Genomic DNA, 63,769 nt, shown 5'->3' with positions numbered 1-63,769 from the left:
CCGCCCCTCTCCGAAAACTCGTGGCGGCTAACAACAGTCATGAACAATATACATGAACAATATACAGTAAAAATCCAATACTAAAAACTAACTTAAAACCCCTTAATGTATAAAACCAGCATACGTACAAACATACCATACATACAGTTGTATCAGCCTAGGGGGAGAAGAAGTCTTAATTCCCCCATGCCTGGCGGCATCTTCTTTATTTTTAGGACTACTACCAAGGATTTTCAGGAAATATATGTAATATAAAGTGACATTTCATGGTGAGCAGATACATTCAACAATAATCTTAGCAACTTTGAGTGGATCCTTGCAGTGATTGGGACATAGGCCTGTGACTGAAGAACTAGAATGTTGAATGAACTTGGCTATAAGTGATGAATATTTCTATGCGACACACAATATTTCATGATCAAATGAAACAATCCAAAACATTCAAGAGAGTTCTAAAAAGAATAAAATCTATACCTTCTCACCTTGGCTCTTCCAGATCACTGGTGATTCAGAACATTTACAGATATATCACAAACACACACCGTAATAATCAACCTGATAAGAGAAGAAGTGGAGCAGGAGGGTAGAGTCATAGAATCATAGAACTGGAAGGAGGTCTTTTCATCCAACCTCCTTGTCTTTTTTTCATCCTAGACAAGCAATTGTCCAATTTGTTCTTGTAAACCTCCAGCAACTGAGCACTCCCAACTTCAGGGAGTCATTGATTCATTGTTCTCATTGTCAAATGTTATAAATATTTTCAAGGACAAAGAGGAGGAAGAAGATTATTCCTGCTCATCTCTAATCACTTGGTGAAAGTTGTTGTAATGTTGTCACAGACTCTGATGGGACAATTAGGAGCAAACAAGACATCACTCCCCAGAGTCCAGCAAAGCTCAAGAAGAGCTCCTTTTCTTTTGCAAAGCTTACGCAAGAAGGGATAGATAATATCAGAGAAGTGGTAGGAACAAAGATCCTGGAGTGGAAGCAAAAACCCTGCAAATGTTTAGCTTCGGTCACAGTGGAGGATTAATTATATCAGAAAATTGTATTCCTACTTGTAGTAATATTATAAGGGGATATGTTTGTATGCAGCCTTAGAAGCACAGGGTGCTATGTCAACAATTGTAAAAAAAAAACCTATAGACATTTTAATTGCTCTCTAAATTAAATGGATAGCAAACAACTAGGACCATATTGACACAGTAATTCAAAAGGTGGTGCAAGAAATCGAAGGCAAGCTAAAGGAATTTGGTTGTTCAGCATAGGAAAAAACCCCACCCAACTTGTACTTATGCACGCCCCTTACAGACCTCTTAGAAACAGGGAGAGGTCGACTGTAGACAATCTATGGTTAAAGTTTTTGGGGTTTGGGAAAGAAACCATAGAGTCAGGTAGTACATACCAGGCATTGATCACTCTATTGCTGAAGTGATATTTTCTGCAGTTGAGTTTGGGACGGTTTACATCTAGTTTGAATCTATTACGTGCTTGTATATTGCTGTGGTTGAAGGTGAAGTAGTCATTAATAGGAAGGACATTTTGGTATATGATTTTATGAACTACATTTAGATCAGATTGGAGGTGTAGCCCTGTTCAGATAATTATTCTAGATATGGTTTTGTGTACACAATGAAACAAAAATCAGAGACATTTAGTAATTAAAGGGTTAACTGTGGGTGTTTTACTAAGATCCTCCTATTATGATGTAACATCCTGCCAAAACTAACATCACTTCCTTCTTCTTCACCCTAAAATTCTATTCTCCATTTTACCTTTATCATGTGAAGACATATTTTATGTTTTGTCCCTCGTGACATGTTTTATTTTTCTACTTTTATAATAAAAGAAATCTTTTGAGCAAATTACTAAAGGCTTCGTCTATCGCCTCTGCAGGGTTAATGTTCAAATGGACATTAATCACTTATAAACAATGTGCCATGAACGCGATCCCAAAATATTCAGAACTATTTTCCAGTGCCACATAAACTAAAACCAGAAATAATGGGTACAAGCTGCAATTGTAGATTTCATTCCAATGCACGTCTCCTTTTTCTCAAAATGTTATTTTGAGGTATATTATACAGCAGGGGTATCAAATGTAAGCTCCCTGAGCCAGATCTCGTCCATGGGGTGCTTAGATCTGGACCATTGGGCCAACATGAAACATTGAAGGACCAGCCCACCAGCAATGAATTTATAAAATGTGTCTTCAATATTTTAATGTGCGGTGGTGAACAGGGGCCCTTTTGAGAGAGCATTATGTCCAGCAGACCATGGGTGGTGAATAGGCTGATTTTGGAAAAACAGCAAAGGGAAGAAACAGACATTTTCTCCAGTTTAAGTGCAAAAGCAGCAAGCAGCCATGGAGGCAGCGAGAGGGATATGGGGACATAGCAATAGCATTTAGAGTTACATACTGCTTCATAGTGCTTTTACAGCCCACGCTATACATACAGTCCAGGCAATATAAAGGAATGGGATTGTGGGAAATGGAGCATGGAGACTCAATGTCATTGTTTAGAAGAGACATGAAACTGGAAGTGTGCTTGAACGAAGCTTTAAAACCATGATTTCTGCCTCAAAAAGACAATCCTTGTTGGATGCTGTGCTAGGGAAAACTTTGGTGAACAAACACATAAGTAAATGAATTGGGCTTTATCTCAGGAATGCAGATATGAATGAGTTTTCTAATGCTCTTTCTGGACATAGATTACAGCTAGCTCTAAAGAGATAAATAACTGCTTCTGTGCTGTTTTAATCCTGTGTTTCATTCGTGTATGCTTGATTTTGAATAAAGAGTGGGATTTTATCATAAAATAAGTTATTTCTGAGATTGGGATTCGCTTCAGAGGCCCATGCTCAGAACACTTCCCTTCCTCTACATCCCTCTCTTCCATCTATGTTTCCCCCATTACCTACTTCCTTCCTGCCTCTTTCCCCTTCCTACTTCCTCTTCCTCCCTCTTGTCCTTCCCTGAGTAATCCAAGATGAGCAATCCAAGATTCCAAGATTGGTGCTATTCTCAAACTTTTATTTATTTATTTATTTATTTTGTCCAATACACAATAATACACAATGAAAGTTATAGAGGATATAGTAGAGAAGAAATACAAGATATAGGAGAGACTATAGGACAGGGGACGGAAGGCACTCTAGTGCGCTTATGTACGCCCCTTACTGACCTCTTAGGAATCTGGAGAGGTCAACTGTGGATGGTCTAAGGGTAAAGTGTTGGGGGTTAGGGGATGATACTACGGAGTCCGGTAATGAATTCCACACTTCAACAACCCGATTACTAAAGTCATATTTTTTACAGTCAAGTTTGGAGCGGTTAATGTTAAGCTTGCATCTGTTGTGTGCTCTTGTGGTGTTGTGGTTGAAGCTGAAGTAGTCTTTGACAGGCAGGACATTACAACATATGATCTTGTGGGCAATACTTAGATCATGTTTAAGGCGTCGTAATTCTAAAGTTTCAAGACCCAGGATTGTAAGTCTAGTCTCGTAGGGTATTCTGTTTTGAGTGGAGGAATGAAGGGCTCTATCTTTAGACATTTTCAAGGGTGTTAATGTCTGAGATGCGATATGAGTTCCAAACAGATGAGCTGTATTCGAGGATTTAAATATACAATATATTCTTGTAGTATATCTACTATAATCTAATAGTGCCTTCTTACCTATTCTTGTCGCATGGGTCTAGCCCTTTAATTTTCAATTTTCTTTCTAATTATTCGGCATTGGTTATCTTACAAACCTATTCATTATCTCTTGTACTCCCTAATTTAGGCCATACTCTTAGACAGAGTCATTTTTGTAGATGTAGAAGGGGAGGGAGGGAGGAGGAAGGGGGAGGAAGGAACAGAAAGAGAGAGTGAATGAATGAGTTAGTGAGTCAGTGAGAGAGGAAGAGAGAATGTTTATTATACATGTTTATTATGAAAAAGAGAGAGAAAAGTACCATAAGAATAACAAATAATGGGAAGTTATTATTATTATTATTATTATTATTATTATTAATTAGATTTGAATGCCGCCCATCTCCGCAGACTCAGGGCGTCTCACAGCAACAATAAAACAATGTACAACAAATCTAATAATTTAAAAAACACTAAAAATCCCTTATTAAAAGCAAACATACACACAAACATACCATGCATAAACTGTATAGGCCCGGGGGAGAGGTCTCAATTCCCCCATGCCTGATGGCAGAGGTGGGTTTTAAGGAGTTTGCGAAAGGCAAGGAGGTTGGGGGAAGTTCTAATCTGCGGAGGGAGCTGGTTCCAGAGGGTCAGGGCCACCCCAGAGAAGGCTCTTCCTCTGGGTCCACCAAACAACATTGCTTAGTCGATGGGACCCAGAGAAGGCCAACTCTGTGGGACCTAACCGGTGGCTGGGATTCATGCGGCAGAAGGCGGTCCCAGAGATATTCTGGTCTGATGCAATGAAGGGCTTTATAGGTCATAACCAACACTTTGAATTGTGACTGGAAACTGTTCGGCAACCAATGCAGACTGAGGAGTGTTGGTGAAACATGGGCATACCTAGATAAGCCCATGATTGCTCTCACAGCTGCATTCTGCACGATCTGAAGTTTCCGAACACTTTTCAAAGGTAGCCCCATGTAGAGAGCATTACAGTAGTCGAACCTCGAGGTGATGAGGGCATGAGTGACTGTGAGCAGTGACTCCCGGTCCAGATAGGGCCGCAAACGCCCCCCTCGCCACAGCGGAAAGATGGTTCTCTAATGTGAATTGTGGATCGAGGAGGACGCCCAAGTTGCAGACCATCTCTGAGGGGGTCAATAATCCCCCCCAGGGTTACGGACAGACAGATGGAATTGTCCCTGGGAGGCAGAACCTATAGCCACTCCGTCTTATCAGGGTTGAGTTTGAGTCTCTTGACACCCATCCACACCCTAACAGCCTCCAGGCACCGGCACATCACTTCCACTGCTTTGTTGTACCATAAGAATAACAAATAAAGAGCATTACTCTGGAATACTGAAATGCAGCTTCGATCCATGGTTTTAGCTCTGTTTCAATAGTCTTCGGAGAGCCTTATGAACTTCTTTGTTCCTCAGAGTGTAGATCAGTGGATTAAGCATGGTGGTCACAAAGGTATAGAAAAGAGACGTTAGCTTGACTTCATCCTGGGAGGAGGTGGAGTGAGGCAGCAGATAACTGAAGATGGCTGTGCCATAGAAGATCCAGACCACCATCAAGTGGGAGAAACAAGTGCTGAAGGCCTTCTTCCTGCCCTCAGCTGAATGGATCTTCATCACCGCAGTTGCTATGTAGCCATAAGAGACGGTGATGAGACTAACTGGTACTAGGAGATACACCGTGCTAGTAGAAAGCATCAAAATTTCATTAAGTGAAGTGTCAACACAAGCCAGTTTAAGAAAGGCAGGGAGTTCACAAAACAAATGATCCACTTGATTCCGTCCACACAGTGGAAGCCTAAGAATCATCGCGGTATGAACTAGTGAGTTGCTGAAGCCACTTATCCAGGAGACGGCAGCCATTTTGAAACATAGAGAATGGGTCATAATGGTAGTGTATTGCAGTGGATGACAGATGGCGGCATAGCGATCGTAGGCCATGACAGCTAACAAAATACACTCCGTAGCACCCAGAGCAAGGGAGATGAAGAGCTCAGCTACACAGCCACCATAAGTAATAGTCTTGCTTTTTCTCCAGAAATTTACCAGCATGTGAGGCCCAAGGCTGGTGGTGAAGCAGAGATCAAGGAAGGAAAGATTGCTGAGGAAGAAATACATGGGGGTATGGAGGCCTGGATCTAGTCTTGATACCACAATGATGGTTGTGTTGCCCAAGAGTACCATCAAGTAGCAGACAAGAACAAGGGCAAAGAGTAACATCTCCAACCGTGGCCGGTCAGCCACTCCCAGTAAGATGAATTCTCCTTGGTAGCTTTGGTTTCCCCATAAGATTTCCCTGTTCATTGTCTATACACATTAGCACAAATAATGACAAACTAAGGAATCTGGTTCTAACAACTGACAGTAATCCAGCATGATCAATCAATTCCCATATTTGAAGTGGGGCTTGAATTTTGTCCCCAGTAATTGGGATTAAATTTAATTAGTGCACTCTCTGAAAATGATTGGTAGTTAGGAGTGGCCTACTGCCCGGATTTGAGGGGGGGGGGATGCAGTGGGGTAGCGAAAATGGAGCTCCACCCCAGTGCACCCATTTTGCACTGAAATATGTTGAAAGAAAATGTAGGGCGTCCTGCATAAGCCACACCCACAGTATGGTAGTAAAATTTTTGGTAGCCTTTCACTGTTGGTAGTCCATGTTCATTGACACAGCTTTCTCATCCATCCCATGCCTTAACAAACACAAGGGAATTATATAGTGTATGAATGGAAATGTAAAGTTTTGGTCCATTTACTTTCTTGCTTATTGCTTGCTCTTCATTGAAAAGATAGCTAATATAAGGTCATTCCTGACAGTTGCTACACATATAAATAATCCATATAAATGCTGAACATCAAACATGCCCACACTCTGCCAGAATCCCTTTTCCAGTCTCAGAATGGATAGGGACAAAAAACTTGGTGATTATTTTTAAAGGCTCCTTTGAAAGATAAGACTCAAATTCTTAAGATAAGACACAGGTCATTGTTATGCCTGGGTCTTCCTTATCCTAAGATCAGTGGCTTAAAGCAACTTACTCTTTAAAAAGCCCTTAAAATTAAAATATAAATAAAATAACAGTATCCCCACCTCCGTTTGAGCTTCCCGACTGGCCAACAGCTCCACGGCTCTTCTGCAAAGTTGACAGCCGGGCAGCAGCGCTTCTCGGCGGCCTCCTGAACCCGAACGCTGAACCTGAACTTTTGCCGAACTTCCAGGTTCGGCGTTCGGGAGAACACCAAGAAGCCCCCCGGCTGTTTCAAAAGGTGACAGCCAGGCAGCGGTGCTTCTCGGCCGAACCCAAATGCCGAACCCAAACTTTTGCCAAACTTCCGGGTTCAGCGTTCACGGCGGCGGGTTCGTAAGGCAAAAAAAGTTTGTATGAAGAGACCCAAAAATCCCGAACCCCAGGCTCGTATCTTGAAAAGTTCATAAGACGAGGGGTTCGTATCATGAGGTACTACTGTATAAGAATAAGATATAGATCAAATGCATATTTTAATAAGTGTGGAGACTGGCAATGTAATGTGCAGATGCCTTAATAAAGTATTTTATGTTTTTGCCGAAAGAACATCTAATTCTGCACGATAACCTTTGTCATCTTAATTGAAAAAGAAAATAAAACACCTTAAACTAAAATGGAAAAATAAATACTGAGGGTTAATAAATAGGGGCAAGAAATTGATACTGAGGAAATGTTGGAATTGTATTGTATGAAATGTATTGTATTCCGATTGTATGAAATGGATGTGTGGGTCAGGTTCAGGTATGACCAATTTCTCATGAACTCTTCAGTTTGTCCCTTTTGAATTTAATACAACTTTCTCATTCAGGTAAAGTCCAAATTATATTTAAAAAGTACAGTACACATTTTAGTATTTCTTGTACTTGCAGTTCTGTCCTCATTTTCTATAATTTTCCATCATACAATTGTTACTATTCACATTTTTTCAAAATACATATTCCTATTCAAGTTTCCCCTTAAAATTGATATTCATATAAACATGCCTTTGTGTGTGTGTGTTTAATTTTGTATATTAATTTGAGATGAGTACCATATTTTTCGGAGTATAAGACCCACAAGAATATAAGACGCGCCTTAGTTTTGGGGGAGGAAAACAGAGAAAGGAATCTGCTTACCAGGTATTCATCTGGTTAATATCCTTGCTCTGGTCAGCTTCAGCACATTATTTTATCCCCTGGTTAAGGGCTTTAAAAAATTATTCTGAGAGAGTAACAAGTAGCAAGCAACAAGCTTGCAAGCCAGTAAAAGCTGGGGACATTATTAGCACCTGGAAAGAAACAGTCTGAGCAAGTAGAGCAATGGAAAAAAACCCTGTAAAGAGGGGCTTGGAAAACATTCTTCTTTGCAGAGAGTAACGATGAAAGAGTTTGCAAGCTGGTAAAAGCTGGGAACATTGTTAGAACCTGGTTAGGGCTGAAAAGAAACAATCTGAGCAAGTAGAGCAATGGAGAAAAAAACCTGTAAAGACTTAGGGCTTGGAAAACATTCTTCTTTGCAGAGAGTAACAATGAAAGAGTTTGCAAGTTGGTAAAAGCTGGGAACATTGTTAGCACTTATTTAGAGCAGGAAAGAAACATTTGGAGCAAGTAAAGCAGTAAAAAAACCTCTACAATGAAATGGTTTGGAAAACATTCTTCTTTACAGAGAGTAACAATGAAAGAACTTGCAAGGTGGTAAATGCTGGGAACATTGTTAGCACCTGATTAGGGCTGAAAAGAAACATTTGGAGCAAATAGAGAATGAAAAAAAAATCAAAGACAGGATTTGGAAAACATTCTTCTTTACAGAGATTAACAATGAAATAGTTTGCAAGCTGGTAAAAGCTGGGAACATTGTTAGCACCTAGTTAGGGCTAGAAAGAAACTACTCAAAGGAAGTTAGAGCAATGTAAAAAAACACTTCCAAAGATTTAGAGCTTGGAAAACATTCTTTGCAGAGAGAAACAATGAAAAAACCTGCAAGGTAAGAGCTGGGAAGATCATGAATAGCTAGTTAGGGTAAAAAAGAGGGCTACATTCATATTATAAGATGCACCTGAATTTTCAGCCTCTTTTAGGGAGTGAAAAGGTGTGTCTTATACTCCAAAAAATAGGGTACTTCCCAAATCAATACAAATTAAACAAGCATCTTTATTTTTAGGACTACTACCAAGGCTTGTCAGGAAATATGTCTAATATCAAGTGACATTTCATAATGAATAGATAAATTCAACTATCATTTTAGCAACTTTGAGTGGATCCTAGCAGTGATTAGGAAATAGGTCTCTGATTGAAGAACTAGAATTTTTAATGAATTTGGATTCAAGTGTTGAATATTTCTATTTACATGCAACACACAGTATTTCATGATGAAATGAAATTATCCAAAACATTCAAGGGAGTTCTAAAAAAATATATCTATACCTTCACCTTGGCTCTTCCAGATCACTGGTGATTCAGAATATTTACCGATATCTCACAAACACATACCATAATAATCAACCTGATACAAGGAGAAGTGGAGCAGGAAGGTAGAGTCATAGAATCATAGAACTGGAAGGAGGTCTTTTCATCCAACCTCCTGCCCAAGACGGAGTCTTTTTTCCATCCCAGACAAGCAATTGTCCAATTTGTTCTTGAAAACCTCCAGCAACTGAGCACTCCCAACTTCAGAGAGTCATTGATTCATTGTTCTCACTGTCGAATTTTATAAATATTTTCAAGGACAAAGAGGAGGAAGAAGATTATTCCTGCCTATCTCTAACCACTTGGTGAAAGTTGTTGTAATGTTGTCACAGACTCTGATGGGACAATTAGGAGCAAACAAGACATCACTCCCCAGAGTCCAGCAAAGCTCCTTTTTTTTTTGCAAAGCTTAAGCAAGAAGAGATAGATAATGTCAGAGAAGTGGTAGGAGCAAAGGTCCTAGAGTGGAAGCAAAAACCCTGCTAATGTTTGGCTTCAATCACGGTGGAGGACTTCTCAAATTGCATCAGAAAATTGTATTTGCTACTTGGAGGAAGATTATGATGGGACGAATATGTATGCAACCTTATTAGCACAAGGTGCTATGTCAACAGTTGTAAAAAAAAACCTTCATAGACATTTTAATTGCTCTCTTACGTTTGTATTAAATTAAATATATAGCACACTTCTAGGAGTATATTGACACAGTAATTCAAAAGATGGTGCAAGAAATCGAAGGCAAGCTAAAGGAATTTGGTTGTTCGGCTTAGGAAAAAAAACCACCTGTTGTACATACTCCTGATCAGTTGGAGGATGATGAAGATATTGAGGACTCGGATTCAGATAGTGTTTATGAAGTAGTGGGGGGGCGGGGTTACAGGTAGTAGAACAGGTAGGAGGCCAGCCACAGGATGGGGCTATGAGTTCAGGATCTAGTGCAGGAGAATCAGACGCTCGTTGGGTTAACCCTAAATTCAGAAGGGTCCAAAAACGTAGAGAGCAGTGGTCTGGGAGAAGATATTAAGGAGAGGAATGGGTTAAATATTGTAGTGATGTATTTGGCACGTCAGGGGGCTAGTGGAGAAGAAGGGTGGAGTTTCAACGTTGCTGAAAAGAATAATGGATGTGTTTTGCCACGCTAAAGTAAGCCAAAGTATTTTGTTTTGTATTTAGTCAGTGCTGCTGTTTTTTCAAAGTTATGTGGTTAGGAAAATAAATCTTGTCTAAGTGAAGCAGGAAAAGGAATGTGAGAAATGCGGCTAAGAGAGAGATAATGGACTGAGTGCTGTATGGAATGTGATTGAAGTACAGGAGAGCAGAGAAATAAACGGAGTTGCTTTATTCATGAAATGATGCATTTAATAAGAGTTATTTGTAATTACTAAATTTCTACCAGAAACCAGAACACCACCCAAGACTTAGAGGAGACCAGATATGTATGTGTGTATGTATGTATGTGTGTGTGTGTGTGTGTGTGTGTGTTTGTTTGTTTGTTTGTTTGTTTATTTGGCAAGCATGTATAGGAGAGTAGTAGTTTGTATAAACATAAGTAAATGATAACAATAAAAGAGGACAATAGGATAATAGGACAGGGACGGTAGGCACAATGGTGCACTTATGCACTCTCCTTACAGACCTCTTAGAAATGGGGAGTTAGATCTGACAATTGAAGAGACGAGACACACAGGAACTTCTAACAAGCAGGTCTTTATTGTATAACAGTTTAGTAACCCAGCAAAAACCCTGTCTAACAGCTCGCATTTTTATAAAGAGCTGTCAGACTGGGTAACCAATCAGGTTGAGTATTTTACCACTGTAATGGTGGACCTGAGTGAAGCCTATATTTCACTTGTGTTGAATACTTATCACCCCTTCCCCACTTGGTTTAGTCCTTGGCCACCTGGTTTGTTTGCTGCACATGGTCCTGTAAGCAGTTAGGGTGTTGACGTGGTCTACTTGACCTGCAAACTTTAGTTAGTTCTTTGGAAATCTGCCTGGTTGGACTGGATTATTGTTGTCTCCAGCCGTTCCAATGGAAACTTCTGGGTGTTGATCTAGGTGTCGGCCCTGAGTGGGTCTGCCTGACTTGGGCCCTACTACCCAAATGGTCAGTTTGAGTTGTTTCTGGTGGCCATAGCATGGGGGCATCGACTCACCCATATACAGTGATACCTCGTATTGCAAACCCCTCTTCATACGAACTTTTCGTGATACAAACCCGGTGTTAAAAATTTTTTGCCTCTTCTTCCGAACTATTTTCACCTTACGAACCCGAGCCACCGCCACTGGGATTCCAATTGTATGAAATGGATATGTGGGTCAGGTTCAGGTATGACCAATTTCTCATTAATTGTTTAGTTTGTCCCTTTTGAATTTGATACAACTTTCTCATTCAGGTAAAGTCCAAGTTATATTTAAAAAACACACATTTTAGTTGCAGTTCTGTCCTCGTTTTCTATAGTTTTCCATCATACAATTGTTACTGTTCACATTTTTTCAAAATACATATTCCTATTCAAGTTTCCCCTTAAAATTTATATTCGTATAAACATGCCTCTGTGTGTGTGTGTTTAATTTTATATATTAATTTGAGATGAGTACCATATTTTTCGGAGTGTAAGACCCACAGGAATATAAGACACACCTAGGTTTTTGGGGAGGAAAACAGAGAAAGGAATCTGCTTACCAGGTATTCATCTGGCTAGTATCCTTACGCTGGTCAGCTTCAGCACATTATTTTATCCCCTGGTTAAGGGCTTTAAAAAAAATATTCTGAGAGAGTAACAAGTAGCAAGCAACAAGCTTGCAAGCCACTAAGAGCTGGGGACATCATTAGCACCTGGAAAGAAACAATCTGAGCAAGTAGAGCAATGGAAAAAAAACCTGCAAAGACTTAGGGCTTGGAAAACATTCTTCTTTGCAGAGAGCAACAATGAAAGAGTTTGCAAGTTGGTAAAAGCTGGGAACATTGTTAGCACCTATTTAGAGCAGGAAAGAAACATTTGGAGCAAGTAAAGCAATAAAAAAAAAAACTACAATGAGATGGTTTGGAAAACATTCTACTTTACACCCGGTTTGTTTGCTGCACATGGTCCTGTAAGCAGTTAGGGTGTTGACGTGGTCTACTTGACCTGCATACTTTAGTTAGTTCTTTGGAAATCTGCCTGGTTGGACTGGATTATTGTTGTCTCCTGCCATTCCAATGGAAACTTCTGGGTGTTGATCTAGGTGTCGGCCCTGGGTGGGTCTGCCTGACTTGGGCCCTACTATACAAATGGTCAGTTTGAGTTGTCTCTGGTCGCTATAGCATGGGGGCATCAATTCACCCATATAGAGTTATACCTCGTTTTACGAACCCCTCTTCATATGAACTTTTCGTGATATGAACCCGGTGTTTAAGATTTTTTTGCCTCTTCTTGCGAACTATTTTCACCTTACGAACCTGAGCCGCCGCCGCTGGGATGCTGCGAAGCACTGGGATTTCCCTGGGAATCCCTGCCTCCGAACTTCCGTTGCCAGCGAAAGCACCCATTCTTGCATTGCTGGGATTTCCCTGAGGCTCCCCTCGCTGGGATTCCCTTCATTTTTGCCAGTGCTGCTTTGAAACCCAGCAACAAACTCCCCCCTTCCAAACTGCATGGGGAAAATGAGCACAGTGGGGTGGACAAAAACAGGAGGCAAATCTCATGGAGCTCAAGAGAGGAGAAAGTTGTGGGGGAGATGAGCAGAGTGGGGGAGACAAAAATGGGAGGCAAGGACTCATGGAGCTCAAGAGAGGAGAAAGTTGTGGGGGAGATGAGCAGAGTGGGGGAGACAAAAATGGGAGGCAAGGACTCATGGAGCTCAAGAGAGGAGAAAGTTGTGGGGGAGATGAGCAGAGGGAGGGAGACAAAAACAGGAGGCAAGGACTCAGGGAGCTCAAGAGAGGAGAAAGTTGTGGGGGAGATGAGCAGAGGGAGGGAGACAAAAACAGGAGGCAAAAACTCATGGAGCTCAAGAGAGGAGAAAGTTGTGGGGGAGATGAGCAGAGGGAGGGAGACAAAAACAGGAGGCAAAAACTCATGGAGCTCAAGAGAGGAGAAAGTTGTGGGGGAGATGAGCAGAGTGGGGGAGACAAAAATGGGAGGCAAGGACTCATGGAGCTCAAGAGAGGAGAAAGTTGTGGGGGAGATGAGCAGAGTGGGGGAGACAAAAATGGGAGGCAAGGACTCATGGAGCTCAAGAGAGGAGAAAGTTGTGGGGGAGATGAGCAGAGGGAGGGAGACAAAAACAGGAGGCAAGGACTCAGGGAGCTCAAGAGAGGAGAAAGTTGTGGGGGAGATGAGCAGAGGGAGGGAGACAAAAACAGGAGGCAAAAACTCATGGAGCTCAAGAGAGGAGAAAGTTGTGGGGGAGATGAGCAGAGGGAGGGAGACAAAAACAGGAGGCAAAAACTCATGGAGCTCAAGAGAGGAGAAAGTTGTGGGGGAGATGAGCAGAGTGGGGGAGACAAAAATGGGAGGCAAGGACTCATGGAGCTCAAGAGAGGAGAAAGTTGTGGGGGAGATGAGCAGAGGGAGGGAGACAAAAACAGGAGGGAGGGACTCATGGAGCTCAAGAGAGGAGAAAGTTGTGGGGGAGATGAGCAGAGGGAGGGAGACAAAAACAGGAGGCAAAAACTCATGGAGCTCAAGAGAGGAGAAAGTTGTGGGGGAGATGAGCAGAGTGGGGGAGACAAAAGTGGGAGGCAAGGACTCATGGAGCTCAAGAGAGGAGAAAGTTGTGGGGGAGATGAGCAGAGGGAGGGAGACAAAAACAGGAGGGAGGGACTCATGGAGCTCAAGAGAGGCTCTTTTCGCCTTGCTTCCTTGGGACTGCCACCTCTTGCCACCTCTCACTATCCCTCCCCCCCACTCCATTCGCCTCAACTTCGTCTGCCAGCTGCTTTTTTTTTTTTAAGCCTTAACGTTTTGGATTTTTCAAATGGGCCTGCATGCATTATTCACTTTTCCATTGATTCCTATGGGAAGCATTGTTTCATTTTATGAACTTTTCACCTTATGAACCTTGTCCCGGAACCAATTAAGTTCGTAAGATGAGGTATTACTGTAGTTGGTCTATTTGGCAATGCCAGTCTTCCATCCTCTATTTTGTAGGACTTGGGTCCAATTATTTTTATCACCCTGCCAAAGTTGTCCCTTATTTTAAAATTCCTAATTTTATTGGTTGAATCTGGTGGCATTTGAGCTATGTAGTTTGGGTGGTCAAAATGTGACCTGAGTTGCCTGCCCATTAATAACTTTGTGGGGCTCCTATTTATGGTGGCACTGGGTGTAATGTTTTGGACCATCAGAAATGTGTCAATCCTGGTCTGCCAATCCCTGGGGCCAATCTGTCTAGGGCCCTTCTTGGCTGATTGAACCATCCTCTCGACCAGTCCATTGCTGGTCGGGTGGAACGATGCAACAAAGTCACATCTAATCCCTTCTTAAGATAGGAATATTTTGAACTGTCTACCAGTGAACTGGGGCCCATTGTCAGAGACCAGTACATCTAGCACCTTGTAATGTTTTCAATTTTATTCTTGGCTTTTTGCCTAACCAAATATTATTTGATATTATTTTGGTCAATTCTTTGAAAAAGATTTGATTGATCAGGATGATTTGAAATAGAAGGAGTAGCCCAGACAAGACACTGATTTTAATTGAATTAATTCTTCCCAACAGTGACAATTGAAATTTTTTCCAATTTTGTAAATATTTTTTAATTTTATCAATTAATTTCATATAACTGTCTTCTTTTAATGTCATAGTCTTTGCCACGATCTATATTCCTAGATATTTAACTTTTTAAACTATTTGCATGTCAGTAATTTGCTCTAATTGTCTTATCTGATTTTTGGTACAGCTTTTAGTTATAATTTTTATTTTACTTTTATTATTTTTAGTCCTGCCACTTCACCAAATTCTTCAATCTGTTTAATCAATTTAGGGGCAGTGACCAGCAGTTTATTATTATTATTTATTTATTTATTTATTTATTTACTTATTTACTTATTTACTTATTTACTTATTTATTTATTTATTCGATTTTTATGCCGCCCTTCTCCTTAGACTCAGGGCAGCTTACAACATGTCAGCAGAGCTAGGCTATTGCCCCCACAATCCGGGTCCTCATTTTACCCACCTCGGAAGGATGGAAGGTTGAGTCATCCTTGAGCCGGTGATGAGATTTGAACCACTGATCTTCAGATCTACAGTCAGCTTCAGTGGCCTGCAGTACAGCACTCTACCTGCTGCGCCACCCTGGCTCAGTTCCCCAATTATAAATACAAGATCATGGGCAAAGGCTTGCACTTTATAAATTTCTTTTCTTGTTTTTAAACCTTTTATCTCTTCATCTTTTCTTACTTTTATTAATAATCTTTCCAAAGTTAATATGAACAGAAGTGGGGAAAGAGGCCATCCCTGCCTTACTCCTTTCTCAATTATAAATTTATCTGTCTGTTTTGCATTAATTATAATTCTAGCATTTTTTTTAGAATATATTGAATGTATTAATTTTATGAAATCTTGGCCAAATTTCATTTTTTAGTTGTATTTTTATAAACTTCCAATTGACATTATCGAAAGCCTTTTGAGCATCAAGGAAAACCAGTGCCATCTGCTTTTCTGGATGTTCTTCATAATATTCAAGGGTATTGATTATTGTTCTCAAAATATCTCTGATTTACCTTTTAGGGAGAAAACCATTTGAATCAAGGTCATATTCAGTGAATTACAAATCCAACCAAATATTGCCTCAACTTCGCTAGTAGATGTCCCCAGCATACGATCTCACAATTAATTTCAATTCCTTTAACGTCTTTTAAAGTCTTTTAAATTTAAATTCTGAGTCTCAAAAAAATCAAATTTTAACTCCAAATTTCCAAAAGCAAAGCAAATTATATGGTTCTTGTGTTTTACTTAGTTTTTGAAATCCATTTAATGTTGGTTAAACAATCCATTAGTAGTATGGCCACTTCCACGCTTCTGCTTTAGCTTAACTTCCAAAGAAAAATTTATAAGTTCAGTATCAAGGAATTCGGTATAATAGCTCACCTTTTCTTCCAGATTCTCTTTCTCCTCAACCTCCAGCACAAGAATTTATGTTTCTTCTCCTTCCAGATGACATTTATTTCTCTCTTTCTAGTACATAGTCGCCATGACTATGGCAACTGAGGTTGTTTCAGTCCACTGCCATTCAAGATCAGAAGCCAGTCCCCCACGGGCTATGCTGACTTCAAAAATTGTGGGCAATTAGGACCCCTTCTTCACCTCCCCTTCAGAGAGGTTCCGGGCCGATCCGACAGGAATCGGCACCCTGAAACAGTGGGGATTTGGCATCCCCCCACAGAAGCGCAAGGGATGCCGTCTTGTTGCAGCACTGACCATGCGCCCGTCCCCCCCAGCTAGCAGTTAGCTGAAGTAGTCTGCAGGGCTACACTCTAACCACTGCACGACCCAGGGCTCTTGCACCCCAGTCAGTGTCTTGGGGTGGAGCATCTCCTGATATTCCTCTCACTGCCTCCATGGCTACTTGCTGCTTTTTTACTTTTTAAAATTTTGTTTATTTTGTCACGAACATTATATCCATACACATACCATAATATCAAAACATTACACTTATACATTTATTCAAAATACCATAAACAATGTATTCTAAATTTGTACCTTTTATACTTTTATCTCCTGTCAGTTTTCCATCTATATTTTATATTACTCCCCTCCCACTATCTTCCTCTCTTCCCCCTACCATTTTTCTCTCTCTGTGTGTCTTGCTTACTTCCCTCTTTCCTCTTTCCTCTTCCTTTCTACTTCCTCTTCCTCCCTCTTGTTCTTCCCTGAGTACTTTTCATCCTAATCCTTTACGTGATTATCAGACAAGCAACCCAAGAGTCTGATTTCATTCCAACATTGGTGCTATTCTTAAACTTACAGCTTCCCTTTATCCAGATTTAAATATATAATATATTCTTCTAAGTATACATATTAACTAATGCTACCTCCTTATCTCCTATTTTGGTCACCTGAGTCTAGCCATTTAATTTTCAAATTTCTTTCTAATTATTCACCATTGCTTATCTTCCAAACATATTCATTAGCACTTGTACTTTTTAATTTAGGCCATACTCTTAGCCGGAGTCATTTTTATGGGCATAGATAGATATCAGAGATGCCTCTCCTGCTAGAAGCAGGAGGGGAGACAGCACGAGGGAAGGAGAGAATGTTTATTATGAAAAAGAGAAAGCAAAGAAAATACAATGAGAAGCACCATAAGAATAACAAATAACAAGCATTATTCTTGAATATTGAAGTTCTGCTTCCATCCATGGGTTTAGCTCTTCTTCATTAGCCTTCGGAGAGCCTTGTGTACTTCTTTGTTCCTCAGAGTGTAGATCAGTGGGTTAAGCATGGTGTTCACAAAGGTATAGAAAAGAGACGTTAGCTTGACTTCATCCTGGGAGGAGGTGGAGCGAGGCTGCAGATAACTGAAGATGGCTGTGCCATAGAAGATCCAGACCACCATCAAGTGTGAGAAACAAGTGTTGAAGGCCTTCTTCCTGCCCTCAGCTGAACGGATCCTCAGCACAGCAACTGCTATGTAGCCGTAAGAGACCATGATGAGACTAACTGGTATTAGGAGATACACTGTGCTAGTAGAAAGTATCACAATTTCATTAAGTGTAGTGTCAACGCAAGCCAATTTAACCAAGGCAGGGAGCTCACAAAAAAAATGATCTATCTGATTTCGCCCACACAGGGGAAGCCTAAGAATTATCACAGTATGAACTAGCGAGATGCTGAAGCCACTTATCCAGCAGACGGCTGCCATTGTGAAACACAGAAAATGGGTCATAATGGTAGTGTAGCGCAGGGGATGACAGATGGCGGCATAGCGATCATAGGCCATGACAGCTAGCAAAGTACACTCCGTGGCACCCAGAGCAAGGGAGATGTACAGCTCAGCCACACAGGCACCATAAGATATAGTCTTGCTTTTTCTCCAGAAATTTACCAGCATGTGAGGCCCAAGGCTGGTGGTGAAGCAGAGGTCAAGGAAGGAAAGATGGCTGAGGAAGAAATACATGGGGGTATGGAGGCCTGGATCTAGTCTTGATACCACAATGATGGTTGTGTTGCCCAAGAGTACCATCAAATAGCAGACAAGAACAAGGGCAAAGAGTAACATCTCCAACCGTGGCCGGTCAGCCACTCCCAGTAAGATGAATTCTCCTTGGTAGCTTTGGTTTCCCCATAAGATTTCCCTGTTCATTGTCTATACACATTAGCACAAATAATGACACACTAAGGAATCTGGTTCTAGCAACTGACAGCAACCCAGCATGATCAATCGATTCCCATATTTGAAGTGGGAATTTTGTCCCCAGTCATCGGGATTAAATTTAATTAATGCACTCTCTGAAAATGATTGGCAGTCCATATCCATTGACACTGCTTTCTCAACCATCCCATGACTTAACAACCACAAGGCAATTATATAGTGTATGGATAGAAATTTAAAGGTTTACTCCATTTACTTTTTTGCTTATTGCTTGCTCTTTATCGAAAAGATAGCGAATATAAGGTCATTCCTGACAGTTGCTACACATATAAATAATCCATATAAATGCTGAACACCAAACCTATCCACAGTCTGCCAGAATGCCTTTTCCAGTCTCAGAATGGATAGGGACAAAAAACCTGATGATTATTTTTAAAGGCTATTTTGAAAGATAAGACTCAAATTCTTAAGATAAGACTCAAGTCATTGTTCTTATGCCTGGGTCTCCCTTATCATAAGATCAGTGGCTTAAAGCAACTTATCCTTTTAAATGCTCTTAAAATTAAAATATAACTACAGTACCCCAGTTTGTGAACTTAAGAATTTCACCAATGAAGGAGACAAAAATGTTTAGCTCATCCGTACTATTTGCAAGATTCTTTCAGTTGCTGTTTTGCCATTATTATTATTATTATTATTATTATTATTATTATAGAAACATAGAAACATAGAAAACTGACGGCAGAAAAAGACCTCTTGGTCCATCTAGTCTGCCCTTTTACTATTTCCTGTATTTTATCTTAGGATGGATATATGTTTATCCCAGGCATGTTTAAATTCAGTTACTGTGGATTTCCCAACCACGTCTGCTGGAAGTTTGTTCCAAGGATCTACTACTCTTTCAGTAAAATAATATTTTCTCATGTTGCCTTTGATCTTTCCCCCAACTAACTTTTATTATTATTATTATTATTATTATTATTATTATTATTATTATTATTATTATTATTATTATTAGCTTTTAAATGATCATCCTGATTGTGCACATTCCCCAACTGCGTAAAGGACTATAATAATATTTACTGTAGATCAGAACTTTCTTTGAAAACAATCTCCTCCGTCCAGGAAAATTAAGAATTGTATTGTATTTATCTCCATTGCTCTTCTCCTGGATACAGTCTGTGAATTGACAGATCGTCAGATACCCATCGTAACACTGAGCAGTGTTGACCTTGTTTGGGACAGGACATAAGAGATTGTCAAGACTGGTTGACTTGGGAGTCCAATTTTGCGCAATGGGGTTGAGATTTCTTGAGATGGTAGGGGATCAAAACCCTAAGTCTGATATACCCTCAAGAATCTACTGTGAAGGCAGAGGGGGTGTAGCCAAGCGTCACAGCGGTACAATGTTCCCCCGTTCTCAGGGAAACCCGAAACTTCTAGCTGCAATGGAATCAAAATCCAAGCAATCGAGCCAGAACCTCTCTGTAGGAGCGGTGACAAGAAGTGATAGGAATCGGTCACCTGAAGGGAAGTGCAGACCCCCTGGGGATGCCGACAGCAGCCTCCCGGACTTCAGCTGAAGAGAGACAACTATGATCGCCATTAGCTGGAGCGGCCACTGCTTGAAGAATTGAAGAAAGGAGAGGAAGTTATCTGGGTGAGATGGTTTTTAAAGGTTTTATTTATTTTTTAATGGAGAGGAAACAGCTGGATATGTGTCTTAAATTTTAAAAGCTTTTCTGAAGATTGGCAGCTGAGAGGGGAAAACAATTTCACCTATTAAACTGCTACATGGCTGGATTTAGTGGCAACGAAAAGCCGAAGAAAGAGGCTTGGATAAAACAAAGGCAGGAGATGAGCCATGGAGTTTCATTTTTGATGAAATGGACAGGGAATTTTGGTTATACTATAGAACTGGGTAAATGGCAACAGCTTTTTGGAAAGAAATTATAAATTGACAATGGCAACAATATATATATGTCACATGTTTTTTTGCTGAATTTGAAAATTAAGGGGGATTAGCATAGATCTATTTCAGCCTTATTTTGGCCTCATCAGCTAGCCATACCCTCACTGGGACTTGAACCTGCAATATTTGCCTTGTAAGGAAGAGAATTAACCTCTAGGCTACAGTATCCAATCCCTTCAGCTCTGCACCAGGGAAGGGTTACATATTTTTGTGTCAAATCACCCTGGTGTATTGAAGGAACATCACAGCTCCTTTTTTTGCCTCTCGGCCCAACCCATAATTTGAAACTCAGCAACTTAGAATTAAGGAGAAATTTTCTGACAGTTAGAACAATTGATCAGTGGAACAGCTTGCCTCCAGGAGTTGTGAATGCTCCAACATTGGAAGTTTTTAAGAAGATGTTGGATAAGCATCTGTGTGAAGTAGTGTAGGGTTTCCTGCCTAAACAGGGGGTTGGACTAGAAGACCTCCAAGGTCCCTTCCAACTCTGTTGTTGTTGTTATTGTTATTATTATTGTTGTTGTTGTTATTATTATTATTATTATATACACTAAAACTCTGTGAGCCAATCACATCCTTCGTTTCCATTTCCAAGACACCATTATCTGTCTTGTACCCATAGGTTTTTCTAGAAGCCTCTTTCAAGTTTCTAATATACTGTAACAATGAAACAATCCCCATTAGGTCTGTTCTGCTGGATCTTCTCCCCACCTGCAACCCATTTATTCCTTTATTCATTTATTTAATCATATTTATACCCCACTAAAATCTGGAGCCTCGGAGATAGGAACAAATACACTTGCTGAAGTGCTTCCTTCTCCTTCACTGGAACAGAAAGGAACTGTGTGTGAGTGAGATAGAGTCACTCAGAAAACATCTCTTACTAAAGATGTGTTTGAACCTGGATCTTTGAACCCAAGTTTGTCTCTTGGACAAAGACAAAAGACTGAACCAAAGCTTTCCAGGAAGCCTCCAATGCCTATGGGGGTGGGTGGGTGGTTATAAATCTTGGGGCCATTTTTTTCATTTTTAAATTAGTATATTATTCTGTCTATGTATGTTGAAGGTATAGATATAACATTTCCATCTAATATTCCATGCAAGACTGCTACAAGTCTCCATTTTTTCGTATAAATGTAGCATAATAGAAAGATGTGGAAATTCATAAGGATTTAGCTTGGCTTCTTTCTTGAAACTGCAACAGCAGAAAAATGGATGTTGCTTGACAAGTGATGCATCATTATAGCTAATCAAACTTTAGTTTTTCATGTAGAAACTAAGACTAAGATATACAGTAGATCAAATGCATCTGTTGTGAGCCGCCCCGAGTCTTCGGAGAGGGGCGGCATACAAATCTAATAAATAATAAATAAATAATAATAATAATAATAGTTTAATCAGTGTGAAGACTGGCAATGTACTGTGCAGATGCCTTAATAGTATTTTATGTTTTGGCTGAAAGAACATCTAATTCTGCATGATAACCCTTGTCATCTTTAATAAAAAAGAAAATACCTTAAGCTAAAATGGAAAAACAGTTCTGAGGTTAATAAATATGGGCAAGCAATTTATACCGAGGAAATGTTGGAACTGTATTGTATGAAATGTATTATATTCCAATTGTATGAAATAGATGTGTGGATCAGGTTCAGCTATGATCAATTTCTCATTAACCCTTCAGTTTGTCCCTTTCCAATTTGATACAGCTTTCTCATTCAGGTCTAAATTATTTTTTAAAAATACACATTTTAGTATTTTTTATACTTGCAGTTCTGTCCTCCTGTTCTATAGCTTTCCATCATGCAATTATTACTGTTCACATTTTTTCAAAATATATATTCCTATACAAGTTTCCCCTTAAAACTGATATTTATATAAATATTATTATTATTATTATTATTATTATTATTATTATTATTATTATTATTAATTAGATTTGTATGCCGCCCCTCTCCGTAGACTCGGAGCATGCCTGTGTGTGTGAATGTATGTATGTATGTATGTATGTATGTATGTATGTATGTATGTATGTAGTTACAAACCACTTCACAGTTTGTGGATTTCATTATGTAGCTCCCTTTCATTTTGTATATTAATTTGAGATGAGTATTTCCCAAATCAATACAAATTAAACAAACATCTTCTTTATTTTTAGGACTCCTACCAAGGATTGTCAGGAAATATATCTAATATAAAGTGACATTTCATGATGAACAGATACATTCAACAATCATCTTAGCAACTTTGAGTGGATCTTAGCAGTGATTGGGACATAGGCCTCTGACTGAAGAACTAGAATGTTGAATGAACTTGGCTATAAGTGATGAATATTTATATGTGACACACAGTATTTCATGATCAAATGAAACAATCCAAAACATTCAAGGGAGTTCTAAACAGAATAAAATCTATATCTTCACCTTGGCTCTTCCAGATCACTGGTGATTCAGAACATTTGCAGATATCTCACAAACACATACCGTAATATTCTACCTGATAAGAGGAGAAGTGAAGCAGGAGGGTAGAGTCATAGAATCATAGAACTGGAAGGAGGTCTTTTCATCCAACCTCCTTGTCTTTTTTCCATCCTAGACAAGCAATTGTCCAATTTGTTCTTCAAAACCTCCAGCAACTGAGCACTCCCAACTTCAGGGAGTCATTGATTCATTGTTCTCATTGTCAAATTTTATAAATATTTTCAAGGACAAAGAGGAGGAAGAAGATTATTCCTGCTCATCTCTAACCACTTGGTGAAAGTTGTTGTAATGTTGTCACAGACTCTGATGGGACAATTAGGAGCAAACAAGAAATCACTCCCCAGAGTCCAGCAAATCTCAAGAAGAGCTCCTTTTCTTTTGCAAAGCTTACGTAAGAAGAGATAGATAATATCAGAGAAGTGGTAGGAACAAAGATCCTGCAGTGGAAGCAAAAACCCTGCAAATGTTTAGCCTCGGTCACAGAGGAGGATTTCTCAAATGGCATCAGAAAATTGTATTTGCTACTTGCAGGAATATTATGAGGTGATAGGTTTGTATGCACCCAAGGTGCTATGTCAACAATTGTAAACAAAACCCTCCATAAACATTTTAATTGGTCTCTTATTTTTGTATTAAATTAAATGGATAGCACACTTTTAGAAGCATATTGACACAGTAATTCAAAAGATGGTGCAAGAAATTGAAGGCAAGCTAAAGGAATTTGGTTGTTCAGCTAAGATAGCTAAGCTAATTATTTGCTTATCTTCCAAACATATTCATTATCTCTTATTCTTCTTCATTATAGGCCATTCTCTTCCCTTTCCTCAATTTATATCTTAACTATGTTTTAAAAATGTTCATTCTGCCATTACTGAGTGCCCTAAATTTCTAATATCTTTTCCATGTTTTGTATCTTCTTTCCAACTTTATTTTCTTTCAACAAATTCTTGTCTTATCTCTACACTTCCATCCATTGGTTAATAACATTCTAGAACCCCCACAATAAAAAATCCCATTCCTCAATAATATAATCTTATATAGAGACCTTTAAAGATAATAAGTACAGTGTTCCCTCGATTTTCGCGGGTTCGAACTTCGCAAATAACATACCACGGTTTTTCAAAAAATATTAATTAAAAAATACTTCACGTTTTTTTTCTATACCACAGTTTTTCCCACCCGATGACGTCATATGTCATCGCCAAACTAATAATTTTTGAAAATAAATAACAAAAAAAATAATTATTGTTAATAAATAATTATGTTTATAAATATCAGGATCACTAAGTGTCTTATTCAATGGTGAGTACCAGTAATAATGGTGAGTAAATGGTTGTTAAGGGAATGGGAAATGGTAATTTAGGGGTTTAAAGTCTTAAGGGATGGCTTGTGATACTGTCCATAGCCAAAAATGGTGTATTTACTTCCGCATCTCTACTTCGCGGAAATTCGACTTTCGCGGGTGGTCTGGGAACGTATCCCCGGCGAAAATCGAGGGAACACTATATACAAATCTTATAATATTCCAACACTATCAATAATTATCTGAATCCTTTTCAACATTAAATCAAATGTATGAATTATACAAAACTTATACAGAAACATGTCTTATAGAGTCTGGTGGTCGTTATTCAAACTTTATATCCTTCCAACAATTAGCCTACTGTAATCTAAATAATTTCTCTTCTTATCTTTGTTCATCACACTTTTTTTCAAACCAACATGTAAATTATATAAATAAAGACCTTTAAAAATAATAATTTTGCAAATCTTATAATATTCCATTAATATCTGTCAGAATCTTTTTCAACATTAAATCAAATTTGTAACTTATGCCAATCCTACAACAATCCTATAACAAATGTTATAAAAGGCATAAAAAATTAATTCAAGCCAACATGTTACTTATAAAAAACCTCTTAACAAGATAATTATGTTTATTAATTGTACATACAGTACTTATACACAACTAATATTACTAATATGATTAGATATAGCTCAGTAATTCTAAACAAAAATCTTATAACATTGAACCATCAATCATCCACGTTCTTTTGGTCTCTCACAAATTCCACTTCTTATAAATTTTCCTTTTCAAACCCCTTCTCTTAACTTTTTTCTTTTTCTTTCTTTTGTTTTTATGCCAATCATTTCATTTTTTCCAAATTCCTCTTTTTTCCTTTTATATATGTTATTTTCATTATACCTCTTATTTTTAAATTGTTTCCTCTGTCCCCTCTTGCACTTTTCACATCACTGTAAATCCCAGTGGAATCATCAATCTGTTTATTATTTTTGATTCTCTTTTCATTTTTCACATTACTATAAATCCCATATAATCATCAATCTGTTTGTCATTTTCAATTCTCTTTTCATTTTTCTTATTACTGTAGATCCCAATGTAGTCACCAATCTATTTTATCTTTTCTGTTCTCTGTTCATCTGTAGATTCTCCTTGGTTTCCGTTTTTTTAATTTTCATTTCCCATCATTGTATATTCTAAATATTCTTTATAGTCCAGTTTCATTTCTACTTCCTTTTCACCTATGGTTTCTAAAAGACAACTTTTTATATCTTCATAAAAGTATTTAAACATCGCAATCAATTCTTCATAGATACACGCCTCCATGTTATCAAGTTCACAGTTCACAAAGTAAGATTAATTTCATATAATCCCTTTGTATTTCCATCCAATCCAATCCAAAATTCTCTATTTTCTTTCACTAAAACAGTACAACATCAAGCAAAATAACACACTGCTTTAAAGTTCTTTTAAGCTTCTAATTATCTCATGAATAAGGTCAGTTTCCAGCTGTCAGCAAATTCAAAACTTTCCACAATCTTACAATATTTTCTTTTAGCCAGCAGAACAGCTATTTAAAAAAATTAATAAGAAACTCTGTATTTTAAATCCACTTGTAACTTATAAAATGTTTTATTCAAATTCTTTTTCTTATTTTTTTCAGTCTCTTTAACTCCCACAAAATCCAATTATAAAATATTCTCAGGCTTGGGCTTTTAAATTTGTTCCTTTAAATCTCTCTATGGTATTTCCAATTGCTAGGTAGCCGCTCATTCCATTTTGAAATCTTTTTTGGTTCCTTTTAAGTTTTAAGCTTTCTTCCTTATCGTTAACTCTGCCAAACACTCACTCAGCTCAATTCTTCTTCACCTCTCCAGCACAAACACTTAGATCTTGTCACCCAGCAATCAACCATCTCTCCGCCCTCCGTCTGCCATCGCCTAGAGCTCCCATTTCACCCATCCCTGCCACCCCTCCTGCTTGGCTAGCATCTCCAGAAGCTGTTGGTGTTGCAGGAGCCAGTCAACGTGCTCTCAGCTTGTTGTTTTCTCCCCTTTCCTGTTCTTGGAAAAATAGCAAAGGGAAGAAACAGCCACTATTCTCCATGCTAAGTTTAAGTGCAAAAGCAGAGAGAAAGAGTCCATGATGCTTTCTGTAAAGGGTTACATAGTTCCTATAATTTTTGATGACTGCAGATAGTAGTTACTATGTGAACAATGAGTGACTTTGAGATGAAACCGGGGGGGGGGGGGAGAGGGAGGGAAGGAGGGAGGAAGGAAGGAAGGAGGAGATAGAGGGGGAGGAAGGGAGGGAGGAAGAGAGAGGGGGGGGAGGGAGAAAGAAAGAAAGAAAGGAGAGAGGGAGTGGGAATGAGAGAAAGGGAAAGAGAGGATGAAAGAGGGAGAAAGAGATGGAGAGAGGGAGGGAAGGGGAAAGATGAGGGATAGAGGAAGGGAGAAAGAGAGAACGAGGGCGAGGGAAGAAAATAGGAGAAGGAGGGGGGACAAAGAGAAGAGATGGGAGAGAGGGAGGTAGAGAGAAAGGGCAAAAGAGAGACATAGGGGAGAGGGAGAGATATACCTATCTCCCATAGAAAACACTGAGCAGCACGAAACCTGAGTAGGTATGTTTGGGAGAGGGTCATGTGACTCAGCAGGGGTGATTGACATTGAGTCGGCCATGCCCACGCAGTCACGTGATCATGAAGCCATGCCCACCCAGTCACATGACCACATAGCTACATCCACAAAATAGGCCATGCCCAGAGAACTGGCAGTAAAAAAATGGAACCCACCCCTGGTGCACAATTATTTGGAAAGGCTCAAAGCAACTTCCTAGAATTCACACATTTCAAATACAGAATGCCCCTTGTAGAGAAATCAGTTCATCATCTCCTGTTTTAGATGAACATGTCTTAGCAACAAAGAATTTAGTGGAATTATTTTTTAAAAACCTTTCAGTTAAACTAACACATATATCAGGAAGAATAAATTAATCTCTGGACAATTGTCTTGGCCTTTGTAGGTTCCTTTGTGGCTTGAAGGCTGTTGGGTTTTTGGGTGTCCCCCCCCTTTCTAATGAAAGTCATACATTCCTGGTGGGCATGATCTCTCTCTGTGGGAGGTGGCCTTTGGGGTTTAATTACCAACTGCCCCCTGAAGAATATGTAGTCTATCCCTAGAAGTTAGACTCTGAGTTTTGATTCTCTAGAGCTCTATAGCAGTTTTCCAAGTTTGTTATTTGCAATATGGAGTTCCAGCAATCAATTTTGCTTCCTTTTGGTTATTTTTTAGAAATATAAAGGCAGGCAATTTGTTGCATATACAGGCAATAAAGGGAGCAAGGTTCAATCGTGCAGAATTGAATGGTCCCTCCATGAAACAGTGCAAATGTTGTGATGAAATAGATGCTCAATCATGATAGGAGTTGCAAGAGAGATCTTCTTCCTTGCTTTTTCTCTTTCATCTTGTCCTTCCTTCCTTCCTTCATTCATTCATTTATTATGTCATTGATTGATTGATTGATTGATTGATTGATTGATTGATTGATTTCTATGCCACCCTTCTCCTGAGATACAGGGCGGCTATGCTTCAGGTGCTTAATTTTCTGACATTCTAAATCCTCACCACCATCTTTCTACCATTGAAGTCCTGCTCCTATTTTCTCCCTGCTTCCCTATGTGTTATACCAGGGTTCCCCGAACTTTTTACACAGGGGGGCCAGTTCACTGTCCCTCAGACTGTTGGAGGGCCGGACTATTAAAAAAAATATAAACAAATCCCTATGCACACTGCACATACCTTATTTTAAAGTAAAAAACAAAATGGGAACGTACTATTTAGAGGGGGGGAAGAAGTCTGAAATCCATATATGTTTATGTTTTGATTTTAATTTTCTTTTGTTAACATCTGACTGGCTATACAAGGTTTTCTTGGCTTATAGAAAAATGTATAAAGAAAGAATAAAGCACTTTGGCATAATGGTTAATAAGTTAGAAATATAATTGGTGTTGTACTTTTTGAAGGAACATTAAGGAGGGAATTTAATTAAAAGAAAATGAATGTAACTGGATGACAAAATTAGAAAAAAAAATTGCAACTTTTTTGATGATTGATATTAGTTACTAACAAAATACTGCGTTTTATTCATGGAAAATTAGATGGTACACTGTGTTGTTTGAATGTATGGTAAGAGAAAAAAAAATCCCCCCCCCAAACAGTCCTTCCTTCCTCTGTCCCTCTATTTTATTCTTCCTTCCTTCCCTCCCTCCCTCCTTCATTCCTCTCCACTTCTCTTTCCCTCCCTCTCTTTCCCTTTTCTTTCTCTCTCTCTTTTCCCTCTCTCTCACAAAAACTTCTATGCCCCGCCATGCGCCTTGGGGGGTAGGAGGTGGGAGGGGCTCTGCCGCGAACGCCCAAATTATCAATCTGTATTTAAAGTACGCTTAATGTTTAACAAAGCCAATGTCTAAAAAACATGAGAGAATTCTTGAAAAATGAGGACTCCAAATAAGGTGGTTTTTTATGAGGGTGTTTTTTTTTATCCCCACAAAACATAGAAACATAGAAGACTGATGGCAGAAAAAGACCTCATGGTCCATCTAGTCTGCCCTTATACTATTTCCTGTATTTTATCTTACAATGGATATATGTTTATCCCAGGCATGTTTAAATTCAGTTACTGTGGATTTACCAAGCACGTCTGCTGGAAGTTTGTTCCAAGGATCTACTACTCTTTCAGTAAAATAATATTTTCTCATGTTGCCTTTGATCTTTCCCCAACTAACTTCAGATTGTGTCCCCTTGTTCTTGTGTTCACTTTCCTATTAAAACACTTCCCTCCTGAACCTTATTTAACCCTTTAACATATTTAAATGTTTCGATCATATCCCCCCTTTTCCTTCTGTCCTCCAGACTATACAGATCGAGTTCATTAAGTCATTCCTGATACGATTTATGCTTAAGACCTTCCACCATTCTTGTAGCCCGTCTTTGGACCCGTTCAATTTTGTCAATATCTTTTTGTAGATGAGGTCTCCAGAACTGAACACAGCACTCCAAATGTGGTCTCACCAGCGCTCTATATAAGGGGATCACAATTTCCCTCTTCCTGCTTGTTATACCTCTAGCTATGCAGCCAAGCATCCTACTTGCTTTTCCTACCGCCCGACCACACTGCTCACCCATTTTGAGACTGTCAGAAATCACTACCCCCAAATCCTTCTCTTCTGAAGTTTTTGCTGTGAAAATATCCTGTGAGAAAGCTTTTTCAACTTAACACATAGCTGAGACCCATCTAATGCGATCACTTATTGTTTCAACGAACAATTCCAATATTAAAAAGTCTAAGCAGGCAGGATGAATGAACTTGAGGGGGTGCATCTCTGTCTCTCTCTCTGCTGAAAAAATGAGACGCCCTGCAAGTCAACCTACAAGAAAGGTGAAGAGGGGGCGAGTCGATAGCTCCGGTGTAGGCACAAGTCTATGCCCGCCCCTTTTCCCCCAGGGTGCCGCTTCTGTGCACAGGTGGCAAGGCCATCCAACCTCTGCTTCTTGTTTCCTGGGGGGGGGGGGTGTGCTTCCTGTTTCTTCCCGGTGGCGGGAAGAATATCGGCAGGAGTGGAGTGGGCAGGGCGTGGTCCCCGGACACAGCCGGAGAAGCCGGGCGGGGCTCAGAGCCCACGGAAGTTTCTCCAGGCCGACAGCAGATCAGCTGTCGGGTGGGAGAAATGGCACCAGCTCTACCACGTGGGATTTGAAAAACCTGCGCACAGTTCGTTTTTGGCCCGCGTGGTCGCGCGACCATACATGCTAGCAGCTAGAGGGAAGAGTGGCCAGGAGCACAGGATATGGGCGCATCCTGTGCTCCTGTCACTCACCCGCGGGCTGGACAAATGGCCGCAGCGGGACGCATGCGGCCCACGGGCCCTAGTTTGGGGACTGCTGTGTTATACAGTATATCTGGTGTTAGAAAAATTTCCCGGAGACCAAGAGAATAAAAGAAAAACCCTTTATTAACAAAAAAAGACATTTTTTGACATTTCATCCTTAATTGATAATAAATCTCCTTGTCTAAAAATCCTTTCCCCCAGTTTTTTCAATAAACATGTTTGTCTAGAATATTTCTTGTATTGCATCACTTTTCAGAGTAACCAGGACAGTCCTGTTATTGGAAACAAGAGTTTTCTATTGTCAAAAAATATGCTACAAAATTCCTTTAATTAAAGTATAGGCCCCTACTTTATCCTTTTTCTGCTTTTATTCTTTCACTACTTATCATTCCTAGCACATTTTTTCTTTCAACATCTTTCAGTGCAAATTAGGTACTCTGGGGTGGAGCTCCATTTTCGCTACCCCACTGCGTCCCCCCCCCAATCCGGTCAGTAGCCCACCCCTGGACATAAGTTTTTTAAAAGTACATCTGAGTTTATGCATGAAATTGTGCCATCCTTTGGAAGAAGTGTGTTAAAACACACTAGACTGCAAATGCAGCACACATCTGTAACTCAAGTATTTTTTTTTCAAACAGCTGTGGGGAGGTTTCCATTTCACTTTTTCAGATTTTATTTATTTTTTATTTATTTATTAGATTTGCACACTCAGGGCGGCTATCCATAATCCTTTTCTACATGAAAAAAAAAAATCCAAACAACAGAGAGAATACACCTAAGTAGCCTTTGGCTATTGATAATGGGGATTTTTAGTTTACTATTTGTAGCAGACCTACTCAAAAGGAATGTCATTCCCATACTATTTTGTATTTTTCATGGAATTCAGAGGGAGATGGGGGGTTAAGAAATAAGGAAAAAGAAACAAACGAACCAAGAAATAATTTGCACTATATTGTTCTGTTCATTCCTATGGGGTTCTTTCATTCTAAAGGTATCTATCTAGAAAGCTTAGAACTACGACGCCTGAAACACAACCTAAGTATTGCCCACAAGATCATATGCTGCAACGTCCTGCCTGTTAATGACTACTTCAGCTTCAACTGCAACAACACAAGAGCACGCAACAAATTCAAACTTAATATTAATCGCTCCAAGCTTGACTGTAAAAACTATGACTTTAGCAATCGAGTTGTCGAAGCGTGGAACTCATTATCGGACTCAGTAGTGTCAACCCCTAACCCCCAACATTTCTCCCTTAGACTATCCACGATTGACCTCTCCAAGTTCCTAAGAGGTCAGTAAGGGGCGTACATAAGTGCACTAGTGTGCCTTTCGTCCCCTGTCCAATTGTCTCTCCTTATCTCATATATCATATATATTTTCTTCCTTTCATATATCTTCTCCTCAATTTTTATATCTTTTCTTTATATATACACGGAATACTTCATGTCTATTCTCTTCCATATGTATTGTGTATTGCACAAAATAAATCAATAAATATAAATAAAATCTTTGCAATTGTGCCATTATGCATACTTTCTGAGTCTGACCAATAATATCTTTCGAAAAGTTTCATAGTGTAAATTGTACAATAAGTGGTGTAAATTGCACAATAATTGGTGCGGCATACAACTGTGAAAAATGCAGCATAGGGCATTATCTGCATTGTGGGCTCCAATCTGACCCCTTATCTTCATTTTGTTGCCCCGTTCAACTGTGCCTAGTTTTCAGAGACCGCTTGGGCAAGTCCCTGCATGGGCAATTTTTTTCAGATACTGTACAGTATTTGGTTGGAAACAAACTTTGGAGGTTTATACGTGAATGCAGCCCCGATCGGGCGATTGGGGGTGTGGAGCGCAACTGACCAGAAAACTCATCACGTTAGGAAAAGAGGGTTCTCGTACGGACAGTCTAGCGCTTATTCTTTTTATTTTTCTACTGCTCTTGAAGGGTAGCCGCTCTGCGCTTCCGAGCTTGTCTCCCCAGGAAATCAATTGTGCGTTCTTTCTGAGACTGCACATGGAGTTACATTCAGAAGCCGGCGACAATTGATAAACGGGCAGAGAGCAAAGGTATTGTTATGATTTTTATTATCGATTATATTGATTATTATTATGATTCGAGCGGTTGGATAACTATTGGTCTGATGTGGTGTAGGGTTTCCTGCCCAAGCAGGGCGTCGGACTAGAAAACCTCCAAGGTCCCTTCCAACTCGTCGTCGTTGTTGTTGTTGTTGTTGTTGTTATGTCAATACAACACAGCAAACGAGATCTCTCTGCTGGATTTCGTATTTCATCACCAGTCAAGTGCTTATTATTATTATTATTATTATTATTATTATTATTATTATTATTGTTATCAATCATGAGCTGTGTGTGCCTACACCAGTGTGCCTACCATCCCTGTCCTAATGTACCCTTTTATTTTTATTCGTACTCATTTCATGTATTCAAATCATGTTTATACTATCTAATAGGTGTTTGACAAAATAAATAAATAAAAGGATAAGGGCAAACTAGATGGACCATGAAGTCTTTTTCTGCCGGCAATCTTCTATGTTTCTATGTGTACAGTGATACTTCCACTATTTTCTCCAGTTTTTTTTCTCTACTCTTTATTTATTTTTATTTTTATTTTTTATTTTTTTATTTTGTCAAGTACATATTGGTAGTATACAAAGATACAGTATAGCAATGTTTATATACTGCTCAAAAAATAAAGGGAACACTCAAATAACACATCCTAGATCTGAATGAATGAAATATTCTCATTGAATACTTTGTTCTGTACAAAGTTGAAGTGTACAACAGCAGGTGAAATTGATTATCAATCAGTGTTGCTTCCCAAGTGGACAGTTTGATTTCAGAGAAGTTTGATTTACTTGGAGTTATATTGTGTTAAGTGTTCCCTTTATGTTTTTTTGAGCAGTGTACATGATACTAGTAAGAGAAACATTAGGACACGGGATGGTAGGCACGCTGGTGCACTTATGCCCCAGCATGCATAAGTGTATACATATACAGAAAATATACTCTTTCTGGGTTTAAAGTTATACAGAAAGAGATCTGTCTCTATTTATTTGACAAAGAAGCAGAACCAAAATTAATACTTTTAATATTAGAGCTGATAATGAATGATTGATTAGGGAAAGCGGCTTTTCAATGTAAGATGAAAAAAACATCAGCTTGTCAATCAAGCAAAAGAAGATCAGATATTTCAAGTGGCCCTCTAAAGCTTTTATGTTTAAGAGAGGGACGAGCAATTATTTTAGGATCACTTTTGATTTTTTTGATCATGTGTATGTATTTTTTCCCCTATAGAGCCTCTGCTTTACTTTGTAATTATGGATCAAAGAGGTTCCTGCTTCGAGTCAGAACTAGATTTTTGTCCTGAGTGCGGGACTGTCCTGCCCCTGCCAGGTATCCAGGATGAGGTGGTATGTCCCTGTTGCTCTTTCAACATTGATGTGAAAGGTAAGTTTTTGTTTTTTAAATATATATTTTACATGAGGATTCAAATTCATAGGCATCAAATTCTAAGTATACTTTTCAGTGCTCTTTAATTAGAAGAAAATAGTTATTACTTCTGTCTTTTCTATCTGAGTTCAATCATTTAATACTGTTGGAAGAAATATCCAGGTCCAGTTTCAAGCCAGGAAAAAGGCACTGGAAATAAGATGGTAGCTGATTGGAAAGAAAGGTTCCCTTTATTGTTGAAGCAGAACCACCAATCAAATGTAATTCTGGAACTGCTGACAAAATACCTTCTGGATTCCTATGGGTCATTTAAGGATCTTGGTTGGCTCTATAGGCAAAGGGGAAAATGCAAATCCTAGGTGTTTGAGCTAATGACTATAACTTGTTGCTTGTATCCTTATGATTTATATTAATATTGATTGTTTCCTGATTGCTTATTTGCTATGACAATCATTAAGTGTTATACTTCATGATTCTTGACAAATGTATGTTTTCTTTTATGTACAGTGGTCCCCCGAGTTTCGCAATCTCGATCATTGCGAAACGCTATATCGCGATTTTTCAACCCGGAAGTAAAAACACTATCTGCGCATGCGCGCCCTTTTTTCTATGGCCACGCATGCGTAGATGGCGCCAGGCAGATCAGCTGCTGGGCGGCTTCCCTGGGTCTTCCCCCTCTTGCTGGCGGGAGGGCGAGCGGTGGGCATCAGCGAGGAGTTTGCGTGGGCGGCGGGGAAACCGCAGCGCCGCTTCCCAGCTGAGTCCTGAAGCCAAACGCGGAAGTTCGCTTCAGGACTCAGCTGGGAAGCGGCGCAAACAAACGGCATGGGCGGGCGAAGGGCGGGCGCGCGGGCAGGCAGGCGGCGGACAAGCGGCGGGCGCGGCAGCAGCGAGGAGTTTGCGTGGGCGGCGGGGAAACCCCAGCGCCGCTTCCCAGCTGAGTCCTGAAGCCAAACGCGGAAGTTCGCTTCAGGACTCAGCTGGGAAGCGGCGCGAGCGAACGGCGTGGGCGGGCGAAGGGCGGGCGCGCGGGCAGGCAGGCGGCGGACAAGCGGCGGGCGGACAAGCGGCGGGCGCGGGCAGCAGCGAGGAGTTTGCTTGGGCGGCGGGGAAACCCCAATCTTCGGCTCCTCGCTGCTGCGGCGGAAGTAAAAACACCATCTGCGCATGCGCAGATGGTGTTTTTACTTCCGCACCGCTACTTCGCGAAAAACCGATCATCGCGAGGGGTCCTGGAACGGAACCCTCGCGATAATCGGGGGACCACTGTATACCGAGAGCATATGGACCAAAGACAAATTTCTTGTGTGTCCAATCACACTTGTCCAATAAAGAATTCTGTCCTGTCCTATTCTGTTTTGTTCTATTCTATTATTCTTTGTCAACCTTTGGCTTGATTGTGTTGCTTATTGTGTTGCTTATCTGAAATTCCTGCCTGACCCAGTCTTTCTGAATAGATTACCAGTTCTACATTTCTATAAGATGGCCTCATTAGTTTCTGCTTGGGGCAGGGAAACGGACTGGTTTCTGCCTCCTTTAAGGTTTTTTCCATTTCTCCTTTAGGGGAAATATTCTAGCCTGCCTTTTTAATTACAAATTCCAACAAAATAAGAAAATATAAATGTGACAGTGAGGTTCACGGGAGTTAAATTTCTCCAAAGCACCCATTGCTTGGTTTCCAACCAAGCAACTTAGAACTGAGGAGAAATTTCCTGACAGATCAACTCATCCGTTGAACAGCTTGCCTCCAGCAGTTGTGAATGCTCCAACACTGAAAGTTTTTAAGAAGATGTTTGAATAATTATTTGTCTGAAGCGGTGTAAGTTTGCTGCTTACGCAGAGGGGTAGGAATAGAAGACCTCTAAGGTCCCTTCCAACTTTGTTATTCTATTCTAACATACTTCTGAAATCTTGCCTTGGAAAATTGCAGAGTCTTATCTGAGCAATTGCCAGGAGTAAAAATCAACTTTAAAACACAAAAATAAAACAGAAGATATTGACCAGCTTGAATTAATGAGCACGTTAATCATTCTTCATACATTTTTTTTTCTTTGCATAGAATTTGAAAAGAGAGTCATCTGTACATCTGTCACATTCAACAAAATAGATTCTTTTTCTTTGGCTGCCGAAGAGGGAAAAGAAGTTAAGGGTCCTCTGGTAAGTGAATGAGAAGCCTAGTTTATTGGTTCCATTAAGCATCGTAGGAATGACAGTGTCAATAGTCAAATAATGTAAACTGTATAATTTGTGACAGTTTGCTTTATTTGCATAATTACATCATCCTTGCATATAATAATAATAATAATAATAATAATAATAATAATATTTTTTTATTTTAATATTAAATTTATTAATTTATTAGATTTGTATGCTGCCCCGCTCCACAGACTCTGGGTCAGCCTGTGCTGACATGGGAAATAACAGACTCTGCTGTGCCCCCATCAAACATTTAAAATAGGCTTTGACTATATTTTCAGGTAACAATTTTAGAAATAGTCGATCAATCTGGAGCTGCAGAGAAGGAAAATAAACACAAAAGTGTTCTGTCGGGCTCTCTGGTAGAATCCTCCCAAAAATTCACAGGTACAAATTTCAGACACACACACGTTTGAAAATTCAAAACAATGTTCTTTATAAGGAAAAGTCACTTAACCTAAGCCCTCTTTTGGTATAGCAAAGAGCACTCGTCTCCAAACAAACTGGTAATTTGTACAAGTCCCTTATCAGTTCTGTGATACTTAGATTGCAGCTGTGAGGCAATTCCCAGTCCTTCTTCTTTCACAAAGTGAAACACACTTTGCCCTGGTTTAGTTTCAAAGCGGGGGGAAAATCAGCACACAAAAGGTCAAAGTCAGTAAAGCAGTCACGAAACACAAGGATCAGATAATCCTCCACAATGGCCAAACCCACAGGCTGTTATTTATAGCAGCCTCACTAATTACCACAGCCCCACTCAACCACAGGTGGCCTCATTTTCTTTGATAATAATCTCTCAGTTGTTGCTGCCTATGCATCGCTCTCCGCATGCGTGGCTGTATCATTAACTCTTGTTCTGAATCCAAGGAGGAGCTAGATAATTGATCTCCTTCTGAGCTGTCTGCCACGCTCTCCTCCTCCTCCCTGTCACTCATGTCTTCTTGGTCAGAGGAGCCTTCATCAGCAGATTCCACCGGGGGCAAAACAGGCCTGCAGCATGTGGATGTCTCCCCCACATCCACAGTCCTTGGGGCAGGAGCTGGGCCAGAGCTAACCACAACAAAAAGTAGAAATGAATTCCTTTGCAAAGAAGTGAAGTGGGGTTGGCATGTTCACCCATGACGAAAGACTAACTTTGTTCTTAGATTTTTAAAAACTGCATGCAGAATGTTACCCAAGATATAAACCTATATAAGGGCACCTTCAGCCTGTACGCTTGGCAAAGGTCTTACAGGAATAAGTCAATAAAACTTTGCCAGTAGTTCACATTGTGACATTTTATGCTTGCTCTCTTGTGTGCATCTCCTAATACAGTTCTGCTTCCGCTCACGCTCAGTAGATATAATCAGCCTGAAACACCAGGTGCGAAAATGGACAGTCTAACTAAGGAAATAAAAAATAGAAATGAGGAAGAATTTACTAATTGTTGGGACAGGTTTTATGATTGGATGGGAAAAAGGGGAAAAGAAAAAGAGCCAATAAATGGCAGAAAACTTAGAGAATAAAGGTCAGAGCTTTGGTTATAAAAGGGAATAAAAAAGAAAAAAAAATCATTCATTCCATTCATTTATTCATTCATTCATTCGTTCGATTGTTATGCTGCCCTTCTCCTTAGACTCAGGTTGGCTTACAACATGTTAGCAATAGCACTTTTTAACTGAGCCAGCCTATTGCCCCCACAATCGGGGTCCTCATTTTACCCAGGATGGAAGGCTGAGTCAACCTTGACCGGTGATGAGATTTGAACCGCTGACCTTCAGATCTACAATCAGCTTCAGTGGCCTGCAGTACAGCACTCTACCTGCTGCGCCACCCCGGCTCTATACCTGATTAAGATCACTGCTAAGATTTGATGCATATTATATACCGTATTTTTCGCTCTATAAGACGCACCTGCTGATAAGACGCACCTAGTTTTTAGAGGAGGAAAATAGAAAAAAAATATTTTGAGCCAAAAAGTAGGCTAAAATATTTATTACAATAACACTGCCCTAGGGGAATTGGGAAAATATACAAAAAAGCCCCCCTCTCTCTTTCTATCTCTCCCTCTTTCTACCTTTCTTTCTCTTTCTCTCCCTTTCTCTGTCCCTCTCTTTCTTTCTTTCTCTCTGTCCCTCTCTTTCTCTCTGTCCCTCTTTCTTTCTCTCTGTCCCTCTCTTTCTTTCTCTCTGTCCCTCTCTTTCTTTCTCTGTCCCTCTCTTTCTTTCTCTCTGTCCCTCTTTCTTTCTGTCCCTCTCTTTCTTTCTCTCTGTCCCTTTCTTTCTCTCTGTCCCTCTTTCTTTCTCTCTCTTATCTCTCCTTCTCTCACTCACTCTCTTTGTATCTCTCTCTTTCTCTCTCTCCTCTATCTCTCCCTCTTTCTCTCTCCCCCTTTCTATCTCTCCTCTCCCTTTCTCTGTCCCTCTATTTCTTTCTCTCTGTTCTTCTCTTTCTTTCTCTCTGTCCCTCTTTCTTTCTCTCTCTTATCTCTCCTTCTCTCACTCACTCTCTTTGTATCTCTCTCTTTCTCTCTCTCCTTCTCTATCTCTCCCTCTTTCTCCCCCTTTCTATCTCTCCTCTCCCTTTCTCTGACCCTCTCTTTCTTTCTCTCTGTTCTTCTCTTTCTTTCTCTCTGTCCCTCTTTCTTTCTCTCTGTCCCTCTCTTTCTTTCTTTCTCTCTGTCCCTCTCTTTCTTTCTCTCTGTCCCTCTTTCTTTCTCTCTGTCCCTCTCTTTCTTTCTCTCTGTCCCTCTCTTTCTTTCTCTCTGTCCCTCTCTTTCTTTCTCTCTGTCCCTCTTTCTTTCTCTCTGTCCCTCTCTTTCTTTCTCTCTGTCCCTCTTTCTTTCTCTCTCTTATCTCTCCTTCTCTCACTCACTCTCTTTGTATCTCTCTCTTTCTCTCTCTCCTTCTCTATCTCTCCCTCTTTCTCTCTCCCCCTTTCTATCTCTCCTCTTCCTTTCTCTCTCTCTCTTTCTCCCTTATTTTTTCTGTTTTTCTGCTGTGGGCTGTTTAGGGCCCCTCAAACCCTGACGACCTCGCCCCCGGATCCTGGCCGGGACAGGGCAGCTTCCTCTGACAGGCGCCGCGCGGGGCCGAGGGGGCTCAGCAGGAGGTGCAGCGGCGGGCGGAGAGAGGGAAGGGGGGGCAGCGGCGTCCCTCCTGGCCTTGGCGACCCTCCCCACCTCCTGCAAACGCGGCGGGCAGCGGGGGAAGAGCGAAGAGCCGGCTCCGGCGGGCGCGGGGCTTGGCTGGCTGGCGGGGGGAGCGCCGCTGGTGGTGCGAAGGGAGACCCTCCTCCGGGAGGGAGGGGGCCAGGCAGCAGCTAGCCAGCCGAGTTCGCAGCCAAACTTTGCACAGGCGGCGGCCGGCTGCGAGCGACTGGCTGGGTTTTGGGTCTTCGAGACCTCCCCACCTCCTGAAGCGATTCCCGTAGCCTTCCCAAAGGCTCGGAACCGCCAACGCTCCTCCGGTGCCGCTCCGCCTCCTAAACCTGCGGGGTGGAGGCGTCCCCCGGCCCAGCACTTCCAGAGGCCGAAAGGCGCGGCTCTCTTCGGGGTTGGGAAGAGGAGAGGCGGCGACAGACAGAGGCGGCGGTCTCCAGATGAGTATATCGCCGCCCCCCCCCCTCTGCTCCAGTGCCTCCCCCCCCTCCCTGCCTGCATCTTCGCTCCATAAGACGTGGCTGATTTTTCATCCTACTTTGGGAGGAAAAAAACTGCGTCTTATGGAGCGAAAAATACGGTAAATATGACTTGTGTAATAGAAAAGAAGCACTGTTGGAATTGTAGTACAGGCACGTCACAAATTGTCCATTTTTTAAAAATGTCTTATTTGTCTTGCTGCATGTGTTTTGTTTATTATACTGTAAATAAAGTTTATTTTAATTAAAAAAAAATTCCAAAAAAAGATGGCAGCACCCATGGACCAGCACCAACCAAACCGGATCTGTGACACCATTGTGACATCAGCGGGTTGCTACCGTTTTGGGCGATTCGGTTTGAACCAGGAGAAATAAGTCCTCAATTGCATCTTAAGGATTCTGCTGTGCCAGCATCAGAAGGTTTACTGAACGTTTATTTGGTTCATTTCAATCTTTTCAGATTGACAGAAAATGTCCTCAGTGTGGGCATGAGGGCATGGCCTACCATACTCGACAGATGAGATCTGCGGATGAAGGGCAGACGGTTTTCTACACCTGCATCCAATGCAAGTAAGAGATTGGATATTGCTCCTCTCCATCTGCTTATGATGATGACGACGTGTTTTATGTTGGGTCGCATTTCTTTTGTCCCAGTTGTATTGTTTGCTTGTTATAGGACTCAACATTAACATAGAAACATAGAAGATTGACGACACAAAAAGACCTCATGGTCCATCTAGTCTGTCCTTGTACTATTTCCTGTATTTTATCTTAGGATGGATTTATGTTTATCCCAGGCATGTTTAAATTCAGTGACTGTGGATTTACCAACCACGTCTGCTGGAAGTTTGTTCCAAGGATCTACTACTCTTTCAGTAAAATAATATCACGTTGCTTCTGATCTTTCCCCCAACTAACCTCAGATTGTGCCCCCTTGTTCTTGTGTTCACTTTCCTATTAAAAACGCTTCCCTCCTGAGCCTATTTAACCATTTAACATTTAAATAGTTTGATCATGTCCCCCCTTTTCCTTCTGTCCTCCAGACTATACAGATTGAGTTCATTAAATCGTTCCTGATAAGTTTTATGCTTAAGACCTTCCACCATTTTTGTAGCCCGTCTTTGAACCCGTTCAATTTTATCAATATCTTTGTAGGTGAGGTCTCCAGAACTGAACACAGTATTAGAACTGAACACAGTATTAGAACTGAACACAGTATTATCCCTTAAGACTGTAAACAATTTAGGGTTTATGTATTTTACTATTTTTATTCAGGGTTTATCTAAATCTATACAAGTCTCCCTAAGAATATGAAACCGTGTTTTCTGGTCCACCAGCAGAAGCTGTGATTGTGGTACTAAAGGCAGAGATTTTTCTGTGGTAGCCTCACACCCAACGATACTCTGCAATAGAAATATATCTCAGTTCCAGGAGGACTTTAAAGATTTGATTTAATGGACAATGCATTTTAGCACATGTGTAGTCCTCACTTAATGACAGTTAAACAGCCCTAAAGCATAATATCATGCGACCATGATGACCCTTAGGGTTGGAGATTCCAGCACTCTTTATTGCTATCGTTAAGCAAATCACTGCAGGTTATATAGCAGGAGTTTCAAGACTTTGCCATTTGCAACCTCCTGCTGGCTTGCTCATTGACTATGCTAGTAGGAAGCCAGCAAAGAAGGCTGCAAATGATGATCAGATGACTGTGGGATGCTGTGACGTCATAATTTGAGCTAAGCACCAAGTCACACATTTGCAGCACCATGTTAGAAAAACCACATACACTGCAAGTATGGTGACTGATCATAACTACCACTCTTGTTTATCACCAATACACATCTGGAGATATTGTCAAAGGTAAGGAGGATACCATTTGATGATGGCTCCATTTTTTACTGCAGAATGGATCTCAGATGAGTCTTCATTGCCTTGCCTATTCTGCTTCTGAAATCTGTTTGTTTGTTTGTTTATTGATTGATTGATTGATTGTTAGAGTTGGAAGGGACCATGCGGGTCATCAAGTCCAACCCCCTGCCTAAGCAGGAACCCTATAGCATCCTAGCCAAAGGGCAGTCCAATTTCCTCTTAAAAATGTCCAGAGTATTGGAGTTCACAACGTCCGCTGGTAGGTTGATCGTTCTGACCATCAGGAAGTTCTTCCTTATTTCCAGGTTGAATCTCTCCTTGGTCAGCTTCCAGCCGTTGTTCCTCGTCCGGCCCTCCGGTGCCCTGGAGAATAAAGTGATCCCCTCCTCTCTGTGGCAACTCCTCGTATACTTGTAGACTGCTATCATGTCCGCTCTGGCCCTCCTTTTCTCTAGGCTATCCATGCCCAGTTCCCGCAGCCTCTCTTCGTAAGTCTTGGTTTCTAGACCCCTGATCATTTTGGTTGCTCCTTTCTGCACCTTCTCCAGAGTTTCAATGTCTTTTTTGAAGTGTGGTGATCATCTAACTTGTCCGGTTATCTAGATTATAAAGCAAGTGGGAGAGTTGTACCGATGTTACAACATTAATCGCTGCCTGTAAAATGACTGCACGTGAGTCATTCATTGATCCAACATGTTTTTAATCCGGTGACAGCAATTCCATGGACCTATAATACAACTGGAAGTTTTTAAGCAGATGTTGGATAACCATCTGTTTGAAGTAGTGTAGGGTTCCCTGCCTAAGCAGGAGTTGGACTACAAGACCTCCAAGATCCCTTCCAACTCTGTTGTTGTTGTTGTTGTTGTTGTTGTTGTTGTTGTTATTATTATTATTATTATTATTATTATTATTATTATTATTATTATTATTATTCACGCTATTCATTCTTTAAATTCTAGGTTCCAGGAAAAAGAAGATTCTTGATCACGTTTGCCAAAATACATGGAAGATAATACTTAAAATTCCCAGCATGACAGAATTATTTTTGGCTTTTTATGAAGAGACATTCTTACATGCTTTTAGAAGCATGTTGTTTGAATTGGATGGTTGGCAGCTGGTGACCGATTGCACAGTTCGAATGGAAATGGAAATGGTGAAAACAGGACCCGACAAATGGCCTTGTAGAACTTGAAATCTGTTTGAAATTTGTCAACTGTTTTGATCAGTGAAAGAAGAGTAATCAAAACACGCTGAGTTCAAGTTTCTCTTTATTGCTGCTGTGATGTGTATTTATTTCTCTATAAATTCATCTTTTTATTGAATTGTACTGGTTCCTCCTGCTACTATAAGTTTCTGAGTTTTTCACAGGACAAGAAAAATATTTCACTCTCCTTCGAATACATTATGGTTTTATTCACGCAGCTCTGAATTCTATTTCAAATGGCATAAGAGGAGTCTGTGTGGGTGGTTGCTTGAGCAATGCAATTGTATGAATTCCTGGTAATTCTATATTTTACAAAATTGTCTAATTCTTCTGCTATGTGGCTCTTTGGGAAGTTGATGTGACACTGCATTAGCAAGTAAGTGGTCGTGATAGGAATAATTTGCAATCTTTCTTGTGTTCCTTTTGACCCTGCCACCAGACATTATGAAGAAGCTATGCAAATAATTCTGATTTTTGTTAATGTGGGTCTCAACACTGCTTTCCCTTCAAAAAGACGGGGCTGCTTCTGTAGTTTTTAGATATTGTACTAACTATAGACGAAAGGGAGGCACTATTCAATCACTTTTGCCTTTGGAGTCTCCATCAGTGGTAAAAAAAAAATTACTAACGGTTCTGTGGGTGTGGCGTGGCGTGGTGTGGTTTGGTGGGCATGGCAAGAGAAGGATATTGCGAAATCTCCATTCCCTCTCCACTCCTGGGGAAGGATACTGCAAAATCCCCATTCCCTCTCCACTCCTGGGGGAAGGATACTGCAAAATCTCCATTCCCTCTCCCCTCATGGGGGAAGGATATTGCAAAATCCCCATTCCCTCTCCACTCCTGGGGGAAAGATACTGCAAAATCCCCATTCCCTCTCCACTCCTGGGGGAAGGATACTGCAAAATCCCCATTCCCTCTCTACTCCTGGGGGAAGGATACTGCAAAATCCCCATTCCCCCTCCACTCCTGGGGGAAGGATACTGCAAAATCCCCATTCCCTCTCAACTCCTGGGGGAAAGATACTGCAAAATCCCCATTCCCTCTCCACTCCTGGGGGAAGGATACTGCAAAATCCCCATTCCCTCTCTACTGGGGGAAGGATACTGCAAAATCCCCATTCCCTCTCTACTCCTGGGGGAAGGATACTGCAAAATCCCCATTCCCCCTCCACTCCTGGGGGAAGGATACTGCAAAATCCCCATTCCCTCTCAACTCCTGGGGGAAAGATACTGCAAAATCCCCATTCCCTCTCTACTCCTGGGGGAAGGATATTGCAAAATCCCCATTCCCTCTACTCCTGGGGGAAGGATACTGCAAAATCCCCATTCCCTCTCTACTCCTGGGGGAAGGATACTGCAAAACCCCCATTCCCTCTCTACTCCTGGGGGAAGGATACTGCAAAATCTCCATTCCCTCTCCACTCCTGGGGGAAGGATACTGCAAAATCCCCATTCCCTCTCTACTCCTGGGGGAAGGATACTGCAAAATCCCCATTCCCTCTCTACTCCTGGGGGAAGGATATTGCAAAATCCCCATTCCCTCTCTACTCCTGGGGGAAGGATACTGCAAAACCCCCATTCCCTCTCTACTCCTGGGGAAGGATACTGCAAAATCTCCATTCCCTTTCCACTGGGGCTAGCCAGAGGTGGTATTTGCTGGTTTTCCGAACTAATCAAAATTTCCACTACTGGTGCTCCAAACTACTCAAAATTTTTGCTACTGGTTTTCTGCTGGATTTTACCCCTATTCTGCATCCTCCACAGTCAATGTTTCATGTCTAATCTTGTAATAGGATTTGAACCCACTTTGTGACTTTTAACTTATTTTAAGTTATTTGGGCTTGGCTGTTGGAAGACTTAGAGGAAAGGTAATTTTATAGAAGCCATGCAATTAATGCCTTCCTTTTCTTATATTCCTTCATATTACCAAGTTTCCTGATTTGGGACACATAGGTTCAAATCCTGTTAAGCAGTTGAACATAACCATCTAGCATGAGGTGTCTAGCCTGAATAATCCCAGTAACAACCAAATTTGTGGCATAGTGACTCTTATTCGTCAGTAGCTAATATCAAAACATCTTGAAGATTTTAACAATGGTGTGAAAAGGCTGTGCTGAAGTTCATTGCAGTTGGATAGCATAATACTGATATGCAACCTTCACCTTTTGAATCTATGTGGTCTTTATTACCTCATATTACAGTGCTGTCTTTTATCACTCTGCCCTTGCGTTTCTAAAATTTGAGTTCTTGATCATATTCAAGACACAGAATACTGGGAATTGGCTTGTACAGTACTGTATATTGAAAAGTGATAGTGCTATCCTATTCCAATTCTCCAAGGTCTGGTTTACCTCTTACCACTCTAATTTGGAGGACAGAATCATGCTCTTTGATAGTGTTTCATAAATTGGTCATTTGGGGAGGTGTTCGTCATTTCGACGATTGATTGGACTTTTATGCACTGAAGTGAATGCAACACAGTTACTATCTCTGACTTCTTCCAAATACCTGAACTAAAGTTACCGGAGTGATAAAGCAGTTTCCTAGTGGAATCTTCAAAAAACCCATTAAAGTGCTGCTTGTTTAAAGTTTCGACTAGTCAGCTGGGGAACAACTGGAAATTATCTTAAATACAGGTTTCAAATATTGTAGTAAATGGGTGATCAGCTATTAATGGGGGAAAGTAGCTTGAATTCCAAGTCAGCAATTTGCTGCATCTTACTGGCTTGAAATATTAAAATATTGAAAACTACGATACCATCAAAAGAAAGTTGTCTTTTATTCCAAGATAGATATAAATATATAGATATCTGGTGATACTTCCTGCATCTAAGTTAAAGGATCTGTCAAGAATTGCCTGCATTTTGAGATTCCATAACTGCTTCATACCACCTTAGGCAACAGAATGTTGGTGCTGTATAGAGATTGCCCCCCCAAAGGTGTTCCTTAGTGGACCATTTGGAAATGTAATGCAGTGCTTCTCAAATATTTTCTGTTGCGCCTACTCTAGTCCAACTCCCTGGCCAAGTGGGAGACTCTTATCAGGGGTAAGCAAAGTTGACTCTTCTATGACATGTGGACTTCAACTCCCAGAATTCCTGAGCTAGCATGATTGGCTCAGGAATTCTGGGAGTTGAAGTCCACAAGTCATAGAAGACAGACGGCAGTCCATTATCTCCAGAACCAAGCCCTGTCAATACAAGAGCATATAGGAAAACCGGGGAAGGCTGGAAGGAAACCTTCCGCCCGTTACCGCGGCCAGTCGGTTTCTTTTCCATTTTTTCCCCGCGTACCGGAAGTGAGTCTGGAAACTCCACGGGGACCGGTTAAAGCCGCGCACATGCACCGGAAGTAGGAAGTGTAGGCGGTAAATCGACGTCCGCTCCCGCTGCGAAGGAGAGGCGGTGACTGCAGCGTGAGCGTGGGTGCTGCGGCTGAACAGGCGCCGGGAACTGACCTGAGGCCGGGGAAGGCTCCCTTGAGCCCTGGAGCAAGGGGGAGCTCCACGAATATTCTCCCCTCCCCCTCCCCGGCAAGCAGCTGCTCCATCCGCGGCCGGGCTGTCCCGGCATCTTCGCCGCAGCAATGGCCGAGTCCACTTCGAGCGTGAGAGCGACCACCACCGTCACAGAGACGGAGGTGGTTGAGCCGGTGAGGAGAAAGCCGGGGGGGCGGGGAAGGCTGGGGGGGGGCACGCGGAGGTGCAGCCGGCGTCATGGCAACCATGATGACGAGGGAGAGGGAGGATCCCCGCCCGCCGAGTCTCGGCGCCTGCGGTTGTCGTGGCAACCACGAAGCGGGTGGGTGGGCTCGAGTGGCGGCGTCGAGCAGGGCCGCGGCGAGCTGGCCTTGGGATGGAAGTGAATGTCGGCCAATGGCTTTAAGGAGCGGAGGGCAGGTCTTTTGTCAGGTAGCGGTTCGTTGAGCTTTTTAAAAAAATATTTTTATTTTTTCTCTCCTCCAAAGTTTTATGCAGTATCTATGTATGTATGTATGTATGTATGTATGTATGTATGTATGTATTGTATGTATTGTATGTATTTATATACATATACACACAGGGACATACGTACATACACACACACACTAGCCATGATCTCCGAAACGTTTAAACATTTATTTAAAACTACTACTTTATTTATAACTGTACCTGGAAGTCGCATTTTAGGACAATTCTTCGTGTGTGTGTGTGTGTGTGTGTATGCACACACACATATATGTATGTATATAATTTAATTTATTTGATCTATAAGCTGCCCAGATCCTTCTGGACTCTCTCTCTCTCTCTGTATAGAGACACACATGTATATGTGTGTGTATAGATACAGAGACACATACATACATGTGTATGTGTAAGACTCGGGGCGGCATACATAGATTTGTATGCCGCCCCGAGTCTTCGGAGAGGGGCGGCATACAAATCTAACTAATAAATACATACATACATACATACATACATACATACATACATACATACACAATCTGCAGGCAGATTGCCCAGATTCAAATCCCAGTAAGGGTATGGCTAGCTGATGAGAGCAAAATAGCTTGAAATAAGATCTATGCTAGTCTCCCTTTTCATTATCAGCAAAAATATGTTATGCATACACACAAACATACATATGCATATACAGTAATCCCTCGTTTTTCACGGGGGATGCGTTCCAAGACCACCCGTGAAAAATGAATTTCTGTGAAGTAGAGGAAAGATATTTTTTAATGTATTTAACGAGTATTTGGACTTTTAAAACCCACCCTTTGCATTAAACAGTCATTATACACGCTGAGAGCATATGCACCAAGACAAATTCCTTGTGTGTCCAATCACACTTGGCCAATAAAATTCTATTCTATTCACAGCTGGAACTGCATGTGATATCCTACCAGTTTCTTTAATAGAGTACAGTAGTACTGTAGAAGAATTTTATGAATTTTTAATGGATTTAAAATTTTCAATGGATTTAATGGATTTAAGCCCCCTTTGAAAACCCGTGAAGTGGCGAATCCGTGAAAGTTGAATCGTGAAGTAGCAAGGGATTACTGTACATATACATATACACATACATGTGATACATACATACATACATACATATATATATATATATATCACACATACACACACATACATACACTCACACGTAAACACATACATGTATATATATATCAATACATATACCTTAAACTTCATCAATAACATACATGATTATACGTTTTTAGCCAGTCAGCCATATACCAATATCTTGTTTTGTATCAATCCCATCAGCCTGGTTTTCTTCATTTCATTGCACTTCTTTCCCTCTACCCCGCTCCCTCCTTCTTCCTTCTTGCACCTTCTCTCCCCTCTCCCACTTCCCCTCTGCTCCCTCTTCTCTTCCTTCACTACTTCCTCTTTCTCCTTTACTTTTCCTTGAGTGCTTATTATCTTAATTTATCTCACATTGGGCAGACTGATGACATATTCCCTCACCTTTTACAGACTATTCAAATCTCTTCCACGGTGGTTATTTTTATGTCATTTCTGTATAGATGACTCTTAGCTCTAGGTATGTGCTCCTAATCTAATGCTTGCCATCACTTCAGTGGCCGACGGCTTTAAGGAGCAGAGGAGGGCAGGTCTTTTGTCAGGTAGTGGTTCGCTGAGCTTGAAGGTTTTGGGTCCCCGAGATGGAAGAGCATCTGGATGAGAAGGAAGAGCGAAGCTGCCCCTGCCTCAATTCCTGCAAATGCCTGGCTGCAAGTGGGAATCTAGACCCCCGATCAATGGTTCCATATGTGAACCGAGCCCCATGCGGTTTGAATCTTTTAATTGGGCTGGCTTAAAAATACTGAGCAGATGAGGAAATTAGAGGCTTCTGTCTCTGAATATGAATTTAGCGCTGGCAATAAGTGTGAAAAGATTCTCAGTCATCCAGGTCATGGTTGTCCTGAAGGTGCTTTTTACAGGAGGCAACTGGACTTTCTTGTTTTTTTGTCTTTCTTTGAAGATTTTGGCTTCTCATCCAATAAGCTTCTTCAGCTCTGACAGGATGATGGGGAATGGAGGGATTTATATTCCTTGCAGACAGCTAGTCATTTGCATCCTTGTAGTGCAGGGATCCTCAAACTTGGCAACTTTAAGATTTGTCGACTCCAAATTCCAGAATCCAAAACTGGCTGGAGAATTCTGAGAGTTGAAGTCCACAAGTCTTAAAGTTGCCAAGTTTGAAGACCTCTGTTTTAGCGGGATGTTAAGGTCATCCGGAAGTTTATCTGTGTCGTCAGGGTCTCTACAGACTTATAGAATACAGATACAGATTGAAAATCTCTACAGACTCATTCAGAGATTCAGTTGAGCCCTGATGAACTGAATCGCCAAAAAGAGTATATGTGCAGGATTATTGATCAAAAGCTAGACCTTTGATGTGATCCAGTAATGTTGCCAGTGCAGTCAAAATTATTTTAGGAATGTATTCATTTTTTAAAAAATTGTCAACTGCCTTCGAAGATATTATTTATTTGATGTTTACTTCTACCTTGGATATTACAAGAGGCTGAGAGAATTTGGCTCATGATCACCTAAATCAGCACTTGCCTCTTTCTTTCTTTCTTTCTTTCTTTCTTTCTTTCTTTCTTTCTTTCTTTCTTTCTTTCCTTTCTCTTTTGCAAAATTGTGCGCATAGCAAACCATTGGTTTACTTAATGACTAGGGCAAAAAGATTGTAAAATCAGCCAATGGTCATGTCAAAATTATGTGACCAGGTCAATTCACAACGTATGACCATGATGGCCAGGTTCCATTATAGTTGTAAATCAAGGGCTGCCTATGAAAGTCAAACGATAGTTGGGCGCTTTTTTCAGATTTGTGGATGAGTGATTTATCTATTGATGAATAGATATATCATATCAAGCATTTGTAATTTAAATTTTATTTATATTAAGATATAGTATTTTGTTTTAGGGAGAAACATTCTGCTGAATGTCCTGATGTGATTGCTAGTGGATATAATATTAAAGTACCACATTGTGTTGTAGCAGTGCTGCCCACTTAAATATTTTTCTATTAGTGCTCTCCATAAAACCTAGGAGCTCTTAGATAGAATTCAATTAAGTTTGGGTTCTCTACGGACAGCTCATATTTCTGCCCTAGAACCTATTAAAATATAAAATATAATAATTGTTTCAATATATAATGGAATGTGTGTATACGTCTCTATGTGTGTGAGTAACATATTTTTTGCTAATGAGCAAGTTAATGGCATAAGATATTATGGTATAGGTAGGATTTGATAGAAAAACATCAGCAATTAAACTTTGAAGCTGCCCTAAGAACTGTCTGGAGTTGTCTTTACTGGCAAAAATAAAGAGGCTTTTTCCCCCACACCCCTCAGGTACAGCTATGTAGAAAGTATTCCTCAGAATTCAAAATCAAGCTGTTGTATATTGAATGAGAAATTCTTTGATTATCTACCTATCAAAACCCTCTTCCCTTCGTTCCTCAGGAAAATCGCAGTCTCACTATCAAATTAAGAAAACGAAAGCCATCCAAGAAGGTGGAATGGTCAAGTGACACAGTGGACAATGAGCACTTGGGACGGAGATCTTCCAAATGTGAGCACTGCTCTTCTCTATCACTGTTTCTTAAAATTCCTCCTCCTTCCTTGTATTTCTCCCGATGTAAGTGCATCATCCAGGGTGCACTAATTGAGTCCAACTCGTTTTTTTACATTTTCTTAATCCATCCTTTTCTCCATAGATGGGTACATCTAGATTATTGGCTTGAGGGTTACTCTCAAATATTCTTAAAGGCCATATGACTCTTCTGTAGACTGGTCGCCTCCACCTCCATAATATCAGAATGTAAGCATAGTTAATGAACTCAAATTCCATAGGGTGCTGACAAACTAGCGGAAATAAGGGAAATAATTCCTGGAAAAATAGGTAGAGTCCTATATCATCATATATGCTGGCCCATACTGATCCCCTACTGGGAAGCTACTTGCTCTAATGGACATGTTCCATGGTCGTTATTTGATGTTTAGAATATAGTCTTAAATTTCAGTTGGAAATGATAAGATTTAGGGACACTAGGTTGCCTATGACATTGTAGCCTGGAGACGATACTAATTGCCTCAATTAACTGTAGGTACTGTACTTAGCAGTACTTACTGGAAATTTGATGAGAAGGCATCTGGAGGTGATCACAGGAGGATCGAGATAGTACTATAACAATTAGTGAATTAACTAGTGAGATGCTATTTGTCCTATTTCTAATTACTCCCACTGGTTCCCTGGCCAAATAAATGAGCAACGAGAAGAATTGCTACATGATTCAAACATCATGTAAAGTCCCTACTTTTCCTTGGTGAGTTGGGTCTAAAAAGGATAAAAACTTTCTGTATCACATCCATCCTGGCACCGACGTATCAGAAAAGTGAATTATTTGCTCCTGACTGTGCTGATCTAATCCCTAAAGATTCATATAGGAGAGAGAGAAATGTTCTGAGTTTGAAGAAAGTGTACATCGGGGTAGGCAACGTTGGCTCTTCTATGACGTGTGGACTTCAACTGCCAGAATTCCTGTGTTAGCATGATTGGCTCGGGAATTTTCGTCGTAGAAGAGCCAACATTGCCTACCCCTAGTCCTTTCATTTTCCAAAAGTGAGAATTGTTGGTAGTTAAAGCAAGCATTCCTTTGTCTCCTCTTCCATTGCTGTAATTGCTGTTGATTTATTGTATTTCTATGCGTATCTGTCTCATGTTTTCTTCCTTCTGTTATTCCTTCTTCCTGTCTTTATTATTAATAATTATTACTATATTATTATTTATTATTCCTTCTTCCTGTCTTTATTATCATGTCTCTATTCTGTTTTTCGTAAACTACTCAAGACCCACCTATACCACAAGGCATGGGGGATCTGAGACATCTTTTCCCCAGGCTCCTTATAATTTATGTTTGGTATGTATGTGTTGTCTGGTTTTAATATGATAGGGTTTTCGTTATTTCTTTTAATATTAGATTTGTGCCACTATAATATTGTTTTTATCATTGTTGTGAGCCTCCCCGAGTCTTCGGAGAGGGGCGGCATACAAATCTAATAAATTATTATTATTAAATTATTATTTCCCTGTCGGCCATTTCCTTCAATTCCTCATCTTCATGTGCCCAATATTTCCACTCTTTATATTTCACTCATTTTGCATTTTAATAAACACTGTCCAATTCCATATCAACGCTCACTTTCCTCCGTGTTCACAACCGATCAATTTCCGGTCACAATTCAAAGTGTTGGTTATGACCTTTAAAGCCCTTCATGGCACTGGACCAGAATATCTCCGAGACTGCCTTCTGCCGCACGAATCCCAGTGACCGATTAGGTCCCACAGAGTGGGCCTTCTCCGGGTCCCGTCAACTAAATAATGTCGGTTGGCGGGCCCCAAGGGGACAGCCTTCTCTGTGGCGGTCCCGACTCTCTGGAATCAACTCTCCCCAGAGATTAGAACTGCCCCTACTCTCCCTGCCTTTCGTAAACTCCTTAAAACCCACCTTTGTCGTCAGGCATGGGGGAACTGAATCACCTCCCCCGGGCATGTTCAATTTATGCATGGTATGTTTGTGTGTATGTTTGTTTAGAAATATGGGTTTTTAAAAATATTTTAAATATTTTAAATTATATTTAGATTTGTCATGCATTGTTGTATCCTGCTGTGAGCCGCCCCGAGTCTGCGGAGAGGGGCGGCATACAAATCTAAATAATAAATAAAATAATAAATAATAAACCTCTTTATTCTCCCTTTGTTCTTTTTGTTGTTGTTGTTGTTATTTCACCTTTTTTATGTCCTCAACATATTGCCTCGGAATACTTTTTTAACCTTCCCTCCGCACTTCCTCCCTTTTCTCAACGCAGGCTGCTGCATCTACGAGAAGCCCCGGGCTTTTGATGAGAGCTCCACGGAAAGCGAAGAGGAGGACGATGAAGGCTGCGGCAATGCCCACTGCATCCGAGGCCACAGGAAAAGCCAGCGGGGGAAGGCGCAGCCGAAAGCAGGAGACGCTGGCCCAAAGGAGAACAACACCAAGAAGGCGGAGCAACCCGACCAAAACCACGCAGGGGCCATGCAGCACTGAACCAGACTTGGCCACGGGGCAGAGAAGGAACTCCTCGGCTCTCCCCCGGAGGAGGACTGACACTGCCCCAACTGAGGCGAGGGATGAAAAGAAGGGAAGGCCTATACCTCCAGCTCTCAGCTGTCTTGTGCTGGTGCTGCCTTGACTGTGGGTAAGGGGGAGGGAGGGGAGGGAGGGCACGCACACCCAGCTCCACGCCTGTCTTGTGTCAGTGCTGCTACTGTTGTCTCTTATCCACCTGTGGCTGGTGAGTCTGTCTGGTGCCCCCCCATCCTCACCCTGCCCAACGAGGAATGTATTGACAGGGCCTTCTTGGGTACCGTGGCTGATTCCCCACCTACCCCCCCAACCCCCTGCAATTTAATTAAATATTTGTTATCCGTGACGAAAATGACGGGGAGTGGGTCTGCTTTGAGAAGAGCAGCGACCAAGATTTTTTTTTTCCTGCTTCCCCTTGACTTCCTCAGTATGTCCGGTTTACTGCAGGCTCCTTTCCCATTGGTCTTTTTTTAGCTCTGTGTAAGAAACCTACAATCCTTGCTTGTGTTCTTCTTCTGCCCTTGAGCCTGCCTCGCTTTCACTATCAGCTGCACTGCCTCCCACCTGCAGGACCCCCCTCTCCCCATGCAAAATCACTCGACCCGTGAAGCTGCTTTAAAGAGGCAGTGGTCGAGGTCACTCTCCCCTCTCTTAGGCTCCTAGCTCCTGGAAAAGGGTAGGCGTCGATGCCACCGCTTCACGACAATCTCCTCTTGTCTTCAGGTATCTCCTTAAAAGGACATTTTTCCTCCCCCTCACCTTGTGGATTTCCCCCCCTTATTTTTAATTTTCTTACACAAACGTCTGTAAGAATGGTTAGTAGTGGGAATGAAAGGAATGGAGAGGGTGCAAAGGACACAGGAGGCGGTTGAAAACATTGTGTGTCTTCCCGATTTCGGGTCGAGAGGAACTTGAAAAATGTAAAAGAGGTGAATGGTTTATGCAAAGGCACGGGCTTGATGTACATGGGCTAAAAAAGAACAAAAAAAGGAGGTTGTGCTCAGTCTGAAAATCTTATGATTAACGAAATCCCCACGGACACCTTGCACAATCCCCGTATATCCCATTGCACGGGCAGAATTTCGTATTAAATGCAATCTTTCCTGAATGGAGCCTGAGGAATGGGACCTTCGGTTGCATGAAACTTTGATTATTCTGGCTGCCTGTGGTTTGGTGTGGGAGAAGAGACAATTCTCAAAATCTTTCTCCTTCCACCGTGGGCTTATTTTAGCACCCTGCTGATTTAAAAAAAATCACATCCAACAAGAAATGTTCACAGCAGTAAAACCCTTTCTGACAGGTAAGCTCAGTTTCGTGAGGTGTGTGCCTCAGCAGCCCCAACGAACTACTTTTTCCAGAGATCAGACCTGAAGGTGTACGATCATTCTCAGTGGACAACTTTAAACTATAGGAATGCAGTCTTGCTCCTTATTGAGGCTTAGCCTCGTTAATTTTTGCACCACTTATTTGCCGAAGTGGGTTCTTGGCTTAGGGAGAAGTCTGTGCAGGAATGTTTGGGTTTCAGACAAGCCTCTTGTATTTTGTGTTCTCAACTAGGTAACATTCAGATTACAAAATAACAGAAGAAGGCTGGACCTCCTTGGCCTTTCTCATACTTAGCCACTATTTTTAGGCAAGTTGCATGGCACACTTTGGTAAACATTGTAGTTGGTTGAGCTTATGGATTTCATTATGTGCTGTTTGCTCCCATTCTCCTCCCTCCCACACAATACAAACTGTACTGTTATATAAGCTTCTATAGTATTAACTGTCTTTTTTTCCCCACCAAAGAAGTAAGGTTTGTGTTTGCTCATAATCAGCTGACAAAATAGGTTGTGCCTCAGTGACTGGCATATTTCATAGCTAACATGTTGCAAAAAGGACCATTGGATGGGGAAGTTTGGTGGGACTGGCCCAGCAAACACAAGAATTGCTGTATAAAATATATTTACTGGAGCACATAATTGGGCAAAATGACTGGGATGTCATTTAGACCAGGAGGCTCCAACCTTAGCAACTTTAAGACTTGTGGACAACTCCCAGAATTCCTCAGCCAGCTGGCTGAGGAATTCTGGGAGTTGAAGTCCACAAGTCTTAAAGTTGCCAAGGTTACAGAACTCTGATTTAGGCATTTCTCGTTGGCCTTGTTGGAAAATAGAATATTCATATTTTTAAAAAGCATTAAAATGTATAGCATGGATTCATGCATTTGAACTAAGGCCTTGGCTTCCTGGATCCCTGCAGTAACCTAAGAAACGTGGCGCTGAATTGAAGGCAAAACCACCACCATCTCGATGTGATGCACTCCAGAGCGTCAAATTTTGCATATGACGTATTTGTGTCAATTTTTCATGCAGCAGTTTCATTCTAGTTCATTGAATAAAGAGTCATGCTTGGCAGATAAACAAGCTGCCTACGTATTTCTGAGGATGGTGGCCTTAAAACATTAAATCGCTTAATGGAAATTACATGCATACATTGTATACAATTGGTAAGCACTGACATCAGGAGACCAGAAACTCGATCCAATGAGTTTTTTCAACTTGTAAGCCTTCTTACACTTACAATTTCAACAATTAAGATTTTGCTTGAAATCCCTGAGAGTTAGGATTTTTGTCTATTTCAAAACATTCCTGAAATAGCTCTCATCGCAAGTACATTACCACGAATGGCCAACCAAAGTCACTGGTTATTTGGATAACTCGTTTTGAGGGGAATGATTTTGCTACAACTCTTCCCTGTTGCTGGGAAAACGTTGGGTGTTGTAGTCCTAACGCTTAGAAGCCACCCGGTTTTGAAAATCTCTGCCAGACTGTCAAGCTCTTGCATCCTGAAGTGTTGAGCCTGTGCCAAAGTTAATGGTTTGAATACTCAAATTGTATTGGTTTTGCTGGTTGAGATGTCAGATTTGTGTTTCATTTGGGATGTTTGGAACTGTGGGAAAGCTGCCTTGAGCTTCATGGAGAAGCAGATTATAAATATGCTGAAGAATAAAATGTCTGTTCAATGAATATGTGATATATGATCAATGAATGTAAAGTTCTTAAATGGATGCCCTCTCTGAATATAATGCTTGATCTGGTACCTAAGTTTTAAAAGCTTTTATTTTATTTTATTTTATTATTTTGCCTTATATGCTGCCCAACTCCCGAAGGACTCTGGGCAGCTCACAGCCAAATACAGATAAAATGTAACATAAAACCTCCTAAAAACAGTTCAAAAATCAAACATCTAAAAACCAACAATCAAGCAGTTACAACAGTTTTTTAACAAAACCATGTGTGTCTCTTGTGGCCGGATCCTAATGGTCAGCAGCCCCAGGCCTGCTGGAAAAAACAGGTCTTAATGATTTTTGGGAAGGCCAGTAGGGTGGGGGTAGTCTGAATCTCAGGAGATAGCTAGTTCCAAAGAGCCAGAGCAGCCACAGGGAAGGCCCTTTCCCGTGGGCCCGCCACCAGCCAACATTGTTTAGCTGACGGGACCTGGAGAAGACCGACTCTGTGGGCCCTTATTGGTCGCTGGGAGGTATGTGGTAAGAGGCAGTCTTGAAGATAGTCTAAGTTTTCCTAAGTTAAGGGTGGGGAATCCGATTTTCCGCAGCACATGGTCCCACAATATGAAGTATTACAAGTTAATGTGTATCTGGTAGAAGATTCTTACCCTGTTCTAGCAGTATTTCAGATGCTCCTGTTTTAAACTGTTCGTGCATTTCAGCCAGGAAAATGTTACATTTTGCTTTCCCCGTCCCACAAGGCATTAAGAAAAATGTGGCTCACTCGCAGGCCACAAATTTTGTATGTACAAAACTCCCAAAAGCAAAAATCTCCAACACAAATATATATCAGTGATACCTCGTCTTACAAACCCCTCGTCATACAAACTTTTCGAGATACAAACCTGGGGTTTAAGGTTTTTTTGCCTCTTCTTCCAAACTATTTTCAACATGCAAACCCAAGCCGCCACCACTGGGATGCCCTGCCTCCAGACTTCTGTTGCCAGTGAAGTGCCCGTTTTTGCACTGCTGGGATTACGCTGAGGCTCCCCTCCATGGGAAACACCACCTCTGGACTTCCGTGTTTTTGCGATGCTGCAGGGGAATCGCAGCAGCGCAAAAACGGGCGCTTCACTGGCCATGGTAGTCCAGCTTCCCAATGAGGGGAGCCTCAGCAAAATAGCAGCATCACAAAAACACGGAAGTCCGGAGGTGGGGTTTCGAGGACTTCTGTGTTTTTGCCATGCTGCGATTTCCCTGAGGCTCTCTGGGAAACCCCACCTCTGGACTTCTGTTGCCAGTAAAGCATCCATTTTTGCGCTGCTGGGATTTCCCTGCTGGGATTCCCCTGCAGCATCACAAAAACACGGAAGTCCGGAGGTGGGGTTTCCCATGGAGGGGAGCCTCAGGGGAATCCCAGCAGCGCAAAAACGGGCGCTTCGGTTGGCAAAAAGGGTGAGTTTTGGGCTTGCACGCATTAATCGCTTTTCCATTGATTCCTATGGGAAACATTGTTTCATCTTACAAACTTTTCACCTTGCAAACCTCATCCTGGAACCAATTAAATTTGTAAGACAAGGTATCACTGTATATAAAAAGATATTTTTATATAGGCCAAAAGGGGGAGCAAGGTCACCAAATAAGCATAGTTCTAATTTCTAAAGGAGAATTTTACAAGCATGTGGAGCGTAAAGCTGTACATTGCTGGGATAAATTCTTAAAACATGAGTGTTCAGTAATCCGTAGCTTCTTGGTTCCTTCAAAGCCGAAGCCAAAATGAGAGAAGACATAGGATGGTTTAACACCTTGTGTACGTTTCTCTAGGGCATTGGTTCTCAACCTTTCTAATGCCGCGATTCCTTAATCACAGTTTCTCGTGTTGTGGTGACCCCCAATCATAAGTCTAGCGCCAATTCTCCCAACAGAACTTTAAGCTGATTGGCAGGAAGGTCAGACGGACACCCCACTGTAAACGCCTGATTAGTCGGATTGTAAAAATATGTTCCAAGGCACCAGAATAGAAGCTTTAGTTCCTAATACCAGACGACCCCTGTGAAACAGTCATTTGACCCTCCAAAGGGATTCGGTCCCCCAGGTTGAGAACCCCTGATCTAGGGACTCTTAGTTAATATAGTTATATAATGCCTCTGAGGTCAGAAGGAGCAGCACAGCCCTGAAAATGTAATTACAGTGTTCCCTCAATTTTCGCGGGGGATGCGTTCCGAGACTGCCCGCGAAAGTCGAATTTCCGAGAAGTAGAGATGCAGAAGTAAATACACTATTTTTGGCTATGAACAGTATCACAAGCCTTCCCTTAACACTTTAAACCCCTAAAGTGCAATTTCCCATTCCCTTAGCAACCATTTAGATCATTACTCACCATGTTTATTTATTAAAGTTTATTAAAAAAAAATATTTATTAAAGTCGGATGAAAGTTTGGTGATGACATCTGACGACATCGGGCGTGAAAAACCATGGTACAGGGGAAAAAAACACAAAGTATTTTTTAATTAATATTTTTTTAAAACCGTGGTATAGACTTTTCGCGAAGTTCGAACCCGCGAAAATCGAGGGAACCCTCTATTGGGAGACAACATATCCTGCTTGAAACCTTAAAGTATGTGTTTTTATTTACCTCCCCAGGTTTTGAACCTGGTGCTGCTTATAAAAGGCTCAGTGTGCATTTTTGCACTTTTAAGAATCTGAAAAGTAGAATTACATAAAGGTCTGATTTGCATAATTGATTCTACAATGGGCAACTTGCCCAATTCTGGAATTAAGTCTCGTAGAGAAGCAGAAGCTATGCAGTCACCATATTTGGCTCTGTTTTGAACAAAATAGACTGTAGGTTCAGCAGTGATCCAACATACATTGCCACGGAACCGCTCCATTTTAACTTTGACAGGTTGTTTTCCTTTTTTCTGGTGTTTCTTCAGTTCTTTACAGGGAAGCATGATCATAACAGCAGATGGATGCCAGCTGCTTTTTACCGTACATATGGCATTCCAGAATGGCAAGACAAGGACGTTTCGCTCAAAATGCCGCAGAGGATACAAATATCTCGATGCTACCCAGCCAGATCATTATTACCCACCAGGCAAGGGAGCCAATTGTGACGAATAAATAACATCATCATTACTCAAGATCAAAATTGCAAAACCTTGGCCTGCCATTTCTTTTCTCATATTAAGCAACTCACCTAGGCGATACACAAGCTTCAAACCACAGTGTAAAGGGTAAATCCCACTAAATTAAAAAATTATTTATTTATTATTAGAGTTGAAAGGGACCTTACAGGTCATCAAGTTCAACTCCCTGCCTGAGCAGGAAATCCTACTTTCCCCCAGCCCAATGGCAGTCCAATCTTGAAAGTGTCCAAAGTTGGGGAGTCCACAACCTCCGCTGGCAGGCCGTTCCATTGGTTGATCGCTCTCACTGTCAGGAAATTCTTTCTTATCTCCAGGTTGAATCTTTCCTTGGTCAGTTTCCAACCGTTGTGCCTCGTCCGACCCTCTGGTGCCCTGGAAAACAGTGTGTCCCCCTCCTCTCCATGGCAACCCCTTAAGTACCTGTATACAGCTATCATGTCCTCCCTAGCCCTTCTTTTTACTAGACTATCCATGCCCAGTTCCAGCAACCTTTCCTTGTATGACATGGTCTCTAGTCCCTTTATCATTTTAGTTGCTCTTTTCTGCACCCTCTCTAGAGTCTCTATATCTTTTTTGAAGTGTGGTGACCAGAACTGGATGCAATACTCCAGGTGCGGTCTGACCAGGGCCTTATAGAGTGGTATTATTACCTCTCTGGTCTTGGAGTGTATCCCCCTGTTCATGCAGCTTAGGATTGTGTTGGCTTTTTTAGCCGCTGCTGCACATTGCTGGCTCATGTTTAGTTGGTTATCCACTAAGACTCCAAGATCCCTTTCACAGTCACTCATGGTGAGTGTGGTTTCGCCTAATTCGCCTAAATACAGACTTTGGGACACACATAGAAAAAGATTTGGCTATCAGTGAAAGCCAAGGTATCTAGGTGAAAGCTAGGTGGAGATCAGCCACTGGCAAAAGCTTTCCAAATTGTGTGCAAAAAATAGGACTGCAGGCTGTCCCTATGTTTTTGTTCACTGCTTAGGCATCTTTCAAAGTTGGTGCTCATTGCATCTTTCTATTTAAATTGGACCTGTTTCCTATGACTTTTAAATTGAAGCTGCAGACATTTACCAGCTGACCTCTCCCATTTCTGTATCTCACAAATCCTTGCCTCAAAGTTAAAATGATAAATGATGAGGTTGCCAAGTTTTTTCAGATTTATATGACAGTTCAGTACATGAGAATTGGAGTGGGGTGAATAATTTAAAATCCCCTACTTTGAATATTTTTGTGCAGGTGTAGGCACAGAGCTCCAGCGTGCCTGTTATTTATAGCTGTCAGATACAGGAACAAAGATGAAAAAGAAATACAGTGTTCTCTCAATTTTCGTGTTCCAAGACCGCCCGCGAAAGTCGAATTTCCGCGAAGTAGAGATGCAGAAGTAAATACACCATTTTTGGCTTTGGACAGTATCACAATCCTTCCCTTAACACTTTAAACCCCTAAATTACCATTTCCCATTCCCTTAACAACCATTTACTCATCATTATTACTGGTACTCACCATTGAATAAGATACTTAGTGATCCTGATATTTATAAACATAATTATTTATTAACAATAATTATTTTTTGTTATTTATTTGCAAAAATTATTAGGTTGGCGATGATGTATGACGTCATCGAGTGGGAAAAACCGTGGTATAGAAAAAAAACTACGAAGTATTTTTTTAATTAATATTTTTTGAAAAACCATGGTATAGGCTATTCGCGAAGTTCGAACACGCGAAAATCGAGGGAACACTTATAATTAAAAATTGGGAGGATCAGTTTTCCTGTAACACGTCAAAAGGTTTATCAGCCCCTTTCCCACTTTTTGTTGTTGTTGTTCCGTGTCCTTAATAAGAGTGCATTCCTTTTACTTTCTCATCATTAATAAAATGGTACATTAACAGCTACAAAAACTACTGCTGAAGTTTTTAACCTGTCTTATGTAATACACTACTCAAAAAAAAGTGAACACTTAAACAACACAATATAACTCCAAGTAAATCAAACTTCTGTGAAATCAAACTGTCCACTTAGGAAGCAACACTGATTGACAATCAATTTCATTTTGTTGTCAGCACATTCAACTTTGTACAGACCAAAATATTCAATGAGAATATTTCATACATTCAGATCTGAGTTATTTGAGTGTTTTCTTTAATTTTTTTTTGAGCAGTGAATAAGAATATCTCTCTTTCATCCATGGGATTTCTAGATTAGGCTAATCATATTTGACCAACAAACTCCAGCCTTTCTGTTTCTCTGCTACTATCGGTCGGTTATCCTGCCTCCCAAATACACTAGTACAGATAGTCCTTGTTCTGTCGGGCTCTCTGGTAGACTCCTCCCAAAAATTCACAGGTACAAATTTCAGACACACACACGTTTGAAAATTCAAAACAATGTTCTTTAGAATGAAAATTCTCTTAAACTAAGCCCTCTTTTGGTATAGCAAAGAGCACTCCTCTCCAAACAAACTGGTGATTTGTACAAGTCCCTTATCAGTTCTGTGATACTTAGCTTGCAGCTGTGAGGCAATTCACAGTCCTTCTTCTTTCACAAAGTGAAACACACTTTGCTCTGGTTTAGTTTCAAAGCAGGGAAAAATCAGCACACAAAAGGTCAAAGTCAGTAAAGCAGTCACGAAACACAACGATCAGATAATCCTCCACAATGGCCAAACCCACACACTGCTATTTATAGCAGCCTCACTAATTACCACAGCCCACCCAACCACAGGTGGCCTCATTTTCTTTGGTAATAATCTCTCAGTTGTTGCTGCCTATGCATCGCTCTCCACATGCGTGGCTGTATCATTAACTCTTGTTCTGAATCCAAGGAGGAGCTAGATAATTGATCAACTTCTGAGCTTTCTGCCACACTCTCCTCTCTGTCACTCATGTCTTTTTGGTCACAGGAGCCTTCATCAGCAGATTCCACCGGGGGCAAAACAGGCCTGCACCATGTAGATGTCTCCCCCACATCCACAGTCCTTGGGGCAGGAGCTGGGCCAGAGCTAACCACAACAGTCCTTAACTTACAACTTACCCACTTAGTAACAGACTTCATTAGGGGTTCTTAACGACCGTGGTCACAAGTCCAAACAGCAACCTGCTTGAATGTACAGGCAGTGTTTGAAGTGTCCCGCGGTTATTTGACACGTGTTTTATGATGTATATTTATTTATTATCTGTGATTTAAATTTATAAACCGCCCAACTCCTTCTGGACTCTGGGTGATGTACAGCAATTAAAAACAATATAAAACAGTTAAAACCCTTAGAAACCAAAAACATTCATATCTTGGCTGGATCCAAATGCTAAATTCCCTGAAATTTACTTCCAGCTTTCGGCAAAACCAGGTCTTAGCATACCATTGGTTCTTTTAACCATGTCGTTTGCTCAATGGCCGCTACAAAAATTGTAAAATTGGATCAGTCTAATGGGTAACCCTGATTTTTGACTGTTGTGAATTTACAACTCTGATAGGCAGGCTCCCGTTAGTCATAACTCAAGGACTACATGGGGCTACCTTTGAAAAGTGTTCGGAAACTTCAGATTGTGCAGAATGCAGCTGCGAGAGCAATCATGGGCTTTCCCAAATATGCCCATGTTACACCAACACTCCGCAGTCTGCATTGGTTGCCGATCAGTTTCCGGTCACAATTCAAAGTGTTGGTTATGACCTATAAAGCCCTTCATGGCACCGGACCAGATTATCTCCGGGACCGCCTTCTGCTGCACGAATCCCAGCGACCAGTTAGGTCCCACAGAGTGGGTCTTCTTCGGGTCCCGTCAACTAAACAATGCCGCTTGGCGGGACCCAGGGGAAGAGCCTTCTCTGTGGCGGCCCCGGCCCTCTGGAACCAACTCCCCCCAGAGATTAGAATTGCCCCCACTCTCCTTGCCTTTTGTAAGCTACTTAAAACCCACCTCTGCCGCCAGGCATGGGGGAATTGAGATACCCTTTCCTCCTAGGCCTTTACAATTTTATGCATGGTATGTCTGTATGTCTGTTTGGTTTTTATTATAACGGGTTTTTAATTGTTTTTAGTATTGGATTATTATTATATGCTGTTTTATTATTGCTGTTAGCCGCCCCAAGTCTCCGGAGAGGGGCGGCATACAAATCCAATAAATCTATCTATCTATTGTTGTGATTCCGCCTGAGGCTCCTCAGGGACCGGCTGGATCTCTGTTGGATCCATGCCCAGAGGAGGAGGACAGTGAACAGGAGGGGGAAGACCAGGCAGACGGGGGAGAGGAACGTCAGGAAGAGGAGGAGGGAGAGCAGCCTGAGACCCCGGGGGGGGGGGCCTCTCCCCAGCTAGTAGCCTGGATTCATTGGATGAAGACGCACAGGCTATAATAGACATGAGGCAGCGACGTGCAGCTCAAAGACGGGGCCAATTAGAAAGGTATTCCCATCCCTGAATTGGCAACAGCTAGGTTTGGGTGTGGTTCTCCTCAGCAGGGTTGAAAAGGCAGGCCTGCCCTTACAGTCTTGTGGAGAGTTATCAACTGGGAGTCCTGTGACCTTGCTTCGATTCTTGGCGTCTCTGATCTTGGCTTGTGGCCTAGAAGTCTGGAAGACTTGGGGGAGGCGTGGGTTTTATTATCTCCAGCGTCGTTTTTGCCAGCAAGAATCCTGTTTTATTGCCTGGCCTTCGTGAAACCTCTGTGAAGCTTCATAGGGTTCCTGTCTGTAAGAACAGTTTTTGTTACCTGTGTTTGCTTTGAAATATATAAACTGCCTTTGCTTTTTACCAGGGTGTCTGGATACTCTTTTTGGTTGGTGTTGGCGTCTGGGGGGACCCAGACAGAACATCTATCTACCTGTAATAGTCTAGAAACGGGGCTGTTGGTTAAAATGACGAGAGCCCCCTTTGAAATGGGAGGAAAAGAAGGGTTGCTTCAAGAGAAATCTTCAGTGTTTTTACACTCTTGCATTCCTTTGGGTTCTCAAAGCCGCCTCCGTGCCAACATTGGATGGAAACTGGCTATGTTACAGTAATCAGGTTGTCATCTGCCTTAAAATATATCATTCCCGCATGCTGAGG

The 63,769-nt window shown here is 41.2% G+C and overlaps 4 protein-coding genes across 6 annotated transcripts; 2 read left to right on the top strand and 2 right to left on the bottom strand.

The window, feature by feature from the left end:
- Positions 1 to 5,026: 5,026 nt before the first annotated feature.
- Positions 5,027 to 5,965, bottom strand: LOC139158386 (olfactory receptor 2G3-like). The gene has a single exon (XM_070735690.1). It carries the CDS (start codon positions 5,963 to 5,965, stop codon positions 5,027 to 5,029), a length of 939 nt encoding a protein of 312 aa, XP_070591791.1.
- An 11,521-nt stretch (positions 5,966 to 17,486) lies between these two features.
- Positions 17,487 to 18,425, bottom strand: LOC139158384 (olfactory receptor 2G3-like). Its single transcript, XM_070735689.1, has one exon. The coding sequence runs from the start codon at positions 18,423 to 18,425 to the stop codon at positions 17,487 to 17,489; it is 939 nt and encodes a 312-aa protein (XP_070591790.1).
- Positions 18,426 to 32,037: 13,612 nt separating this feature from the next.
- Positions 32,038 to 42,659, top strand: POLR1H (RNA polymerase I subunit H). Of its 2 annotated transcripts, none has more exons than XM_070735687.1 (5): positions 32,038 to 32,148; positions 33,397 to 33,549; positions 35,612 to 35,709; positions 39,827 to 39,932; positions 42,198 to 42,659. In XM_070735687.1, the coding sequence occupies exons 2-5, from the start codon at positions 33,420 to 33,422 to the stop codon at positions 42,428 to 42,430; spliced, it is 567 nt and encodes a 188-aa protein (XP_070591788.1). In that variant the 5' UTR covers positions 32,038 to 32,148; positions 33,397 to 33,419; the 3' UTR covers positions 42,431 to 42,659. The 2 variants fall into 2 exon arrangements, with proteins under 2 accessions (XP_070591788.1, XP_070591789.1); XM_070735688.1 differs by having other exon boundaries at positions 32,042 to 32,148; positions 39,827 to 39,936.
- A 3,120-nt stretch (positions 42,660 to 45,779) lies between these two features.
- PPP1R11 (protein phosphatase 1 regulatory inhibitor subunit 11) lies at positions 45,780 to 55,596 on the top strand. 2 transcript variants are annotated; one of them, XM_070737771.1, is made up of 3 exons: positions 45,780 to 46,092; positions 49,920 to 50,028; positions 52,326 to 55,596. In XM_070737771.1, exons 1-3 carry the CDS (start codon positions 46,027 to 46,029, stop codon positions 52,544 to 52,546), a joined length of 396 nt encoding a protein of 131 aa, XP_070593872.1. In that variant the 5' UTR covers positions 45,780 to 46,026; the 3' UTR covers positions 52,547 to 55,596. The 2 variants fall into 2 exon arrangements, with proteins under 2 accessions (XP_070593872.1, XP_070593873.1); XM_070737772.1 differs by lacking the exon at positions 45,780 to 46,092 and adding an exon at positions 46,255 to 46,351.
- Positions 55,597 to 63,769: the final 8,173 nt, after the last annotated feature.

This window comes from Erythrolamprus reginae, chromosome 2, assembly GCF_031021105.1.
Source record: "Erythrolamprus reginae isolate rEryReg1 chromosome 2, rEryReg1.hap1, whole genome shotgun sequence".
Classification (NCBI taxonomy): Eukaryota; Metazoa; Chordata; class Lepidosauria; order Squamata; family Dipsadidae; genus Erythrolamprus; species Erythrolamprus reginae.
Note: the sequence above shows the minus strand (reverse complement) of the source record. Positions and strands in the feature narration are given on the sequence as shown.

Coding starts and splice junctions, on each gene's coding strand:
- LOC139158386 (XM_070735690.1), bottom strand. CDS start 5,965: ATGAACAGGGAAATCTTATGGGGAAACCAAAGCTACCAAGGAGAATTC.
- LOC139158384 (XM_070735689.1), bottom strand. CDS start 18,425: ATGAACAGGGAAATCTTATGGGGAAACCAAAGCTACCAAGGAGAATTC.
- POLR1H (XM_070735687.1), top strand. CDS start 33,420: ATGGATCAAAGAGGTTCCTGCTTCGAGTCAGAACTAGATTTTTGTCCT. Junction 33,550..35,611: donor TTTCAACATTGATGTGAAAG/GTAAGTTTTTGT, acceptor TTCTTTGCATAG/AATTTGAAAAGAGAGTCATC. Junction 35,710..39,826: donor AAGAAGTTAAGGGTCCTCTG/GTAAGTGAATGA, acceptor CAATCTTTTCAG/ATTGACAGAAAATGTCCTCA.
- PPP1R11 (XM_070737771.1), top strand. CDS start 46,027: ATGGCCGAGTCCACTTCGAGCGTGAGAGCGACCACCACCGTCACAGAG. Junction 46,093..49,919: donor AGACGGAGGTGGTTGAGCCG/GTGAGGAGAAAG, acceptor TTCGTTCCTCAG/GAAAATCGCAGTCTCACTAT. Junction 50,029..52,325: donor GGGACGGAGATCTTCCAAAT/GTGAGCACTGCT, acceptor TTCTCAACGCAG/GCTGCTGCATCTACGAGAAG.